We start from the raw sequence: 70782 nt of genomic DNA on the forward strand, positions 1-70782 counted from the left end.
CCTTGGGCTGGGATCCCTCCAACTCTAAGCTAAACAGGGTTGGACGTGTTCAGTACTTAAATAAGGGACCTCTAAGGAAGCACCATGCTTCAGGAACCACTGTTAGCATGTCAGTAAGAAGTGCTCTGAGACAGGGATGAGCAAGTGACCCAGCAGGCTAGAAAGGAACTCAGTGCTGGAATGTGGTGAGTGGTGCCCTGTGCTGACAGGTGCCATCTAGAGGATTTACAAAACTGAAGTTGTATCCATGGATGATAGCTAAAGATCCCACAGTACTTTTCATAGGCGTACAGGCATTATCCCTAGTGTCTCGGCCCAACTTGAGCTAAAATTTCCTCTGCACTTTCAGTGCAAAGTGAAGAATCACTTCTCATGGCTAAAATATGCAGATGGGAGTCACATAAATAGCTTAGATACACAATGAAATTTGGATCAGAATTCAGGTCCAACTCTGAACTTTCCCAAAGTCTGGAGTGGAGGTAATTGGACTTGGTGAAGTTTGGATTTGGATCCAGATCTCTAGCGCATTCTGACAGTCTTCTCCAAGTCTGCCTTCTACACGCTCAGCTCCTTGGAGAAGGGCTGTCTTTATTTCCATCTTGTCCCACCCCAAGCATGTTGTCAGCATTTCAGTAAGACACAGGAGAGTATTTATTTCTGAGAACGCAGAATGGACGGAAATGCTTCCTATTTTTCAATAGCACCATTTCTCTGCAACTCCACCACATGGGACTTCTCAAATAGGCGGAGCAAAGCACTGGAATATCTCCTGTAGGGGATGATCCTGCGGTTGCCCTGTGGCAAAATGGACAAGATGACCTAAGAGCTCTCACTTCTGTCGTTCTAGGACTTCTATGTACCCTGAATAGCTCCTTCCATTCGCTAATGTTAGACCTAAATCATTCGCGGTGAAGAAATGAACACCAAGAGGAAGTCTGAGGCTTTCAAAGGCCAATGGCAAATCCTTAACTGAGCAAATGTTAGCGGTCATCTGCTGGAACTATTCTGGGATTCCTGGGTAGACCTGCTGATGGCAACACTTTACAAATATTAGGAAAAAAGTCAATACCCTCATGATAAGGGTGTTGCAGGCAGATACAGTTTTGGCTGGACACTCATGGCATTGGTGGGTGTCTCAGGACTGGGAGTTTATCTCCATCAGTTACTAGGCCCCAATTGTCTCCCAGGAGTCCTGGGTCATTCACAGCGATGAAGGGTGGGGCTGTGCTGTCTATATACTCCCCTGACTTGCAGCTGTCACTCATCTATCTACCTTATAAAAGGTTCATAAACTGGATACTCAATTGCTGGTCCACACTTTGGTTCATTACAAAATCTATTCAAGAGACCAAATAACGAGTATTATCAGTCAGGTTTACTAAAATCATAGAAGATTAGGGTTGGAAGAGATCTCAGGAGGTCATCTAGTCCACCCCCTGCTCAAAGCAGGACCAAAACCAAATAAATCATCCCAGCCAGGGCTTTATCAAGCCGGGCCTTAAAAACCCCTAAGGAAGGAGATTCCACCACCTCTCTAGGTAACCCATTCCAGTGCTTCACCACCCTCCTAGTGAAATAGTGTTTCCTAATAGTCATCCTAAACCTCCCCCACTGCAACTTGAGACCATTGCTCCTTGTTCTGTCATCTTCCACCACTGAGAACAGCTGAACTCCACCCTCTTTGGAACACCCCCTTCCAGGTGAAGGCTGCTATCAAATCCCCCCTCACCTATCTATTCTGCAGACTAAATAAGCCCAGTTCCCTCAGCCTCTCCTCATAGGCGGCTGGGGCCCATGACTTAATCATTTTTTGTTGCCCTCCACTGGACTCTCTCCAATTTGTTCACATCCTTTCTGTAGTAGGGGCCCCAAAACTGGACACAATACTCCAGATGTGGCCTCACCAGTGCCAAACAGAGGGGAATAATCACTTCCCTCGATCTGCTGGCAATGCTCCTACAAATGCAGCCCAAAATGCCGTTAGCTTTCTTGGCGACACACTGTTGACTCATATCCAGCTTCTTGTCCACTGTAATCCCCAGGTCCTTTTCTGCAGAACTGCCGCTTAGCCAGTCATTCCTCAGCCTCTAGTAGTGCATGGGATTCCTCCATCCTAAGTGCAGGACTATACACTTGTCCTTGTTGAACCTCAGATTTCTTTTGGCTCAATCCTTCAATTTCTCTAGGTTGCTCTGGACCCTATCCCTATCCTCCAGTGTATCTACCTCTCCCCTGGCTTAGTGTCATCCGCGAACTTGCTGAGGGTGCAATCCATCCCATCATCCAGATCATTAATGAAGATGTTGAAGAAAACCAGTCCCAGGACCAACCCCTGGGGCACTCTGCTTGATACTGGCTGCCAGCTAGACATGGAGTCATTGATCACTACCTGTTAATCCCGACGATCTATCCATCTTATTGTCCATTCATCCAATCCATACTTCTTTAACTTGCTGGCAGAATACTGTGGAAGACTGTATTAAAAGCTTTGCTAAAGTCAAGATATATCATGTCAACTGGTTCTGTGGATATGGGGAAAGCAGTGATCTCATCCTAGATGGCAATCAGGTTGGTCAGGCATAATCTGCCCTTGTTGAATCCATGTTGACTGTTCCTGATCACTTTCCTTTCCTCCAAGTGCTTCAAAATGGATTCCTTGAGGACCTGCTCCAGGATTTTTCCAGCGACAGAGGTGAGGCTGACCAGTCTGTAGTTCCCCGGATTCTCCTTCTTCCCTTATTTAAAGATGGGCACTACCTTAGCCTTTTTCTAGTCATCCAGGACCTTCCCCAATCGCCACAAGTTTTCAGAGGTAACTGCCAATGACTCTGCAATTACATCAGCCAACTCTCTCAGCACCCTTGAATGCATTAGATCCAGGTTATTGCTATAACCCAGTAATAATATAGGAATCTAGGAAGCAGTCTTGTGTAGCATTGTTACATTCACCTTACGCAGAAGGTCCCCTCCCAAAATGACACCCCTAATGCCATCTTTTTATACCTTACCTGTTTACAAGTAAAAGGTCCTGTGTACATCAGTTCAAACTTGATTCAACCAATCAGTTTGCTACCTTGTTTTTCTGGTGCCATGGTGTATCCTTTTTTCCTTGTTCTGAACACCTGCATTCCAGGTAACAAAGGGCATGAAGGCACCTCCTAGGATTGTACTAGGGTAGAAAATACATAGCTCTTGGCCTTTTCCTTTGGGACATTCCACTGTTAGCTTGAGAGTGTAACTCCCTACTGGTTGCTATGGTAAAGCACTCAGATGTCCTGATCCCAGGAGTCTTCCTATCTACTGGAGCCAAAGCTTACTTCAGCTAGTGCAAGTTATGGGATACTTGACATGGGTGGATAGAATTGTGGGGCGAGTATAAGACATTTGGCTAACATAACTTCCCGACACTTGTATTAATACTATTCCTAACTTATCTGTATTGGCTAACAATAGGGACAGAGATTAAACAGAGGAGGGAAATGCAAGGAAGGAGTTTGGATAAAATCCATCCACAAAATAAACTCCACCTATGTGAGCCGCCAACATGAGATGCCAAATGGAATCGGGCAGCTCTCTGGGGCCCACGGGCAGCTCCTCAAGTGGGGTCTGACTATGCCCATGGGCTCTGCTGGGCTCCTTGGCCTTCAAGCCTTCTTGTGTGGGGCAGAAAAAAGAGGAACGTAAGACTGGAAGGGACCTCCTGGGTCAGTGAGTCCAGTCCCCTACTCTCCAGGCCACTCTGCCGATACAGCCCCTCATGAAGCTCCATCTTAAAGCCAGTTAGGTTGTTTGCCCCTGCTACCGCTATTGGGAGGCTTTTCCAGAAGCCTTTGTTCATAGCCAATTGATCCCCATTCGTTCCTGTGACAGCACTGTCCTTTCGCTTTACTTGCCATTCACCCTCCCTGGTATTTACCCCTCTAACATATTGGGAGAGGGGCATCAGATCCCTCCTCAGCCTTCACTTTTCTAGGCTAACCAAGCCAAGCTATTTGAGGGGATGTCTGCATTTGAGCTGGGAGGCATGAGTCTCAATGGGTGTAGATGCATTCATATTATCTCCACTCAGGCTTGAGCCTAAAAAATGAACATAATTGTCCATGGCAGCATGGGCTAGCCACCCCAGCCAGCCACCCCAAGTACAATCCCACCTGACCCTCTGGCTACGTACACCCCACCCCACTGTGAACATACTGCTATTTCTTAGGCAGGAGCTCAGGCAAAGCTAGCATGGGTATGTCTATACACAGAGACTCACACCTCCCATCTCAAATGTAGTCCTACCGTGTGCAAGATAGGTTCTCCAGTCCCCTGGTCATCCTAGCAGCCCTTCTCTGCACCTGTTCCAGCTGGATTCCAAGGAGAGACAGCTAAAATGGCACCAGAATGAGACTGGGGACCTGTGCTAACATCTCACTGAGAAGAAGGGGGCAGTTCACACCTGTCAGAGCTGCTGTTCCAGGCTCTCTGTGTAAGATAATGTCACGGCAAACCTGGTGGCTGAACTTTGTCCTCACCCATAACTATTTCACATTTGGGGACAATGTATACCTTCAAATCAGCGGCATTGCTATGGGTACCCGCATGGCCCCACAGTATGCCAACATTTTTATGGCTGACTTAGAACAACACTTCCTCAGCTCTCGTCCCCTAATGCCCCTACTCTACTTGTGCTACATTGATGACATCTTCATCATCATCTGGACCCATGGAAAAGCAGCCCTTGAGAAATTCCACCATGATTTCAACAATTTCCATCCCACCATCAACCTCAGCCTGGACCAGTCCACACAAGAGATCCACTTCCTGGACACTATGGTGCTAATAAACAATGGTCACATAACCACCACCCTATACCGGAAACCTACTGACTGCTATTCCTACCTACATGCCTCCAGCTTTCACCCAGACCACACCACACGATCCATTGTCTACAGCCAAGCTCTGCGATACAACCGCATTTGCTCCAACCCCTCAGACAGAGACAAACACCTACAATATCTCTATCAAGCGTTCTTACAACTACAATACCCACCTGCTGAAGTGAAGAAACAGACTGACAGAGCCAGAAGCGTACCCAGAAGTTACCTACTACAGGACAGGCCCAACAAAGGTAACAGAATGCCACTAGCCATCACCTTCAGCCCCCAACTAAAACCTTTCCAACGCATCAAGGATCTACAACCTATCCTGAAGGAGGACCCATCACTTTCACAAATCTTGGGATTTGTGGAGATAGGCCAGTCCTTGCCTACAGACAGCCCCCCAACCTGAAGCAAATACTCACCAGCAACCACACACCACACAACAGAACCACTGACCCAGGAACCTATCCTTGCAACAAAGCCCGTTGCCAACTGTGTCCACATATTTATTCAGGGGACATCATAGGGCCTCATCACATCAGCCACACTATCAGAGGCTCGTTCACCTGCACATCTACCATTCTGATATATGCCATCATGTGCCAGCAATGCCCCTCTGCCATGTACATTGGTCAAACTGGACAGTCTCTACGTAAAAGAATAAATGGACACAAATCAGATGTCAAGAATTAGAACATTCATAAACCAGTCGGAGAACACTTCGATCTCTCTGGTCACTCGATTTCAGACCTAAAGGTCACTATATTATAACAAAACAACTTCAAATCCAGACTCCAACGAGAGACTGCTGAATTGGAATTAATTTGCAAACTGGATACAATTAACTTAGGCTTGAATAGAGACTGGGAGTGGATGGGTCATTACACAGAGTAAAACTATTTCCCCATGTTTATTTCCCCCACCGCTCCTCGGACATTCCTGTTAACTGCTGGAAATGGCCCACCTTGATTATCACTACAAAAGGTTTTCTCCCCCCCACCCCCAGCTCTCCTGCTGGTAATAGTTCATCTTAAGTGTGTATTATAACACCCATTTTTTCCTGTTCTGTATGTATATAAATCTCTGCACTGTATTTTCCACTGAATGCATCCAATGAAGTGAGCTATAGCTCACGAAAGCTTATGCTCAAATAAATCTGTTAGTCTAAGGTGCCACAAGTCCTCCTTTTCTTTTTGCGAATACAGACTAACACGGCTGCTACTCTGAAACCTGTCCCAGTATTGGTTACACTCAGTTCACATCTTCAAGGTTTTATTCTCGATCACAACAGCTAAAGACTTATTTTAATGAGAGCTGCAATTCTGGAGAACAAGACAGTGGCTTCAGAGAGGAGCCCCACTGGCTGTTGCCGAGTCCTGATCTTATCTAGGTCATGGACTTTGATCGCTGTAGAAGGAGCGAATGTTGCAGGAACACGGAATCGGTCAAAGCTACCTCAGCTGATGTGGCAACTCATGGCGTCGGACCAGGGCCTGTGCAACCACTAGGCGAACTAGGCAGTCACCTAGGGCACCAAGTGGTTGGGGGCGGGGTGGAGCGGAGGTAAGCTGGGGCAGGGGGGCATGGGGAAGGCCACCTGCAGCAAGTAACGGGAGGGGGGGTGGGGGGGGCGCACAGGGGAACTGCTCCCCGCCCCAGCTCACCTCTGCTCTGCCTCCTCCCCTGAGCACCGCCCCGCTCTGCTTCTCTCCCTCCCAGGCTTGCGCGCCAAACAGCTGATTGGTGCCACAAGCCTGGGAGGCAGGAGAAGCGGCGGCGTGCTCGGGAAGGAGGCGGAGCAGAGGTGAGCTGGGGCGGGGAGCTGCCATGGGGGGGGCACTGAGCGGAGGGGAGGTGGCAGAAGGTGGAAGTTTGCCTAGGGCGTGAAACCTCCTTGCACCAGCCCTGCGTCGGACACCATCAGGTGGTCGAGGGACATCTATCTAGAACACAATCACTGGACATCGGCAATACCAGGAGAGATCAGCTGGAGTGCTGAGGAGAAGCAAAAAATCAGAAAGTAACTTAAATACTTCCCTGATGGATTGTACTTTCTAATGGGCAACCTGCCCTAAACTCTCAACTACCAAGGGACAATCTTCACTCAGCGATATATTTTGCTTTCAACAACCAACTCCGTACCACTTTTCATTAGTTATTAGCATCCAAGTATTCACGTACATAACTCAACTGTATTGTTAAATTTATTCACCTACATTTGGGTTATTGCTGATTATGCACTATATGGATCTTATGACTTAAAACAAACTTTGTATTTGTGTATAATCTAAGCACTTCACCCAGATGTAGAGACTTTTCTTAACCTGTGTACTATACAATTTTTTTACATTAGCTTTAACAACATTTTTAAATCTAAGGGCTGGTCTACATTATAAGAGTTTAATGGGTGTAAGTATGGCCTTGTCTACATGAGAAAGCTTTACCAGCTACACCACTTTAGATACACAGGTATAACAACTAAGTGGACACTCAAGAGTAGCTTTTTTCAGTTTCGCTTAAATCTCTTCCCAGGCAACATAAGCTACACTGAAAAGAGCCACTTTTCTACTGGAAGAAGAGTGCCCACATGGTGGTGGTGGGGGGGGGTTTATACTGGTATAATTCACACCATAGGTCTGGTCTACACTATCAGAGGCTGGTTCACCTGCACATCTATCCATGTGATATATGCCATCACATGCCAGCAATGCCCCTCTGCCATGTACATTGTCCAGTTTGGCCAGTCTCTATGCAAAAGAATAAATGGACACAAATCAGATGTCAAGAATTATAACGTTCAAAAACCAGTTGGAGAACACTTTAATCTCTCTGGTCACTCGATTAGAGACCTAAAAGTTGCAATATTTCAACAAAAATACTTCAAAAACAGACTCCAACAAGAGACTGCTGAATTGGAATTAATTTGCAAACTGGATACAATTAACTTAGGCTTGAATAGAGACTGGGAGTGGATGGGTCATTACACAAAGTAAAACTATTTCCCCATGTTTATTCCCCCCCAGTGTTCCTCAGACATTCTTGTCAACTGCTGGAAATGGCCCACCTTGATTATCACTACAAAACGTCCTGTCCCCCCCAGCTCTCCTGCTGGTAATAGCTCACCTTACCTGATCACTCTCATTACAGTGTGTATGAGAACACCCATTGTTTCATGTTCTGTGTATATAAATCTCCCCACTGTATTTTCCACTGAATGCATCCGATGACATGAGCTGTAGCTCACGAAAGCTCATGCTCAAATAAATGTGTTAGTCTCTAAGGTGCCACAAGTCCTCCTTTTCTTTACATTTAGATTGACATAGCTACATTGCTCAGGAGAATGAAAATTTCACACCGCTGAGTGCCATAACTATGCCGGCCTAACCCCAGGTATAGATGCAGGTGGGTCACCTGAAGATGGTTTCCATCCGACCGAGCAGCTACCTAGCGGCTCAGGGAGGTGGATTACCCATAGCAACGGAAAAACCATTGGAATGGAAAAACGATCGCTGTGCCACTATAATGCAGCCAACCCGACACCTTATACCAGCACAAATTTCCCCATCAATTTACAATAGGTCTAGTTAATCGGGTGCTAACCCTAGTGTAGATGCACTTAAACCGCTCTAAAGCTCGGGTGGATCATAGATTCCAAGGCCAGAAGGGACCATTGTGATCATCTAGTCCCACTCCCTGTATAACACAGGCCAGAGAATCGCCACAAAATCATTCCGAGAACAGATATTTTCGGAAACCATCCAGTCTTGATTTAAAAAAAAAAACAAAAAAAAAAACACACGCCAGCGATGGAGAACCCAAGGCCCTTCGTAAATTGTTCCACTGGTGAATGACTCTCACTGTTAAAATGTTGTGCCTTATTTCTAGTCTGAATGTTCTAGTTTTAACTTCCACCCATTGGACCCTGTTAGATCTTCCTCTGCTAGACTCAAGAGCCTGTTATTAGAGATTTGTTCCCAAGGTAGATACTTATAGACCAGTTGCTCTCAACCTTTCCAGACTTCTGTACCCCCTTTCAAGGGTCTGATTGGTCTTGCGTACCCTGAGTTTCACCTCACTTAAAAATGACTTGCTTACAAAATCAGACAAACACAGAAGTGTCACAGCACACTATGACGGCAAAATTGCTGGCTTTCTAATTTTTACCATATAATTATAAAATAAATCAACTGGAATATAAATATTGTACTTACATGCAGAGTATGGCATATAGAGCAGTATAAACAAGTCATTGTCTGTATGGAATTTTAGTTTGTACAGTCTTCGCTAGTGCTTTTTGTGTAGCCTGTTGTAACACTAGGCAAATATCTAGATGAGTTGATATACCCCCTGGAAGACCTCTATGTACCCCTAGAGGTACACGTACCCCTGGTTGAGAACCACTGCTATATACTATAATCAAGTCTCCCTTTAACCTTCTCTTTGTTAAACTAACAAGATTGAGCTCCCTGCTTCTCTCAAAAGAAAGCATATTTTCTAACCCTTTAATCATTCGCATGGCTCTTCTCTGATCCCTCTCCAATTTATCAGCATCCTTCTTGAATGGTGGGCACCAGAACTGGACACAGGATTTCAGCAGTGGTCACACCAGTGTCAAATACAGAGGTAAAATAACCTCTCTACACCCATGCAGGAGTCCCCTGTTTATGCACCCGAGGACCGCATTAGCTCTTTTGGCCACAGCATCTCACTGGGAGCTCATGTTCAGCTGTTCGGGCAGGGAACTGTGCAGCCAGTCAGGAGGGAGTGAGACGCGTGTCTCCGCCCAAGAGAAGCGACAGCTTGGAGGCCAGAAGCTTGAGAGTGGGTGCCCTCGCTGGACCACAGAGGAGGAATCCAGGTGCAATTGCCCTGCCCTGTGATACACCCGACCTCTACAAACTAACGTAACGAAGCTGCCTTTGGTGGGACACTGGTGAGAGTATCAATTCAGGACAAATTGCTCAGAGCAGGGCAGTTATAGCCCAAAGCTGGAGTTCATTTACTATTAAGGCAACCCAAACCAGGCAGAGAGGACTTCGCTTTTGCCCACCGATCTGTTTTGCTTGTATGACTTCTGGGTAGCCAGTGGGGTGCTGGGGTTGCCTCTTTTCTTCATTTCACATGTGTTCTCTCAACTTAAAACTAAAACTAATTCCCGCTGGCAGCAAAGCAATGCTTGCTAGGCTCCTGATCTCCACATGGCTTCCTCCCCATCTAAGCCACACTAAGCCCTCTTAGGGGCATGTGCTACAGGCAGGAAGATAATGACGGCACAGTAATCGGGGATTTGGTGCAGCGTGTGTGCTTGGGAGAGCAAGAGCAACAAGCAGACACGTACACAGCTTGGCTACGCTTGAAACGTTACAGGGCGGCAGCCGGGATGCCGCAGCGCTTCAGTGTAGACCCTCCTTACACTGACGGAAGGGGTTCTCCCACCGGGGTGGGTCAGCCACCTCCGAGAGGGGGCAGCCAGCTGGACCAAAGAGTTCTTCACTCTAGCTAGTGCTGTCTACCCCGGGGGCTAGGTCACCTGAACTACATCGCTCGGGGGTGGGGATTTTTCACACCCCAGCGTGACAGAGGTGGGTCAACCAAGCTGTTTACTGCAGACAAGGCCTCAGAAAAAGTGACTGTAAAAAATAGAACCAGGCAGCTTCCCATTTAGATGCTCTCAGGGCTCCTCGATCAAATGGGGTCAGTCTGCAAAGCAAGGCCCCAGTGCTGCAAATGGGAATGCTATCTCCACCTCCTGTGGCAATGCGGCTCCAGCTGTGGGACCAGGGGTGCCGGAACGGGGGGCAGGGGGCCATGGCACCCCTACACTTTGTATGGGCCCTAAGGACGACTGACAGGGAGGGGGGAGAGGGGAAGAGGCTGAGGGGGAACGGGGTCTCCTGGGGAAGGGGTGGCACGAGGGCAGGGGCTTGGGGAGAAGGAGAGGTGAGGAGGCAGGGCCTTGGGGGGAAAAAGTGGGGTGGGCCCCCAGGGGGACAGGTCAGCAGAAGGGTAGGCGTTCGGAGGGAAAAAGGCGGCGTGAGGGCTGGGGCTTGGCGGGGGCAATGCAGGGGTTGGGGCCACAGTTCGGGCGCCAGTGGCCCCCCACCGTTAGGAAGCTTCCGCGGCCGCTGTGTAGGACCAGGGCCCAAAAGAAGATTTCTCTAACTACTACTGCTGCGAACATGCCCTGTGATCCGATCAAATGTAACCGACGTGCACATCCCGGGACAAAGGATGGAGGGCGGGCTTACAGGGTGGGGGGCTATCTCCTGCGAAGCACTGACTCTGGAAAAAGCTGGGGGTGGGGGGGCGTGGTGGCTAATCAGCTGAACAGGAGCCCCCAGTGCCATGCTGTGGCCAAAAGGGCTCATGCGATCCTGGGATGTATAAACAGGGCAATCTCACGGAGGAGCGGAGAGAGGTTATTTGACCTCTGTATTTGGCACTGATGCAGCCGCTGCTGGAATCCTGTGTCCAGCTCTGGGGTCCACAGTTCAAAAAGGATATTGAACCATTGGAGAGGGGTCAGAGAAGAGTCACAACCACGATTAAAGGATTAGAAATGATTAGATTGGGTGCATCTGCACTGGTGCAGGAGGCAGAACGTCCAGCTCGGGGAGACATACTCGACCAACGCGAGTGAGGGTCAGTGCACTAAAAGGAGACAGGTAGCTCAGCTGCGGAGGTGGAATGGGGGCGCTACCTGGAATACATGGCTAGGTTTCAGGTGGATCGTGTGTGGACTGTTAGCGTCTCCTGCTAGTCACACGGCCATGGCTTACACATCCAGCTTTAGCACACTCGCTCCATTGGAGCTAGCCAGTCGTGGTGCAGACATACCCACGGTGAAGGTTTCAAAGAGCTCTATCTATTGAGCTTATCAAAGAGAAGGTTACGGGGTGTGTGGCGGGGCTAGAACCTTGACGGCCCCGTAAGTCAAGGGGACGGGAGGTAACCCAGCCTCTCTACATCCAAGTTTGTGATCTAAACCCCTCTGTAGTTAGAGTGTGGCCCAAGGATCAGAGTCCATCTAATTCCTCTCCTCTGGTGGGGCAATGCAGTCTAGTGGCTAGAGTCCATACAATGCACCCCTAGGGCAGCACAGCCCAATGGCCAGAGTCCATCCAATTCCCCTCCTCTGGTGGGGCAATGTGGCCTAGCAGCCAGAGTCAATACAATTGCCCTAGGGGTCAGGGCAATGTGGCCTAAGTCAAAGAAGTAGGCCACCACCTAGGGGTAGGTGGCCGGAGAGGTGGTAGGGGGACCCAGCCCCTCCCTCTCCACCAGGTCCTGGCCCAGGGCTCTGTCATCAGTGAGCTTGGTCATCACCCAGTCAGCAGGGACCCTTCTGCAACACGCTGACCTTCTTCAGGTGCAAGGTACCACTCACTCCACCCCCCCGGCCACTTCCTACCATGGGTCCCGAAGCCAGAGTCTGTTTGCCGTCAGGGTCTCCAAGCTCCTTGGCGCAGGTAACTTGCTAGGACTCCGACTCCTGTAGACTCACTGTGGTCTCTGGTCTGGGCCTCAGACGCTCTGGTTTCTGCAGTCAGGGGCTGGCGCCTCTGCCAAGCATCCTTCTTCCCCAGCAGTCAGCCCTGACTGAGCAGCTCTGCAGGCTTTTATACCCGACTTCCAGGTGGAGCATGCCCAGCAGACCTCAGGGGTGGGACTTCTTCTGCTAGGAGGGAAGGTTTAACCCCCGCCATACCAATGCGGGGCCGATCCGCCCCGTCACAGGGTGACTAGATCCCAGTCTATAAATACCAACATGAAGAAAAGAAATTGAACAACAGAGGGTGCTTCACTCTAGCAGAGACAGGTATAATAAGATACAAAGGCTGCACGCTGAAACTAGAGACGTTCACATGAGAAATAAGGTCCAAATTGTAACTAGTGAGGGTAATTAACCCTTGCAGCAGTTTACCAAGGATTCGCCATCACAGGAAAACTTTCTCTAAAAGATCTTCTCTAATTCAAACAGGAATTCATTCAGGGAAGGCCAGTGGCCCATGTTATGCAGGAGATCAGGCTAGAGGTTCAGAGTCCTAGCTGGACTTAGAAGCTATAAGATATTTCCTTGTTACATTCTGCTTCGGGAGTTATTGACCCTTGCATTCCCATTTAGAGAGGCTACTCTTCTCTTCCTGTCCTAACCAGCTGCCTAGAAACAGCTGCCATGTTCCACCTCAGGGTGGCTGCAGTTTAGTGGTGAGAAGTGATTTATTCTTCTGTGTAGTAAGGTAGCACCCAAAACCACCTGCCAGGCTCTGTGCCAGGGTGGTTTGGTTGGCCAGCAGGCCTAGCAGTCTGGCCCTCCCACCTCAGTGTGGCTTTCAGTTCAATATGTCCCAGGCTCTCTGGATGAGATCCCTGCTGGACCGGAGTCTTTGCCAGTAACCCCTCACCCTGCCCTTCTTGAGGCCCAAAGCTGGGGCTCTAGGGTGGCGTAGGGGTGCCTACAACCTTCTGGTGGCTTTGCCCCTGGTTCTACCTCCCTCTTGGGTAGAGACAAGAGTGTGGGGGGTGAGAATCCCCAGACCCCCCTGGTAGCAGTTGCTTCTTCCGCTACTCCTCCAGGAAACAGCTTCTCTCTCCCCCCACCCCCACCCTGGGGCTGCTGGAGCTTCCTTTATATTGGCCTTTCCCCCCGCATCCCTTTCCCCCGCATCAAGAGCATTGCTCTGCTGAGAGTGGGGCCCTCCAGGCCCAGTGCTGCTCCAGCCCTTCCTTCTCTCAGCCTTAGCAGGGGGTCTGAAAACCCCATCACGGGCTCTTTTTTCTGTAATGTGCCATTCAAACAGATCAGAGGATCTAGTCGCCGCTGTGATCCTGGCACCAGGTGCCAGCTCATGCCAAGGTCTCCCTCTCTCAGTGGCAATCGCTGGAATCCGTCGGGCTCACCTATGTGCTAGGATTGTTACAATAGGTATGAGGATTGTAGGAATGTGCTTAGACTTTATTGAATGCATGTCAGTGGCTGCCAGCTTTAATCTCACTTACAGCATCTCTACCCAATATTGTCAGGTAATATTTGAGCGGTTGTATTGTGAGCCTCTGTGACTGGAAATCGCCAGACAGGAGAGAGACGCTAACTAGTGTGAAGTGCCGTCCTGCCCCAAAGGAAAGGGCCATTGACACCACACCGACTATTATGGGCCACTACAGGGGACAAAAAACTTTGCTCTGCTCTTCCCCGTCCTCTCCCCCTGCCCCGCATAGGAATATAAGTCATGCAAGTGGATTCCTCCCATCAGCTGAGTTTTGCAGCTCAGAGCACATGGCAAGAGGGGGGGGGTGGTCAAAACCCCAGCCAGAAGGAACTGGGAACTGAACATCTCTGAGCTGCTTGGACTCCGGGAGGCCAGGTTCAGTAGGCAAAAGCAAGAGATCCCCAGTGCTTACCCCATATAGAGCTTGCTTATTTTGAAACTTAAGATTGTAACTCATTTATGTATATATGTTACCTGCTTTAAACTGCTGTAAACAACTCTCATGTCCTTTTCTGATCGTATGTGTCTTTATATAGTTTTTTGTAGGATCGGCTACAAGCGTTGTCTTTGGCGTGAGATCTAAGGCGCAATTGACCTGCGGTGAGTGACTGATCCTTTGGGACTGGGAGTAACCTATTTCTGTGACCCGTCTACCGCCCAGATACACTCACCGGGGCAGTGAGATAGATCAAAGTGCCCGAAGAGACTCTCTGTGACTCCGTGTCAAAGCTGTTACAGTGCCAGAGGCATGTACGCTGGATACTTGGTTGGTGAAATCTAAACCTAGAACTCACAGCCAATTTGGGGTTTGTGTCCTGCTTCCTAATCGTCTGCCCTGCGGCTGGCACTCATGCTCTCGAGCCACTGCAGGCAGCTTTCCACCTGCCGGAGGGAGCTGCCAGTCTGCGGCTATGTCTACACCACAGTCACTGCGCTGCGGCTGAGCCTCTTCCCACAGCGATGGAAGGAGGTTCCCCATCAGCCTAACCACGTCTACCCTGGGGATTAGGTTGGCTGAACTATGACAGTAAGGGCAACATTGCTACAATAATCTAATTTTTAAGTGTGGACCAGGCCTCAGACTCATATCTGCGTACAGTCTAAACAGCACTTTGGGCTCTTTTGAGAAGAAAGGAATTAGATTACGCACATGTGAATTTTACATGGACAGAAATAATAAAGCACTTGGATAATATATGTGCTAAGTGCTGTTACAGACATTAATTAAGCCTCGCTGGGTAAATATTATATGCTATTATTAGAGATGGGCAGGGAGAGGGGAAAGTGACTCACCCAAGGCCACACAGCTATACTGATCATGCTCTTAACCCTCTGCTCTTAAGTTTGCATTATATTTCCCCCTTGATTGGGTACAATTATCACCTCTTTCAGAAGAGAAACCAGCACTATATTTCCAGGATAAGTCCATGTCTGCACATACCGTGCTGCAGCTGGACCAATACAGCTGCACCACTGCAGGGCGTCTGGTAAAGATGCTCTATGCCGACAGGCGAGAGCGCTCCCATCCGCGTTAAAAACCCACCCCCGTGTTAAGGAAAAGTTAGCACATGTGACTCCATTTTGGTTTGGGGCCCATCATTGTTTAAATGCCAGCACATCATACACCAGGAGGAGTAATCCTTAGATACTGAATCCCTGTGAAAATCCTCCTCCTTGTCTCCCCCCTGCCTTGACTCCTAGTATCTGGTTTTTGTCAGTCTCTAACTCCCTGTCTCTTGGCCTTGATGTGAGGCCTCCCATCCTGATAATAAAAGTTACTGATGCATGGCTTTAGGACCATGCTGTGTAATTAACATACTGGTATAGCACGAGGAATGCACCAAGCAGGGATAGGTGGTAGATAAGACAAGGGTTTGTTTATTGGCTAAGGTTTCCGATGCACGAGGGCAACATGCTTTGCTAAAAGGTATATAACCTTTGTATAATCTGCATTCAGGGTCCCCTCCTGGCTAGCAGGGGGGCACCACGCTCGAGCGTAATAAACTTAGTGTCTTTTGGGAACTCTGCAGTTGTGGACTTTATTTCTGCGCCTCAGCCTAGATTCGAACTGTGCGTGACCTATCAGATGTAATTCGCAGCACTTGTGTGCGTGTCCTACCAGGTGTAATTCGCAGCAGTTGTGTGCGTGTCCTACCAGGTGTAATTCGTGGCACTTGTGTGCGTGTCCTACCAGGTGTAATTCGTAACACCCGCGAACGGCATAAGTTGTGTTGGTGGGAGAAGCTCTAGGCAGTAGGGTAGCCAGAGCCTTCGTCTCACAAGCAAGTGTCCACACAATGACAATTTGTGAACGAGAGGATGCATGCGAAGAAGCATCCGCTAGGGGCATCAATAATAAAGGGTCAAAAGAGCCGTTATTCCTAGTTTTGGGCAACGGTTTTCACACAACTTTTTTTGGCCAAAAACCACCATTTCATGACACTAAAGCATTTCTCTAATTCACGGTGCTTTCGCTGGCTCACTCGGCGCACAGGAAAAAAATCCATTCCTTGCCCAGCTCCAATTAGTCCTCCACTCAGCGCCGTGGCCTACCTTCGCGGTCAGATACATTGACCCAGGCTACAAATGGCTGCTACCAGTGATAGCGACGAGCTTGGATTTTAGCTTCCTGGAAGAGAGAGCTGAAACTCTGAGAAACCCTGGTGCAATTAAGAAAGGTCACAGCAGTAATTGGTTTCAGAGTAGCAGCCGTGTTAGTCTGTATCAGTAAAAAGAAAAGGAGTCCTTGTGACACCTTAGAGACTAACCAATTTATTTGAGCATGAGCTTTCGTGAGCTACAGCTCACTTCATCGGATGCATGCAGTGGAAAATACAGTGGGGAGATTTTATATACACAGAGAACATGAAAAACTGGGTGTTACCATACACTACAAAAGGGTTTTTTCCCCCCTACCAGCAGGAGGTGCCACAAGTCCTCCTTTTCTTTTTGCGAACACAGACTAACACGGCTGCTACTCTGAAACCAGCTATTACCAGCAGGAGACCAGAGGCGGGGGGGGGGGGGAGGGGGAGGGGGACTTTTGTAGTGATAATCAAGGTGGGCCATTTCCAGCACTTTACAAGAACAGTAGGAGGGGAAATAAACATGGGGAAATAGTTTTACTTTGTGTAATGACACATCCACTCCCAGTCTTTATGTAAGCGGGGGAACAGTCCCGCTCTTGTGGGGAACTTTCCTTGCTTCTGCACTACCCCGGTGAAGTGGGCCAGCAAAAGGATCTGAGTCCTCACTCCCACTTCCTTTACCCAGTGGCCTCCCTGCTCTTGAGGAGTCCCCTTCCACTCTTCTGTCTGGCAGAGTCCTCGTAACCCCAACAAGGCTGGGCCCAGGATTCCTGGGGGGCTCGACCCCCAACCCTGCTGTGGTCACCTAGGACAGGGGCTAGGGTGTCCCCACTCCGAGGTACTCTCTCTGCACTGGGCACTTCTCTGACCCACTGACCATTACATACAACTTAAAGCAAATGCAAGTTATTTAATCAACAATTAATTTTAAAAAGAATAAGGAATAATGGGAAAGGTTAAAGGAAACACATCACCCCACTCTGCAGCAGGGAATATCACAAACAGTGTCTCTGGAACGTCAGGGCCGTTCACAGTCTGCTCCTTGTAAGTCCCAGGCCTCCTTCTCAGGCCCTGGCTGTGCTGCAGGGATGCTGTGGGTGGTGGCCACACGCCCGCAGGCTCTAAGTGGCAGGACCCTTCTTCCCAGTGTCACCCCAGCCCTGTCGGGGTTACGATCCAAGCCTGGCCTGCAGAGCCCCTTGACTGAGGCGTCTCCCTGTGCTGGGCCCGCTGCCCAGGGTCCCCCTCGCTCTCCCCAGCTGCTCACCGCACCCAGCTCCGGACTGCTCCAGCCGCAGCTCCACCACTCGGTCTCTGCTGCTCTGCCTCCCGCTCCCTGGGCTGCTTCTTTGGCCCCTCTGGCTCTGGTTGCTGCAGCTCTGCTCCCAGGACAGGTCTGCTCTCTCGGGGCTGCTTTTCTGGTCCCTCTGGATCTGGCCCAGCTCAGCTCCCCAGCTCAGCTTGGGGCCCTGCTTTCTCCTTAGTTCGGCCCCACTCTGTCTGACCCAGGCAAGTCCCGCTCACCCGGAGGACGGGACCTCCCTGGCCTCCTGACTCCCTGATTAGCCCGCCCGCCCTGTCATTCAGGCTGACCTGGAGCATTGGCCTCTCCCCACTGTTCCTGGGGGCTGTCAGTCTCACGGTCCTGAGTCCCCATTGACCCTTCCCCTTTTAGTACTGGGAGCTAGTAACTAGAACACCCCCGCTGAAGGTTAGTAAAGGGACAATAGTCCCCTTACATTTATTCAAGCCTAAGTTAATTGTATCCAGTTTGCAAATTAATTCCAATTCAGCAGAAGTTGCTTGCCTCTGGAGTCCAAACAAACTGGCTTTGCAGGCAACCAGCACAATCAGGCGCAAAGCGCAAACAAACAACCATGGCGGGTATCATCAGCAATTATTTCTGAGGCTAAGAGCTCAGGGCCTAACCTAAACCGATTTGACTAGCACCTGGAGGAAGCCTGCTGCCTATTTCCTTGGGATGGATCATGGGGGAAAGACTAACGCACATAATAAAAGAGTAAAGCCTCAGCCGCTGGAATTGGCTGCACTATGATTGATGGGTAAGGGCATCGGAATGAAGCGAGCCCTGGCCCCATTGTAAAAGAGGCGAGAAATCAAGGCTTTTCGCAAGCCCTTTCGATTCTTTAGTCATAAACCGTAACCTTAAAAGAGACCCAGGGCGTAATATACACCAGTGGGGGAGGATTTCATTCCCTTACTTGGGAGAAGTAATGTGCTGAGTGGATTTAGTGCTTGAGAAAGTGAGTGACTATGGTCGTGGCTGGAATGAGGTGTAGCGAGGGCGTGGCTGCACGGGTGTGTTTCACTCTTGATCTGCAGCACACCCTGCTACTCGGGTGCTATTCCCACACAGCGCTGCCCCGCCATCCCGATCGGCAGCCCTCTCTGCTATTTCAGCCCTGAGCTCGCCAACGCACCACAGTTCTCATCTGCCACACAGCTCAGTCCTGGGCAACGCATTGCCCACCCTGATCTACAGTACGCACGGCTGGGCCACTCCTGGTTCCCCCACAGTTCTGCAAAAGCCTCTGGGGTCTGATTTTCAGCCCTCCCTGCGACTCCGATCCCAGGCTCTCACATAGCTCTGATCGTGGTCCTAAATCCTGACCTGCAGCCTCTGATCGCCAGGCTGACGTGGAGAGTGAAGCGAAGCCACCCAGGACCATCCTCATCCTCTCCACGCTGCACCACGTCCCTCCATCCCAGCTGCTGAATCACACTGCCCCAAGACACTCAGCCTCCACACCACACCCCCATGGGGAAGAGACTCTGCATTATATCAAGAGAAGCAGCCACTGTACGTCTTGAGCCTTCTCCCTTCACTGCCCATCTCCCTGCCCTGACATGGGATAGCAGAGCACGAGCTGGGTTGTAGTTACGGTGGACACCAGCTTTCTATTTAAATCTATACAAGCCGAATGCTCCCCCTGCATCCAGGGTGCTGCGTTTGTCAAGGGAGACCTCAGGAATGAGAAAAGGGAGAGGCTGTGCAAAAGGCAGCGGAAACAAGGGTCAAAGTGGAGGAGTGGGGCCACAGTGCTTATCCCTAGCTTGATAATGTGGTCTAGTAGCCAGGGCTCCAGGCTAATCCCAGCTCTGCCACTGACTTCTTGTATGAACTTGGGCAAGTCCCTTAACTATCACTGGATGCTGTAAAGCTTAATGCATTCATGATTTTCAATTGCAAAGAATTATTTATACTAAACGTATTTTATTTTCTAGTGTGGCTTTTTCTTTTTTTTAAGTCCTCTCGACAAGAAACTAATGTGCAAACGATTCTGGCAAAGAAGTAAAGCAGCAGAAAATATTACCATGGCAGCCAAACCAAACAAAAGGAAATTGAACTACTGGAAATTACATTCAGACCTGCAGGAACAAGGCTGCTCGCCTTGTGCCGCTCGTGGATCTCGGACTAGTGTGTGAGCTCAGAGTCTGCCCAGCTGGGTATTTAAGCCCACAAAGACACAAACCTCTGCTAATTGAGAGTGTGTGTTGATCAAGCTCCTGTCAATGCAGTCAAAGAAATCACCAGCTACACAAAGTTCCGCACTACCACCAGATGATACAATACACAAAGAAATCACAGACTCTTCATTTCCATAGCAACCTTCCTTTCACTCCCTCGCAATACACCCCTCAAATCCCTCTCTTGTGCACAGACATAAGGTGGGCACGACTGGGTTTACTTACGTAGCAGTGAAGAAAAGTTCCCTCCATTGCAGGCAATTTATTGGGTGAAACTCTAAGGCCTGTGGTATGTAGTAAATCAGATTAAATGTGAAATCTGTGAACTATGACCCCCATCAAGGTTCAATTACTTGTTCCCCACCAGACACACTTTCCCTTTATTTCTCTTTGTGAAAGGCATATACATTCTTTGTGAATTCCCAGCTCCCTGAGAGATCCCTTCATGCATAATTATTACCTAACATACAAATATCATAGGTTGCAATGAGATTTCTGGTATTCAGGATCTTGTATCCTGGGAGATTTCCAGAGACCCAAGAAGAACTACGAGGATGAGACAGGTTAGGGGAAGAGGAGACGGGGTCGGTGGTGTTTGGCCAGTGGACAGAGGTGCAAAACGTCATGCTCCCATCTGTAACTAGATCAGTTGGTAAATAAAGATGAAAGGAAAATGAAATGAGAACAGAAATAGGGATTTTATTCTCATGATTTTCAGTGCAGTACTGTAACCCATTTTACGACATTTTCAGCCTTTTATTTGTAACAGGACTTGGACTCATTCTGCGATCGTGGGCTTCCTGAAGCAGGGACTGTCCTTCTTGGAAGGGCTTGGAAAGGGGGTGATACCACAAATAAAAAAAATACACTATTCATCTGAGGGCTCAATGCTGCCCCCCCATTCATCCATTCCCATGGCCCCCATTGCTATGGAATGTGAGCATCTCACAAACACAAATTAATTTACATGCCCCAGCCACCAGGGAGGTAGGTCAATGTAATTATCCCCATTTTACAGAGGGGGAAACTGAGGCACAGTGACCTTGGGCAAAGTGACATGGGAAGTCTGTGACAGAACCAGGAATCGAACCCAGGTCTCCCGGCTCCCACGCCTGAACATTTGTAGGTGCAGAGAGCTCTCTTGTCACTGGTGTGGCTCCACTGAAGAGAGAGTGTGAGTGTGAGTGTGTGTGAGTGTGAAAGAGAGAGAGAGCCAGGCTGAGGGTGAGGGTGGGAGCAAGGCCAGGAGAGCTACGGAGACTTTTTTTCCCAGCCTGAAATCACAGCCACGACGCCGTTTCAATATTGTTCGTACCCCGGTAGCGATACCCCATGGAGGTGCTTGGCTGGGACGCCGAGGAGAGGACTTGCCTCTTCGGGCTTGTCTACCCTTGAAGTGCTCCAGGACAGCTGCAGCTGGACTGCTGCAGTGCTTCAGCGTAGACACGACCTATGTCCACAGGAGGGGTTCTCCCATCGGTGTGGGTACGACCCCTCCCTGAGAAGTGAGAGCTAGGTCCGTGGGAGAATTTTTCCATTGAACTAACCCGCCTTAAGTATGTCGCTCAGGGGGGTGGATTTTTCACACCCCTGAGCAACGTAAAAGCTGGGTTGACCTCACTTTTTAGAGTAGGCCTGGGCTTAGTCAAGCATGGAGCTGGTCAGGAATTTACCCAGCTGCCATATAATTCCAGGGAGCTGCATTCCCTTTTTCAGAAAACGTTGTTCTCCAAATCCAGGCCCATCCCAGCAGTAGCCCTATGTTCGTTAATCGCCTGCTAAGAACTTCTCAACCAGCCTCTTAACACCTGCTACTGCTAATCAACAGCATTTCCGAGCTGCAGTTATGGAGACCTACACAAACAGCCTGGGATGAGTCAGGTTTTTAGAAAAAGATAAATAATTCAGAATTCAATTATGCCCACAATAGTACTAATACAGTTTGGGTGTTTCGATCAAACTGTTTTACTCTTTATTAAAGCACGAATGTTAAGCTAACATCAGCATTCAGAGTCAAAGCCGTGTTAGCCTGTATTCGCAAAAAGAAAAGGAGGATTTGTGGCACCTTAGAGACTAACCAATTTATTTGAGCATCAGCTTTCGTGAGCTACAGCTCACTTCATTGGATGCACACGAAAGCTGATGCACAAATAAACTGGTTAGTCTCTAAGGTGCCACAAGTCCTCCTTTTCTTTTTGCTAACATCAGCATGTCTCCCGCCATTCCCCCTATTCCTACACCAGTGAAACTGCTCTCCAAAAAGAGCACTCCCATTTCTCCAACTGTCTGGTTTCCAAAAGATGTTGCTGTTCCCCAAAACAAGTGTACCAAAAACGCTCGTTCTCAGCAATGCTCACTTGTTGACATCACAAATGTCCACAGGAAAGGGTCAGTTTTGACAACTCTCTCCATTTTAAACATTTGGGCGTGGGAGGGGAGAGTTTCAAAATTGTTGAAAGGTCCCATTTTGATATTTTTTAATAAAAAGGTTTCATTTTCCAGTTCACAACAACAACTTTTGTGTTTTGAAATTTTAACTAATTTGTACTAAAAAGAAAAAAGAGGGCTACAAAAATTAAGAGGTCAAAATCAAAAGAAAACATTTTGAAAGTATCAAAAAGAAATATTTCAGTTGATTACATTGATTAAAAACTGACTCACCGATAAGTCTTAAAATAGAACTGTGAACAGGGAACTGTCGTCAAGTGGGTCTGTTTCCGATGGGGTCCCACAGGGAGCAGCCCTTGGCCCTATGCTTTTTAACATCTTTATCGATGACCTGGAGGAAAACCAAAAATCACCACAGATGAAGTTTGTAGATGACACAAAAACTGGGGGAGTGGTAAACAAAGAGGATAGGCCACTAATTCAGAATGATTTCGATCACTTGATAAACTTGGTGCAAGCAAACAATATGCCTTTTAATGGGGCTAAATGTAAATGTGTCCCTCTAGGAACAAAGACTGCAGGCCATACTTACAGGCTGGGGGACTCTATCCTGGGAAGCAGGGACTCTGACAAAGCATGGGGGGTCATGGGGGATAATATGCGGAACATAAACTCCCAGTGTGATGATGTGGCCAAAAAAGCTAATGCGATCCTGGGCTGCATAAACAAGGCAATCTCTAGCAGGAGTAGAGAGGTAATTTTACCTCTTTATTTGGCACTGGTGTGACCGCTGCTGGAATTCTGTGTCCAGTTCTGGTGCCCACCATTCAAGACGGACGTTGATAAATTAGAGAGGGTTCAGAGAAGAGCCATAAGAATGAAACATTAGGAAATATGCTGTCTTATGAGCAATTCGAGGAGCTCAATCTATTTAGCTTAAAGAGAAGGTTAAGGGGTGACTTGATTATAGCCTATAAGTAGCTACACAGGGAACAAATATTTAATAATGGGCTCGTCAATCTAGCAGAGTAAGGTCTAACACAATCCAATGGCCGGAAGTTGAAACTAGACAAATTCAGACTGGAAATAAGGTGTAATTTTTTTTTTAAACAGTATGGGTAATTAACTAATGGAACAATTTTCCAAGGGTTGTGATGGATTCTCCACTAGGTCACACTGTCCTGTACCTTAGGGCTGCTATATGGACTCTGGCCACTAGGCCACGCTGCCCTGCGCTCAAGGGTCACTGTATTGACTCCAACCCTTGTATCTCATCGTGTTGAGGCCCAAGACAGTGTGATAGACTGTAACCGTGGTGTCAGCACATCCATCCACTATCCACCCTGAGAGGAGACGGAGTGTGCATACCCCACGACACCTCAGAATCAGTGAATTTATCCAATCTGGATTTTTTTTTTCCTTTTCAGATTATAGTCTCATGAAAAATTTTGAGATTTCAACTTTTTGTCCTGATTCAGGATGGGAAAAATGTTAAAATCTCAAAAATTCACAGGACAGGAAAAGCGTTTCCCACCCACTTCTAGGCATGCACTGCAGTGTCCAGTGAAGGGGATTTCATTGAATTATTGAAAAGACAATCGCTGTTCCACTTAAATATAAAGTTGTTCTTCCAGTGTTCCTTCAGCATGGAGGCCTCTTGTTAAGAGGACTGAGACAAGAGGAGAAAGATAGTCTTTGTGGTTAAGGCACTGGCGTGGGACTCCGGAGACCTGGCCTTCTATTCCTGGTTCCGGCGCAGACTTCCCATGTGACCTTGGGCGAGTCACTTAGACCTCACTTTTGAGAAGTGGGCACTGATTTCGGGTACCTCCAGCTTCCTGGCACCCACGTTAAAACAGCTAGGGCTGAGTTGCTAAGATCCAGCATTGATGGGATGGAAAATCAGGCCCACAGCTCGTGGGTATTTTTCAAGAATGTGGAACTTCCATCAAATGTTTCACAATTCTCCACATTTTCTGACCTGCTCAAAGGGTCTCAAGCCAAGTGCCCCACAACCAAGGTGTCCAGAAGTCATTCGCTGCTTCTGCAAATTTGGCCTGGGAGCTTGATTTTCATGGGCCCTGAGTAGGGCTCCATGTCTGTCACAGAGGCCGTGGAAGTCATGGATTCCGTGACTTCCTGCGACCTCCGTGATTTCTGCAGCAGCCAGTGCGGCTGACCCCAGGGCCATAGCTTCGCGTCCAGGTGTGGGCGTGCAGCACTTCTGAAAATCAGTCCCTTAATCCTTCTCTGCCTGAGCTCCTCCCCTGTAAATGGGCATAATAAACTTTCCTTGAGTCATTGTGTTGGGATTCCCTCCAAGACCTTTTCCATTCAGCTTATCCAGAACAGCCTGGCCAGTTCTGGGAACACTTCATCCAGTTCTCTGGGATCCAAAACACTCAGTTCGACTCTGGATTTTACCACTCAGGTTCCTTTATTTGGCATGCAGCAAAGCGAGGCTGAGTTGACCAGACTCAAGTGTAGGGGATGGGTATTCAGCGACCACACATCCAAAGTCACATAGGCAGCCTCTTCCTTTACATACATTTACACATTACACTGCATTTGCTATCCATTACACCACACATTTTTGGATTGGACTTTACAGGAACCAATCCCTGCTCTGTTCACCTGGAACCTGGTCTTTACATTCCAGGTTTATCTTGTCCACAGTCCTTAGCATCCAGGTGTTGCTGCTTATCTTAGCTAGCCCAGACCTCCTGACTCCAGCATAGTGTTTGTCAAGCCTCTCTTTACCACTTAACCTTCCATTCAGCTTCCCAATTATGCCCACTAAGAAATGAGGCAAGTTACTTACATCCAGCCAGGCCTAAATAAATCGTCAGGATAAATAGTTGGGAAGCTCTCGGATCCGACATGACTGAAGCAGTACATAGTAAGACAGTAGTTGCCTTCAGGTGATGACAAGCAATGGGACACATTATAAAAAAGAGAAGCTTTGTGAACCTTACCGAGCACTGGTGTCTTCCTGTGTTCTTACCAAGGAGAGCCAGTCTGTGAGTGAACTCAGACCTGACCCCGAGGATGGAAACACGCTTTGCTTGCCTACGCGGTAAGGCAGATAGCTCTACACAGCCTTGGAGATTAATTTCTTTATAGTTGATGAAAACTGGGTGCCGCTGAAGAGGTTATAAAGGCATCTCTTATCCTGCCTCAGGGAGTTCTGGAACGGCCTTCGATAGATGCAATGGTACTGCGGCATTACAGCCAATTGCGGGTCCTTCGGCTGCACCCACAGAACTCCAGCAAAAGTAGCGAAGATGGGTTTCTGTTGTTAAGTTCAGCGGATCTATCTGAGCAGCCGGGGGGCAGAGCAGTTAAAAAAAGAGGCTCCCATTTTTACAATCATTTGTTGGACCATAACTGCACATGAAAACGAGGTTGTAAAAAGAAAGACTGTAAACATTTTAACACACACGCAATGATAAACATTCAGAACTTTAACAGTTATCATGTCAATTCTCTTCAACCTAGGAATAATTTTTAACTTCACAATAAATAAGAAGCCAAGGCTGAAATATCCAACCTCAGACATTTTTTGGTTTTCCAAGAGCAAATTATCTGATTAGATCAGGTGGGAAAAGAAGATATCTTTACGTATTCAAATGACTCAGTGTTCTTGATAGGTGTGAGCAGCTGAATGAAGGTGGAGGCTCGAGCAGAAATTACAGTCCAAACTGACCTTTATAACAGAATCACTTACTACCCTGGGGTAATCCAATCTATTTTGCCACCCAGGTGAGCCTGACTTTGTGATAAATGGCAAGAATCACAGCTACATTCAGGTTACTCCCAGTCCCAAAGGACCAGTCACTTATCCCAGGTCAGTTGCACCCTAGATCGCACAACAAAGATAAGGCTTGTAGCCAATCCTATAATAAATTATCTAAAGATTTATTAAACAGGAAAAGGAAACAAAGCTGTTATTTACAAGGTTAAAGCAGGTGAACGGATACACAAATGAGTTACAACCTTAAGTTTAAAAGGTAATAGAAACTTTATAATAAGCAAGCTCTATATGGCCTTCAGGGCTAACCCAGGGTAAGCAGCTGGGGATCCCTTGTTTATGCTTAGAGAACCTTGCCCCCCAGAGTCCAAGTAGCATAGAGATCCAGTTCCTTCTTGTTAGGGGTTTTTATTCCCTCCTCCCCCCACCCCCTCCATGTGTTCCTGGTTGCGAACTCAGCTGAGGAATTCATATGCATGACTCGTCATCTTGAGGGTAGGGGGCATGCACGGAAGTGCAGAACAGCAAAGTCTTTTGTCCTCTTTAATGTTCCACAATAGTCCACCTGGTGTCAATGGGCCGCCCTTCCTGGGCGGGACATCACACCTCCTGTTGGGTACCAGCCCTTTACACTATTTTGTGTCCCTCTCCTGTCTGGTGATTTACAGTGTCCCGGAAGCTTACCATACAAACGCTTAGAATCATAGAATATCAGGGTTGGAAGGGACCCCAGAAGGTCATCTAGTCCAACCCCCTGCTCAAAGCAGGACCAATTCCCAGTTAAATCATCCCAGCCAGGGCTTTGTCAAGCCTGACCTTAAAAACCTCTAAGGAAGGAGATTCTACCACCTCCCTAGGTAACTCATTCCAGTGTTTCACCACCCTCTTAGTGAAAAAGTTTTTCCTAATATCCAATCTAAACCTCCCCCACTGCAACTTGAGACCATTACTCCTCGTTCTGTCATCTGCTACCATTGAGAACAGTCTAGAGCCATCCTCTTTGGAACCCCCTTTCAGGTAGTTGAAAGCAGCTATCAAATCCCCCCTCATTCTTCTCTTCTGCAGGCTAAACAATCCCAGCTCCCTCAGCCTCTCCTCATAACTCATGTGTTCCAGTCCCCTAATCATTTTTGTTGCCCTTCGCTGGACTCTCTCCAATTTATCCACATCCTTCTTGAAGTGTGGGGCCCAAAACTGGACACAGTACTCCAGATGAGGCCTCACCAATGTCGAATAGAGGGGAACGATCACGTCCCTCGATCTGCTCGCTAGGCCCCTACTTATACATCCCAAAATGCCATTGGCCTTCTTGGCAACAAGGGCACACTGCTGACTCATATCCAGCTTCTCGTCCACTGTCACCCCTAGGTCCTTTTCCGCAGAACTGCTGCCTAGCCATTCGGTCCCTAGTCTGTAGCTGTGCATTGGGTTCTTCCGTCCTAAGTGCAGGACCCTGCACTTATCCTTATTGAACCTCATCAGATTCCTTTTGGCCCAATCTTCCAATTGGTCTAGGTCCTTCTGTATCCTATCCCTCCCCTCCAGCGTATCTACCACTCCTCCCAGTTTAGTATCATCCGCAAATTTGCTGAGAGTGCAATCCACACCATCCTCCAGATCATTTATGAAGATATTGAATAAAACCGGCCCCAGGACCGACCCTTGGGGCACTCCACTTGATACCGGCTGCCAACTAGACATGGAGCCATTGATCACTACCCGTTGAGCCCGACAATCTAGCCAGCTTTCTACCCACCTTGTAGTGCATTCATCCAGCCCATACTTCCTTGACTTGGTGACAAGAATACTATGGGAGACCGTGTCAAAAGCTTTGCTAAAGTCAAGAAACAATACATCCACTGCTTTCCCTTCATCCACAGAACCCTATGGGCTACAGACATTATAAGCGAAATTAATGCAAGCAGCAACTTTACAAGCATTTCTTAAACTCTAAACACGAAACACAGTCTTATCATTCTAAGACCTATTTTAACAATGCTAACGCACAGGGGAGCCAGACTGATTTCAGCAACGAATTCATTAGTGGTCAGTGAAGATATGGAGACCGTGACAGGAGGACAACAGGAAAGGCTGCTAGCGATCCAGCTGAGGTGGATCATATAAAGACATGCCATATAAATGACATGCCAAAAAAGACATGCCATAGACATGCCACCTCCTGAGAGAAGGGGAAATGTTGTTTCTTTTCCTCTTTACACCACACAGATAGGAAGAAAGCCCACAGGCATAGCTGGGTCCCAGATAACCATGTGTGCTAAATATACAATACAGTGAGCACCACTAAAAGGCTCACAGACTATTTAAATGGACACCACCCAATTCCTAAACACAAAAGGAAACATAAGTTAACGCCACTGACTGGAAGGAAGGGAGGGAGGTACAGCCAGCAGCATTCAGATGAAAAATGGCCCCCTTATCCTTCCCAGATGTAAAGGGCCAGCTACCAGAAGAGCACGATGGGAAAGTCTCCTGTCTACAAGGAGCACTCAGATACTATGGGGATGAGGGGCATACAAGTATCTGGATGGTAGACAGATAAATTGAGTACCCCACATGGAAGAGTCCAGGGGGTCCTGGGTGCCAGGGCCAAGGCATGGGTGGTGGGTATCATATGCAGGGGAAAGCTGTGCCTCCCCAAACAACCTGGCATAGCCCTGCCCACACTCCACCTCCACCTCCAGGCCCCCTTCTGCCTGCTGTTCCCATCTGCGGCTGAGAGGCTGGGGCAGGCAGGCTGTGGGCCGCAATGTGCACAAGACCCTTGAGCTGGGGCCATGCTATGCCACTCAGCTCATTCTCCCGGCACTGGGACCACACTGCCAGGCCCACCCAACTCTCCAGCCGCGCCCCCCCCCCAGCACTGAGGCTGGGGGCACTCCAGCTGCGCCACTTGCCCGCCTGCCCAACGCTGGGGCTGGGGGCTCTGCGGCCATGCTGCCTGCCAGGACACGTTCACCCACCATCCATGATGGGCAGCCTGGTCTAGGACTGAGCATCAGGCATGGGCCCAGGATCCAAGTAACAGGAACCAGGCCAGGTTGGAATGCCAGGAGATCAGAGTCAAGCAACAAGGCAGATGCCAGTATCAAGAGACGGCTACCAGGAGGCTGGGACCAGATGACAGTAGCGGAGGGCAGGAACCAGGAGTCAGGCCAAGTCAGGATACCACTGGGGCAGTCTCAAACAGCAGAAAGACACCAGATCAGCAGTCCATGGCTGGGTAGAACACAGCTAGTCAGACAACTGCCTCTTCTGGCTTAAATAGGGGCTTCAGCCCAATCAGGAGCCTTGGAGCTCTCCCAGACAGTATGTCTGGGTAGGGCTTGTGCCCCACTTGGCCCCCCATAGGGTCCTGGTCCCAGCAGCTGTGTGTGAGCTGCCAGGTCGAGGATTAGAGCATGGTGACTCCCAGGACTCCTATGGACCCTGGTTTAAGTCCTGCAGGCCCTGGCTCTGGGTGGTCACCAGCTGCTCTGGTTCACATGTAGGAGCAGGGGAGAGCTGGTAGAAGCCATGTGATTCTCAGGGTTGCTACCTTCCCCCAGAATTCGGGAGGTATTGGCTGAATTTGTGGGGGTTGTTTGACAGCAGAACTCAATGGGGGCAAAACTACTGCAAAGAGAAATCACAGGGGCATCGTACAGCTCTACCTAGGAGTAGATGGCAACCTTGGGAGTCAATGGAAATAATCCAGGTGTGTTTGGCTGACATCTGGGAACTAGAGAGGATAGTAATATTAATTGTTTCTAATTCATAGATTGCAAGCCTAGAGGGACCATTGTGATCATCTCATCTGACTGCCCGGATAACACAGACCAGAGAACTGCCCCACAATAATATCTAGAGCTGATCTTTTAGACAGACATCTAATCGGGATTTGAAAATGGTCAGTGATGGAAAATCCACCAATGATTAATTACTTTCACTGTTAAAAATGTATGCCTTATTTCCAGTCTGAATGTGTCGTGCTTCAACCTCCAGCCATTGGATCTTGTTAGACCTTTCTCTGCTAAATTGAAGAGCCCATTATTAAATATTTGTTCCCCATGTAGGTATTTACAGACTGGGATCCAGTCACACCGTAACCTTCTCTCTGTTAAACTAAACTGATTGAGCTCTTTGAGTCTGTCACTCTGAGACATGTTTTCTAACCCTTTAATCAGTCTTGTGGCTCTTCGCTGAACCCTCTGCAATTTGTCAACATCCCTCTTGAATTGTGGGTACCAGAACTGAACTCTGTTCCAGCAGCGGTCGCACCAGTGCCAAACATAGGTGCAAAATTACCTCTGTACTATTCAAGATTCCCCAGTTTATGCATCCCACATTAGCTCTTTTGGATACAGATCATGCTGGGGGAACATGTTCTGCCAATTAGCCATTATGCCCCCTAAATCTTTTTCAGAGTTCCTGTTTCCCCAGGATAGAGGCCCCCCCATCTGTAAGTATGGCCTGGATCCTTTGTTCCCAGAAGTACACACTTAAATTTAGCTATTTAAAAACACATATTGGTTGCTTGAGCCCAGTTTGTCAAGCGATCCAGGTCGCTCTGAATCAGTGACCTGTCCTCTTCATTATTTTTTCTCATGGGTCACCACCTCCTGTACTGGGAATCTTCGCCATGTGCTCCTTACCCACCCCCTGAGCTGAGGGTGATGGCTGATGGAAGGGAATCCTGAGGAATCCCTCAATGTTGCTCCGGTCTCCAATGCCAGTTGAGAAAGTGCCACCAGACCTGTGAGCACAGGGAGCCCGAGTCAGGGTGTCGCACTGCAGAAGGGCAGTGTGGTGTTTGCTGCTCATGCACCAACCTGGCATGAGATGGGGCTACATGCTGACAGAGCCCCAGGTCAAGAACTTCATCTCTGCTTGTTCTGCGCCTCCCCTGGCTGGAGCACATCATGAGGGCTTCCACCCACCCAACCACTCTTTAAAACAGGAAACCACTATCCATCCATCCATACGCACCTGTCCCACCTTCGTTGTGCCTCCAGGGAGAACGCTAACGAAGCTGCAGAGGACTTTACACGCTGACTGATGGCCCCAATCAAAGACCTCCACAATCAGCCCCAGATCTGCGTGTGCCAGCCTGCCCTGCCTTTGCCAAAGGGCCCATAAGTTGCTACACCCGTGTTGCGTTGGTGCCCCTGCCCACAGGAAGTGTGTGCTGCGAATGGCCGGCGTGCAATGCTATGCCTGGATTAGCACTGCGGGGGGCCCTGCTTGGCTCCCCCCTGCCCCATGAGAACGCTGAGCTGCCAGGATGGTGTGATTCCTATTAGAAACCAAAGAGCCTTTGGAGCGAGTTGCTGGCACAGCTGCCTCTGTTGTTTACGACTCCACCACAGGCTTGATTTGTTCCCCTGAGTAGCAGATCATCCCATCTCCTGCTTCTACGCAGGCCAGCTGGATTTGAACAAAGCTGTCAGAACCGCCGTCTGGCATGGGGCTCATTCACACCAAGATGCGAGTTGTTATCCAAATTAAAATGCCCTTCACTGAAAGGCCAGAAATTACATGGCTGATTAGCCCACGGGTCCATGCAGACACCACCACCCACTAACACATCCGCCCTGCCAGACAAGGGCTGCTTTAGCCCTGGCAACACCAAGGTGCTGCAGACAACTCCTCTCTCTCCCCCTCCAGGGTCTTATCCCTCTGCCACCACTCGAGGCCTCCCTGTTTGGTGCCACAACATGGCAGCCAAGGTCAGTGAACTAAGTGCCACTCGCTGCCTCCTAGCACAGAGATGCTCTGGGACCTCAGCTGCTTCCGTCCCAGCCAGAGGTACCCAGCGGCAAGGGCACGGAGACCAGGCAGAGGGAAGAGACGTTCCGTTGAGTGGGGAGGGGGCCAGACTGGGACTCGCTCTGCTCTCCAGTCCCCTCCTAGATGCCTGTCTGGTTATCTTGGTTTTTACACCGCTCTCACGCGCCTAGGAACTAGTTGATTTCCAAATGGGTAATCACTCAAACGCACCATTGCTTTCAAAGAAAATCTTCTGAAATAAAAATAAATCCGGAGTTTCTGGATATGAAAAAAATACACTTTAAATTCAGAGGAGGAAAAGGAAAGCAGGATGAGTTAGGGCCCTTCAGGCAGTGGCATGCCATGTACGTATGCAACACAGTCATTGCATGCCCCATGACAGGCTATGCCCATGGGACAATTCTGTCCAGCCACAAACGGCGTTCTCTGCATAGCGTGACCTTGCATGTACTCCCAAGTGTAGAGTTGCATGCCTGGCTAAAAGCGTCACGGCATGCCATTGCATTTAGAAACATGGAATGGGAAACCAGGAAATAACTAACATATTAAACCCCTGGTGCTGAGTATTCCCGACATCCCAAGTCAATCGCAGCTCTGCGTGCTCAGCACCTCTGATACTCGGATCACCCAAAACAATGCATGTAATGAGTACAGACGCATGAGACTGGTGGATCAGCAGGCTGGAAATGGAGTGAAAGGACCTGTTACCTCTAGATTATAGGTCTAAATTCAGCCCATGTTGGTAGGGACCAAAAATCACCACCTGATGGCTCTTTGGTAGAGCTGGGTGAATATCTGATTTTTTCATTCGCTGGCAGTTCTAAAAAGATTTCATTTCAGGTGAAACCAAATCCAAAAAGCACGAAACATTTCAAGGAAACAAAAAAATCGGCTTGGGGTTGAACAAAATTTTTTCCATTCAACCCCAAATGGATTGGGGGGGAGGGGCAGTTGCAAAAGGCCTGGTGGCAGAGGACTTAGCAGGTTTCGTTTAGTTCCTCCTTCTGCCTGAGGTGGAGAAGGGATTTGAATTCAGGTCACCCACATTGTAGGCACATCCCCCAGCCACTGGGCTACGGGTAAGGCTAAGATTTTTGTCACGGACATTTTTAGTAAAAGTCACGGACAGGTCACGGGCAAAAAAGAAAAATTCACGGAAGACATGACCTATCCCTGACTTTTACTAAAAATATCCGGGACAAAATGGGGATCTGCAGATCCCCACACCCAGGGCCAGATTAACTCTCCTGTGGGCCCTGGGCTATTAGATTTTTTGGGGCCCCTGTATACAAGTCTTTTTCCTAATTTAAAACAATTATGGCACCGAGGCTATTAACGCGATACTAAACTTGCCTTTTAATTAACATAGAGCTGTTCTGTGGTTACATTTCAGTCTCAAACCATGGAGAATATAGTTAATTTAATTCAAAATAGCCTACTTCTTACCTTTTAGAACAGCCAGTGTGTTAGTTTCTTTCTGGGAGGGAGTTTGGGTGCAGGAGGGGATTCTGACCTGGGGCAGGGGGGTTGGGGTGCAGGAGAGGGTGCAAGGTTCAGGCTCCGCCCAGAAGGCGCTTACCACAGGTGGCTCCTGGCTGGCGGCGCAGTAGGGCTCAGGCAGGCTGCCTGCCTGCATGCCGTGGCCCCGTGCCAGTCCTGGAAGCGGCCGGCTGCTGGCATGACTCTACAGCCCCTGGCGGGATGCGGGGGCAGGAGGTGGCTCTGCATGCTGCCCACACCCACAAGCGCCACCCCCACAGCTCCCATTGGCCAGTTTCTGTGAATCTCTGCTCACATTTCTCAATACATTAATTTCATCCATGTCCACTGCCCCTTTGGGTCCATGTCCCCCAGCTATTTGTGCAGCCAGGTCTCACTGACAGAAATGCTTAACGGAAGAGGCTCTCCAGTGACTGTGCTCAAAGTCTTCTGGAAGGACAGTTTTACATTCACTTTCTGTGACAATTCACACTAGAAACTGGATTATAAGGCATTCAGCGACCAGAAACAACCCCAGGTGACTTTTCTGTTCCTATTCGCAGCACAGCTTAAATTCCAGATTTGGGGTAAACAAAAGACCGGCAAAAAATGTTCTCAAATAACATCAAGTTTAGGAAAATTCACAGTGAATTATTTACAAAACTCTTGCCATGTCACTTTGACATCTGTGACGCAATGCCACTTCACACACGCTGAGGATCGGATGCATTTCTTTTTTGTAACAGGTCTGCAGCTGAACGCCTTTGAACGATGGGAATTTGGATCTAAAGTCCAAACTTCACGCCGGAACCCATCTCCATTCTAAAGCGAAAGGGGATGAAATTGTAATACCAGATGCTCAACTCTGGGGTGGGTGCTGGCCAGCCAGGGTGAGCTCTGAAGTGAAAATCTCATCCCATGTGAGTACCCTCCTTGGACTGCGTGCATTGGAGGTGTTCAGCACAGACTGGAAAAGTTATTCCAATGTGGTACTTTACCTTCGCATTTCCCCTGTAAATGTCTCAATCCCTGTAAAAATAAAAAGATCAGAGCAGCTTGATGATGATGATGGAGGATCCTTTAAAGTGAAAATCATGGACACCTTTTAGCCATTGGTCGGGCTCATAAAATGTCTCAGAATTGCTCTGCTGTCAAGGAAAAGAATTTCACAGCAAGGGCCACGGAGAGTGGAGGCAAGGGCACGGAGAGTGGAGGCAGCTCAGGTCGTTATGTGCATTGACAAGGAGATGAATTGCCTGTGGGATGTCTCCGAGCAGGCCTTCTCGATTTTAAAAGGAGAGGGTCAGCTGATGGAATGCACTGAGCTAAAATTAAAGCAGATAAAACTGGAGCAGGAGACAATCGTGAGAACAACTGATGTTTTGGACAGTGGTTTTCACCCAGAGGGCCTTACACGGTTATTGCTGGGCGATCAGCGATGGCTTTGCCATGAGCCCCAGTACAGAGCAGAGCACCAAGAAGCCGCCTCAGGAGCAATCCGAGAAGCACACTCAGAGAAAACCAAGGCAGCAATGCAGGTAGCCAGCAGAGAGAGTAAAGGGGTGCAGGACACGTAAGAGTCTGTCCCTAAGGCAAATTTCCAGCACAGTCAATGAAGTAAGAAGAAAGAATAAAGAGCTCAGGATGGTATATTAGAGCAATGCAAATAATGCACTAGGCAGAATTTAATCATCAAATTTTGCCTTGTTTTCTGTTTGTTGAATGTCCCTGGAGCAATCAGAGTGTCCCTCAATTTATTAAATATTCAGATTTATGTGATGATTTTTTTTCTTCAAATTTCTTTCCCTCTGTGGATCAGTCGCAGATGCACTGCTACAGACTAGGGACCGAATGGCTCAGCAGCAGTTCTGCAGAAAAGGACCTAGGGGTTACAGTGGACAAGAAGCTGGATATGAGTCAGCAGTGTGCCCTTGTTGCCAAGAAGGCCAATGGCATTTTGGGATGTATAAATAGGGGCATTGCCAGCAGATCGAGGGACGTGATCGTTCCCCTCTATTCGACATTGGTGAGGCCTCATCTGGAGTACTGTGTCCAGTTTTGGGCCCCACACTACAAGAAGGATGTGCAAAAATTGGAAAGAGTCCAGCGGAGGGCAACAACAAGGATTAGGGGACTGGAACACATGACTTATGAGGAGAGGCTGAGGGAACTGGGGATGTTTAGTCTATGGAAGAGAAGAATGAGGGGGGATTTGATAGCTGCTTTCAACTACCTGAAAGGGGGTTCCAAAGAGGATGGATCTAGACTGTTCTCAGCTGTAGCAGATGACAGAACAAGGAGTAATGGTCTCAAGTTGCAGTGGGGGAGATTTAAAGGTGAAAGGTCACCTCAGAATCACACTACCTCACAAGGCATTGGGCATAAAGGAAGTTGATGCAAGCTGAGATTTCTCGATTGAGTTCCAATAGATCCCACCTCCTTTGTCTGGTTTGCCCACCTCTTGAGCCCTGACATGACTGTAAGCACCGTGGGGGAAGGACTGTCTTCTTTGCTTGGCCATAACAGAACAAGAAGCAATGGTCTCAAGTTGCCATGGGAGAGGTCTAGCTTGGATATTAGGAAAAATTATTTCACTAGGAGGGTAGTGAAGCACTGGAATGGGTTACCTAGGAAGGTGCTGGAATCTCCATCCTAAGAAGTTTTTAAGGCCCAGCTTGACAAAGCCCTGGCTGCGATGATTTAGTTGGGGTTGGTCCTGCTTTGAGCAGGGGGTTTAACTAGATGACCTCCTGAGGTCTCTTCCAACCCTAATATTCTATGATTCTATGATAACAGGCCTTGCTCCTTGATGAAGATTCCTAGATGCTACCACAATACCAACAGGAACGTATTTTAAATATCCAGTATCCAAGGCCAACCCTATTAGAGTATCTTGAGTCTGGTGAGTCCCAGTCCACCTCCCAGGGTCCACACCTCAAACCTACAGTTTGTCAGCCAGGAGACCAGCTGCAGCCATCTCAGCAGAGGGGCCAAGGATTGACTGGGCCATGGAGATGGATTTTCTCCTCTGGCCTCCAGATAGGGTTGATGCACCTTAGCAAGATAACATGGGGGAGCTTGCATTGCCACTGTCCATGCTGGACCTGTTCCATGCGGCCCAGAGCTGTCGACCTGCCACCTTTCACCAGCACAATATTCACTTTTTAAAATGCAGGAGAACAATATTTTTTTCTGCTCAAGACAAACAAGAATCTGCAAAGACCCATGGCGTCCAGCATCTGAGACTGAACAGTGACTAACGACCCCGCCAACGTGCATGTGATAAACAGCACCAGGATCCAGAAGTGATACCTTTATTGCTCACTAATACCTGCTCTAAAGGGGTGTTTGATTTTTAATTAAAGCCTGCTATCTCCGCTCTGGAAATGCAATTAGCAAGCATGACTGGAAAACTTTACCATGCTCCACCCGGAGTTCCGGCTCACAGGGAGATGCTAATCTCTCCCCATTTACCATGGGGCTAGATCCAGCAAACGTTCGTCTTCCAGACACTGTTTGCTAATCTTTTGTTCTGTTCCACACCTGGAACATTCCCTCGTCACTGGCTTCTTTGCCCATATCCCCACCCCACACGCCCCCTTCTCCCCAGCCCTTTTCCTGTTGCTTCAAAAGGTCTGTCCGGAAGGTTGTCTTGGATGAAACGCCCTGCACAAAGCCCAGCCTGTGGTATAAAAAGAGCCAGGACTGGAGCTGGGAGCTACAGTCACTCAGAGACCGAGAGCGAGGCATCAGACTGAGAAGCCAAGATCACACTCCACAGCAACAGGTAAGTCGGAACGACTCCGGCTCTTCCTCTTTATTCCTTCTGCTCTGATCTTTTCTCCACTCCCGTTAAGACAGGAACACAGAGGCAGTGTCTTATGCCTTTGTTCCTCGCATAGATAAAGAACAAGCTGTTGTCCTTTAGCTGTAACCCAGCAGAAATATTTCAGATCAGGTGTGATTTAAAGGAATTAGCCATTCCAGGGAGCTATAAAGCTATCAGAGGACAAACCCCAGTATTCCCACTAGCCTTGGTCTTTCGATGGCATATTTCAGAATGGGATCAACTCAAGATTGATTGTCCCAATTGTTATGTGAGTCTTGAAGGAATGACACTTGACTGCTAAGCCCACTTTGCTCTAAGGGGAAATAGTTAATATTAGAGCTATGTTACAATTCATTTGCATGCTAAGATAAATTATTCATGGTCAGTGATTTAACTGCAAGGGGAAGCCAGTAGACACAACACTCCCCTTCCCCCCCAAAAAACCCCCCTACCAACTAAGCCCCTCTCCCCATTCTTCCTTGGACCTAAATATTTAATAAATTCTTACCTAGAGCCTTTATTTTTCTGTTGTTCCTCTATTTTGCTGTGGATTGTTCTGTTTTCCAAATATATTACAAAACCCCTCTCTGTCTCTGTCCACAGCTCCAAGCCCTTTTGTACTTTCTCACCCTCCTTAATAATGTCAAAAGTTACTGGTGGTTGCACGCTGACAAAAGATCAGGAGAGGACATTTTTTATTTTGGGTTTGATCTGTTCTCTTTTATAACCTGTGTTATTAAAAGCTTCCCTGTGTCCTAGCTGCAAATCTGCTCCCCAGCAAACTACTGTCTTGTGGTGTATTAACCAAGAGGAATCTGTTAACAGTGTTGATGATAACAGCAGTGATGTTTGTTCAGTCAAGTTAAGGAAACAATCATACCAAATCCCTGCCTTCAGGGAAAACCACCAGGGCCAGAGCGAGAGAACTTTAGACCAGGTCGACACTACAGACTTCTGGCAGCACAACTATGGCCTTGTCTACACTACACAATTTTGTCGACAGAAGTCAGCTTTTGTCCACAAAACTGGAGGTGTGCACACTGAAATGCTCCTCCTGCTGATGACAGGTTTCAGAGTAGCAGCCGTGTTAGTCTGTATTCGCAAAAAGAAAAGGAGGACTTGTGGCACCTTAAAGACTAACAAATTTATTTGAGCATAAGCTTTCGTGAGCTGTAGCTCACTTCATCAGATGCAACAAGTGAGCTGTAGCTCACGAAAGCTTATGCTCTAATAAATTTGTTAGTCTCTAAGGTGCCACAAGTACTCCTTTCCTCCTGCTGATGTAACTCCCCGGCTATATTGACATCATAAAACCACCTCAACGAGAGATGTAGGGCTTATGTTGGTGTAGTTAGGGTGACGCAGTGTCTGTGTAGACACTGGGTTCCTTATATCAGCTGTTGGTTGTCATTCTCATCAGTTTCACAGCTCAGCTCCCCAGCTAGGCTGCTGCTGGGTCTCCACTCCAATCCAGGCTGCCACCCAGGCTCCTGGCTTGAGCTGCTGCTGAGGCTCCCCACTCCCTGCTAGAAGCCCTGCTGCCTCTGGGGTCCCAATTCCCTGTTCCCCACTGGGAGCACAGCAGCCAACCAGACTCCGGGTGTGGATCTCCCCACCAGAGGTGAGAAGCTGCAGGCAGCTTTCCCCCACTCTTGGTGGGGAGGTGAGAAGTTCCAGGGGGCAGCTGGACTCCCGGTGGGGAGCTGCGTGGGGCTGAGAGCCCTGGCCTCTTCAGTCAGTAGAAGCACTCCTGGTGAGGACGTGTACCACCGAAAGAAGGAGGGTAGTGTGGACATCGGCCACCGCAGTAATTAATGTGGTGGCTGTAAGCCAACCTAACACAGGCCAACTTAAGATTGTAGGGTAGACATAGCCTATGTCGGACAGGGGCATGAAGAGGTATGACCCCGATAGAGTTTTGCTGGCAAAACTGGCAGTGTCGACATAGCAGTACCAGCAAAAAAGCTCTTTTGCTCACCCGGGGTGGTGTCAGGGCAAGTTTCTATCACAGAGGTGGTTTTACTCTACCAGCACGAAGCACAGCTTGCTGGTATAGCTGCATCCATTCTAGGAGGGCTTTGCTGGGATACCGTATTGGTAAAAGGTCCTTGTGTAGACCTGGCCTCACTCACATGAAATAGAACTTTTGTCCATTGACTTCAATGAGACCAGTCATGGTGTAAGGGAAAGTCAATGGGCCCAATCCCATACAGTGGTAAGAAGAGCAGGTGGAAAAGAGTATCTTATTTTCCATGAAAATAGTTAGAAAAACAACCCAAACCTTTTTCATTTTTACCACAGATTTTTGCGGCATTTTTCAGGGTTTAACAAAAAAAAAAAAAAAAAAAACCCAACCCCGCCCCAAATATTTCTGAACTTTCAACTGAAAACCAACAAACTTCAGGCTGCGGTTGTAGAACAAAGAAACGTGTGCGTGCCTGGTTCGGTTTGCGGCCATTTTTTATTTTGTTTTTAACACCACCTGAGAAACCTCAACACACACAAAGGTTTTCTCACAAAAATGTCCATTTAGTCAAAGGCCCCCCCCCTTTTTTTTTGTCAAAAAGCACGTTTCTAAGAAAAGACTGGCTCTAATGCACTCCTCCTTCAAATCCCATTGACCTCAGCTGAAGTTCTCCCTGGGTGAGGAATGCTAATTACAGTTCTTTTCCTCAGCCTTTTATAGCACTAAGAGCTAGCCCAGGTCCTGAAATCTACCTTCTCCACCAGTGGGGCACAAGCTGGGGGCGCACACCCCCGGGGGTGGGGGCAAGAGGTTCTTGGGGAGAGGGGCGGGGGGTGAAGACACTGGGATCCCACAGGACCCGCTGCCATAATAGCGGGAGCGGTCTCAAAATTGAGTGGGTGTTGCAGGGCAGGAGGGGCGTGGGGTTAAAAAAATAGCCCTTTTGTGCCACAAAGAATATGAACGGCCCAGCCAGCAGGCACCGCTCTCTCTGCCAGCAGCAGCGCAGAAGTCAGGGTGGCAGGGCCCTGGCCAGCAGATGCCGCTCTCTGGCTGCCCAGCTCTGAAGGCAGCCCCATGGCCAGCAGTAGCACAGAAGTAGGGGATTACCTCAGACTACAAGTAATGGAGTGGGGTGGGATAACAAATTCCGGGAATGGAAAGGGGGGCACAACTGGAAAGTTTGCACACCGTTGGTCTACACCCCCAAGAGGTGTTCCAGCTGTGTTCTTCACCAAGATTTAGAGTGGCATTTTCAAAGCACATCAGCTTCTGACCCCCCACTGCAACTTCCAAGTGCTGTCTACAAGCATCTGATGACTAAATCTTCATCTATTATTTACAGAAGCAACCACTCTGTCATATGCGCTGCAAGGACAGTCCCTGTTCAAGAGCCTTGCCATCTAAGTCTAGGCAGAGAGAGGTTAGGAGAATGGGAACAACAATAAGAAATTTCTATACAAGGCAGCTCGGTTCACTGTAAGCTGTAGCAGTGAGTCAATCAGAGGGGCTTGCGTTCTGAAGAATGCATTGCTAATATTTTTCAATTAGCAACCCTACTTGCATTTATCTATCCTTAGATGGACCTTTAGGTAGCAAACGCCATCCAAGAAAGTCTCGCTTTTTCCCTCCACATAGAATCAAATTCAAGGAGCTGGGTTCCTTCCCGAAAGAGAAGCTTTTTAATTAGGAATGAAAGAGATAACATTGGGTAATCATATTGTCTTGTATTCAACAGAACAAAAGCCAAGCTGCATTTTGACTGGGGATAGTGTGATCTGTATGCGGCTGTGGATATAATTGCAGATTCTGAATCTCTAATCTGTTAATAAAGAGAGTTACCTAGTGGTTAGTGCAAGGGACTGGGAGTCCAGCCTCCTCCGTTCTATTTCTGAGTCTCCGGAACACTCCCTGAGTGACTTTGGACACATTCCTTCTGTACACGTTCCCCTTTCTGCAGAACTGTGAGGGGGATATTTGCATAACTCAGAGGCATATGTGAGGCTGAATGCATCAGTAGCTGCAACAGGCTTTTAGTCCCTCCAATGAAAGTATGAGAGACAGGCCCAGCGAGCATTGCTAATGCCGTCAGCAATAATGTTCAAGTAACGGCTATAACTTGGTGTTATACAACGAAGCGAGAACTCCAGGCACAGAGAATGAGGGTGATTTCCTATGCACTGCACGTGCTTCTTAGGGCAAGAAACCGGAGTCTAGCTCCAAATTTACCCTCTAACTTTCACATCCCAAGATTTTCCGACTGGCTGGCACTTCCAGTGCACCCGAAACCCAAGTTGTGTTCTCTCTGCTTCCGACACCATTGCCATTGGTAAAGATACTGGAATCAGAATGGATGGCGCTAACCTTCTAATATGCTGCCTGCCCTGCAGGGTGAGATAACTGTTGTCCTTTAAGAATACACATTGCTTTTGTGCAGGACTTTTACAAGGCCAGGGCTGCAGTTAGCAATTATGCTGATTAGATTAGAATGGAGCCTGCTTCTCAGTTAGCTACAATGGTTCTGCAGAAATGACAGGAGGGGAACTGCATCTGTCACCGAACTAAGGCAGTCTGACCCAGAGCACAGAGAATGAGCTAAACTCATTTCACCTACCTATAAAAGCTGCTCTCTGCAGAAGAGAAGTTTCTCCAGACCCGGTGTCTGTGATTAACCTCCCTTACGACGGATACTACCTAAAAATACAGGGCCAGATCTTCAGCAGGTGTCAACCGGCATCTCTCTATCGAAGTCCCCACCGGGGTATTTGTACAACGCAACATGGCTTCAGTGGGGCAACGGTAATTTACCCCAGCTGAGGACTCAGCCTGCTTTGTAACTGATCCAAGCCCCAGAGGCAGTGAAACCAGTAAACCCCAAAGGAATACCTTATTTCACCCCAATTATTTTTACATGATTTTTAAGAGATAAAGGGAATGGGGTGGGGGAAATGTATCAAAAGGAGCATTTAAAAATTCCATGGCTGGAACCAGGGCTTTTTACATTATCTACATACCCGCCCAATCAAAACTTTCTATTACAAACAGACGTTGCCTGTAGTGAGTCTGAGCAACGACTCGTGACCTCGTAAACCTTCAAAGTTTCAGGGTACTATTCAGAATAGCATCCCTCACAGCAGTGCACTGGGATGGGATCCCTGCCTGCTGAGCTGGAACTCAGCTACTGTAAGCCCCTGCCCTACCTGAGAGTTGTGCTGGGGCTCACTGCCCATCCATCCCGGTGTTTATGCCATGCCTGTCATTGTGGCATCTGGGCACATCCCATGGCTGTGCAGGGCTAGGACTCAGCTCCAGCATCCTTCTGCGGCCCTAAGCTCTATAGCAGGGCTGGAAACCCAACTCCCATCCTTCCAAAGTCGGCCAATAGTCAGATCGGCAATTGGACTGATTAGCGCAGAGGTCTCCAAACTGTGGGGCTCACGCCCCCCCCTTGGGGGGCCTGGAAGACCGTTTGGGGGGGGATGGTGCGGCTGGGGCCTGGGCCAGCCCCCACAGGAGGCAGGGAAGAAGCACCACCCAGCCCCACCCTCAGCTGCAGCCCCACTCCCGGCTCCAGGAAGGGGGCGTGAGGTAAAAAGTTCGGGGACCACTGCATTAGAGAGAAATTATGTGGAATTTAACTCCAGCTCTGGGTTTGAATGCCAGCCCCTCCCCTGGACGTCGAGGGTCATGTCTGTGATTCTGGCTAGGCCGAACAGAGAGAGACAGGAGCGAAACTTGGAAATTCAAACCCAGGCCTAGGTCCAAATTCTGAAAGCCTCCATCCCCACACCATCGGGCGGCTTTCATCTGGGAGTTGGGTCCAGGTCTAACAGATACAAATGTCTTCTCAGGAGAGGCCCCCGCTCCCAGTGCAGGAGCTACATTTGACTGGACCTGTTTGGCAAGCTCATTGTGCATAACCCTCTCTTTCTGGCCGTCTTGTGCAACCGCGCTGGACTCACCTGGCTGCCGAGGTGCCGGCTAACAGCTGCCGGCGCGGCTGACAAACATCGCGGCGATTACACTTGGCATCACCCCCACCCCTTCTGTTTCCTCAGGAGTCCGAGCTCCATCCCGAAGATGCTGAAACCCGTAAGGAGCGGCCTGCTGGCGATTCTGGGCGTGCTGCTCTTTCACGCGGCCGGCGGCGTGAACAGCCAGTGCTCGCAGAGCAGCAGATGCAGGGACCTCAGCACGGAAGTCGGTCTCTTGGTGAGTGGCTCCGGCCCTGGGCGCTCAGGGGGAACGTCGGGGCTCTAAAATGGGACTCGGGCTCTGTCCTGCACTAAACTGGGTGGATGGAGGCACAATACACATTTCCCATTCCTAACATCTGGGCCACGCTCAGAATTAAATACATTAAAAAAACCCAAACAACTCCTTGACATCTCTTTCTGGAAGCAAATCGGAAATCAGCTCTGGGAAAGCCCCGGTAAGACAGCTCCCCCACTCCCAAGCACTGTTCCCAACAGTGCAGGAAGGAGCATCTTCAGCGAAGGTGCAGGACTGGGAGTTGGGAGATTCCCAGATCAGTCACAGACCTTGGGCAGTTCACTTCAATAGCCAGGGGTTTCAGTTGCCCAGTGGTAAAATGCGGGTGATTCTGTTCCCTTACCCTGCAGAGGTGCAGTGGATGCAGAGTCATGGAAGCTTGTATAGTTCTTGGTGGATGCACCGATGCGGGCCGTGGGAGGACACGGGTCCAGTCTCAGTCCCTGGGGTCGCTCAGAGGCAGCCATGGCCCTCGGTATGCCATAGAACTGCTGCATGGCTGCTCAGAGCAATATGTCCAGCTACCCTTTAAGCCAGGTCGCCAGCTGGTATAAGTGGGCATAGCTCCAGGGAAGGCAATCGAGCAATGCAGATTCCCAACAGCTGAGAGGAGCAGGCCCCGTCAGAGCAATCGCAATGACACGAGGTCTCCTGCTGCAGTTAGGGGGTTTGCAAAGATTGCAGGGGAGTTTTCCACCCCCTGCCTGCTCCCCTGCGCTCTGCATTGCGCATATAGGGCGACAAGTCAGCCTTCGCTGTCTGCCTACCACCAGGTTAGGCGCTCTCCCTCACTAGCCAGCTTTTAGGTTTTTAAGCTGCAGACGGCCCATTGGTAACGGAGTGCGCACATCGCAGCTAGAGATGGAAGAGACAGACTCCATCTGCCGGAAGGGCAGGATTTCATTTCTCCCCTCCCCCTCGACCCCCATGGAGGAAGGGTTAGTTACCTGGCACCGGACTTGCAAGGGGATGTCTACTGAGCAGGCAAAGGGGACACTTCTTCCGGTTCAGCCATTTGAAGGTTTGCCCCCTTTGCCAAAAGCTGGTAAGAAAGGAGCTGGACCCCCATCTAATGGCAGCGTGGGCGAGGAAGCCAGGAGGGGGTTTAACCCCAGCTCTGGTGCTGACCCCCTCTTTGGCCTTGGGCTAGTCATTTACACCAACACTGTCACACCAGGGTGCCAAAAGCTGGGGGCCTACGCCTGCTTTAGCTTGGCACCTGAGCACACACGGCCTGACGTACAGAGGTACTGAGCCGTCACAGCTCCCAGTGAACTCACTAGGTGCAGGACACGGCTGGCTGAAGTCAATGACCTGAGCGAGGTCATCGGGATTCGACCTCTCGGTAACCGATACCATTTTTGCAACAGTTGCTGGCTGTGGGGCTGTCCCCTGAGAGTCCTTTCAGGCCTTAATCACGGACCACAAGCACTCCAGGTCTCCTTCACCACCACCACGTTCGATTGTATTCTTCCAGCAGGCTGCAGCCTGTAGCCTTATTTACGTATATCTACAGTCCCCAGCCAGCTTCCCACGTGCTTCCAGTCCTAGCAGCCGTGCATCCTGCCTACCTCTGTCTTCCTTCAGGCGCCCACCTCTCCAGCACTTCCTACTTGTCCAGCTGCATAGTCCCATCTGCTGAGGCTGCTGCCCCTTCAATTAGCCCTTCAGCTGCAGCTCTGCTCAGTTAATGGACACCTTCTGCTAACGGCCTGCCTTCCAGTTAGGTCCAGTTAATACATTCTGGTGGGTATTAGAGCGACAGAGCCTGCAGTTAGCTACTGATTCAACACACCTCGCTCTCCTTTCCCCGATGCTCCATGGTCTCTTGGGCCGAGCTCTTTGCTTTCCACCCCCCGAAAGAACAATCTGTGGGCGGAGGCCGTCTCCGCCCCTCCATCCTCATACCAAGGGCGTTCGGCAGGACTGTCTCTTGGCTGACCTTCCTCTGTACTCCGTCGCAGCTCCACTGGTTCGGTGCTCCTTTCACCCGCCATGACATTTTGTTCGGGACCCCGTTTGGCTAAAGGCTCTTTCTCCTGCTGGTCTGCTCCTGGGGCTGCCTGGGGGACCCCTTCTTCAGCAGGTAAACCCACATAGGGCTCGGTCACCAGCCTCTGTTCACCTCCATTTCCTCTTCCTTCTCTACCAGCTCTCTCTCTGCTCCAGGCTCTTTTTCCTCTTCCCGGCTTGTGTCTTCCTAGCTAGGTTCTTCTCTTTCTTTTTGATCTCCCCCTTCTTCAGTCTTGTGTTTCACACCCCATAACCAACTCTGTGCTCTCCGGGAGTTTCCTCCTTCCATCAAGGCAAAGGGTTTCCAGTCCCAAAACGACTGGATGGGGCAAAGCCTTCACCATCCCCACCTGTTTCTATTTAAACCTTCCCTTGACCTCAAAGAGGATTTTCACTAAAGGGCACCATTTCCTTTCCCCACGTATGCATTCCAGTTTCAATCCCCTCCCAGGCAGCATCCAGTGGGGTTTCACCCGATCTACCCGAACAAGCAAACACTCTGGCTGCCGAGTCCATTAACCCCTTCACCCGCTTCCTGACGACTTTGACCCTATGGGTAGACACTCGTTTTCTCCTGGGCACCCCAGTCCACCCGCAGAATTCTGCCAACCCGCAGTCCATACGCTGACAGTCTCTTTATATGTCCTGAGTGCCTGCACCAGTAACAAACTGTCTCCCCCGCTAGCAGAGGAGGACCCCTTAGATTCTTCCTGCCTGGGCATTGACACTTTCCTTCCCCATCTCCTGTCCCCTCAGGGGACAGACTGTTCTCCTGGTAAGTCAGCCTCTAAGAACTCTTCGGCGAGCATCACAGCACTGTCCAAAGTCGAGGGTCAATGCCAGCACCCACAGACGCCTGCCACCTTGGAGAGACTGCGAACGCTGCTCTAAAACCACCGTATCCATCCTTTCCTCCAGCCCCTGGCTTTCCAGCCTCGGCCCAGTCAGCCAGTCTGCGTGTGGAAGCTCTGGGCCTTATTCCCTCTGTCCAATTCGCAGCCCTAAATCTCTGTCGGTATCCCTCCCACGACAGACCCAGCCGATCTGTGATGCTGCCTTGACTGTATCGTAGTCCCTGGCGTGTTCTTCGCCTCAGGGCTTGTGGGTTGCTTGCGCTTTGCCCACGATGCCTTATCCCAGCCACAACCTCCAGCTCCACAGTTCAGCGAGAGGCCCCTGGGCCCTCTGCCAGAGCCATGTTACACAGTCGGATTCCCTGGGCTCTGTTGCCGCCCTGGTCACAGGACTCACCAGGCTCTGCACCATCTGGTGCTGTGGTGCCGTCCGCGTCGTAAGCAATTCCTGGGTTATGAACTCCTGAAGACAACAGTTTATAGTTAAAATTTGCATCGATCTTTACATAACAGAACCACAGGGCCAACCCCAGCCCTCCCACATACGCCTGCCATCTCCTGCTGCCAGCAGCGGGAATTGTGCACGTGACTCCGGACAGACGCTGGGTCACGGCCGACTGGCGGCCCTAGAAGAACCTCCTGTTGCACGAAGCAGGGAGGATGCTGCAGCAGCCTATTTAAGACCACAGGTTCCTCAGCCCCAGCCCCTCCTAAGCTAACCCTTTGCAAGGGTTCCCCCGCAGGGCCAGCCCACAACATTTTGGCACCTGAGGCGGGGAGCTGAAATGACACCCCCTCACGCGGGCCAAAACTTTGAAACGCTGAGTCCTAGCGGCGCCCCCTACAGTCTAGCGCCGGAGGCGGCCGCCTGAGTTCGCCTCATGGTAAGGCCAGCCCTGTTCCCCTGCTACAGGAAGTGGTGCAATGGTTATAAGATGCTCTGGCCTCTGGGGAGGTCTTGGTTGCAAGTAACGGAGCAAACAAGCGGAGTCAGGGAAAAAGGAGCGGGCTTGGGAGTTTCTTTCCCTGGCCGAATGCGAGCAACCTGCCCAGCTTGCTCCCCTTCAGGGGTCTGCTTTATACCACTCAATACACGACCGGGCAGTTAACACTTCAGACTCGGAGTTAAGAGACATGGCTTCTATGCCCAGCTCTGCTAAGGACTCCCTGTGTGATCTTGGGCAAGTCACCGCCCCTCTCTGGGCCCCCGTTTCCCCTTCTGTAAAATGAAAATAATTGCACACACCTGCCTCACAAGGGGAGACTGAATGGCCAGATCCTCAGCTGGTGTAAATCAGCATAGTTCCATTGGCTTCAGCGGAGCAATAGCAATTCAGAGCAGCGGAGGACCCGGCTCACTGTTTGTAGAGTGCTTTAGACCCTGAGATGGGCTTGCAGAGTATTAGTGCTATTAATAAACAGCTGTGCTGCTGGAAGACTCTGAAGGCACTTCTAGGTACAGTTACTCACAGAGAGAAATAGAAAGGCCCATAGGTCAGCTCCATGCCTGGACATTACATGACATGAGCCCCACATAGCAAATGTGTGTCTAGTTGAAGCATTTCCTTTCTCCTCACCCAGGCGTGCATCAAAGCCTGCAAACTGGACCTGTCTGCTGAGTCACCTGTGTACCCAGGTAACGGCCACCTGCAGCCTCTGTCTGAGAACATCCGGAAGTATGTCATGAGCCACTTCCGCTGGAACAAGTTCGGCAGGAAGAACAGCAGCAGCGTCACTGGCCACAAGCGAGAAGAGATCCCCAGCAATATACTCTTTGGCTTCTTCCCTGATGCTTCCCCAGCTCAAAAAGAAGACAAAGAAGAAGAAAGAGCTGCCCTCGAAAGGCAAGACAGCAAACGATCCTACTCAATGGAGCATTTCCGATGGGGAAAGCCAGTAGGCAGGAAGAGGAGACCCATCAAGGTCTATCCCAATGGGGTGGAAGAGGAGTCCGCTGAGAGCTACCCACTGGAGTTCAGAAGAGACCTTTCTATGGAACTGGACTACCCCGAGTTTGAGTCCCTGGAAAGCCCAGCGAGTGAGGAAGAGATGGTCTCAGAGGAGGAAGAGAGGAAAGATGGAGAGTCCTACAAGATGCACCATTTCCGATGGAACACCCCGCCCAAAGACAAGCGATACGGGGGCTTCATGACATCGGAGAACAGCCAGACCCCTTTAATGACTCTTTTTAAGAATGCCATAATCAAAAATGCCTACAAGAAAGGCCAGTAAGGTGAGGGAGGGAGTGGAGGGTGGGGATGTAACTTGCAAATAGATCCCCAAGGAGACCCAAGTTAGCTTCAAGATCCCACTGGCATGTGTTTCACTTAGATACAGTTACGATGATCACTTATTATGTTGTTACTAATTATTATTATTATTAAGCAGTTTGCTATTAGGAAATGATTTCATGTTCTTATTCTGACTTTGAATGTGCACAGATTAAAAATCAATCCATTGAAATAAAAACATCCGTACTGTACATATGAGGAAAGAGATGCTTTGATGAGTGCATATCTAGTTTTGCCCTGCCAGATTATTTTCATATTTGAAACAAGCTGTACAATACTGTAAATGATGGATTCAAATAATAATACAGTTTTGCAAGCTAAGCAGGACTCTGCAGTGTCTCTGGCTCTGTCTGGCGTGAGCTGCTTTCTTTGGTAAAGGTTCTTGTGCGTTTCAAGCGGATGAGACAAGCTACAGCCTGAAAGTCAACACCTGGAAGCAGATAGACAGGACTGGTGAATGTATTAAATCCTTTGCAACATAAGAACAGTGAATAGGGACAGAGCGGGCAAGCACTGTGCTAATTTCCACCACATCTCACAAACATCAGTCCAGACTTGCAACAAATCCTTTGATGTTCTAGTCCTGGGTTTCCCATTCCCAGCTCTGCCAGTGCACCTCAATCATGATCTCCTGAGAATTCGTGGAGGGTGGGAGAGATCCCCGAAGACTGGAAAGGGGCAAATATAGTACCTATCTATAAAAGAGGAGAATAAGGACAACCCAGGGAATTACAGACTACCTAGCTTAACTTTGGTACCCAGAAAGATAATGGAGCAAATAATAAAACAAAAAATTGTAAACAACTAAAGATAATAAGGTGATACATCAACATGGATTTGTCAAGAACAAATCATGTCAAACCAATCTAGTATTCTTCTTTGACAGGGTAACAAGACTTGTGGGTAGGAGGAAAGTGGTAGATATATCTGGACTTTAGTAAGGCTGTTGATAATGTCTCACATGACCTTCTCATAAGCAAGCTAGGGAAATATAGCCTAGAGTCCTAGACAAACCTACTACAAGGTGGGTGCACACTTGCTTAGAAAATTGTACTCAGAAAGTAGTTATCAATGGATCACAGGTCAAGCTGGAAGGGTATATCAAGTGGGGTCCCACAGGGATCTGTCCTGGGTCAGGGTCTATACAAGCTTTATAAATGACTTGGATAATGGCATACAGTACACTCCTAAAGTTTGCCGATGATAAGCTGGGAGGGGTTGCAAGCACTGTGGAGGACAGGATAAGAATTCAAAATTATTTTGATAAACTGGAGAAACAGTCTGAATTAAATAGGGCGAAATTCAACAAAGACAAATGCAAAATACTATACTTAGGAAGGAACAATCAGTTTGCACACCTACAAAATGGGAAATGACTGCCTAGGAAGGAGTACTGCAGAAAAGGAGTTGGGGGCTATAGTTAATCACAAACTAAATATGGATCAACAAGGTAATACTATTCCAAAAACAGCTAACACCATTCTGGGATGTATTAGCAGGAGTGTTGTAATTAAGACAGAAGTAGTAATTCTTCTGCTCTACTCAGCATTGATAAGGCCTCAACTGGAGTAGTGTCCCCCATTCTGGACACCCCACTTCAGGAAAGATGTGGAGAAATTGGAGAAAATCCAGAGAAGAGCAACAAACATGATTAAAGGTCTAGAAAACATAAGGGAAAATTGAAAAAAATTGGGTTTGTTTATCTGGAGAAGACAAGACAGATTGGGAACATAACAGTCTTCAAGTACATAAGTTTGTTACAAAGAGGAGGATGAGCAATTGTTCTCCTTATTCAATGAGGACAGGATAGGAAGCAATGAGCTTAAATCGCAGCAAGGGAGATCTAGGTCGGACATTAGGGAAAACTTCCTATCTGTCAGGATCGTTAAGAACTGGAACAAATTGCCATGGGAGGTTGTGGAATCTCTGTCATTGGAGATTTTTAAGAGCAGGTCAGACAAACACCTGTCAGGGATGGTCTAGATCAGTGGTTCCCAAACTTGTTCCAGTACTTGTGTAGGGAAAGCCCCTGGCGGGCCGGGCCGGCTTGTTTACCTGCCGCGTCCACTTCCAGCGGCTCCCATTGGCCTGGAGCAGCGAACCCCGGCCACTGGGAGCCGCGATCGGCCGAACCTGTGGACGTGGCAGGTGAACAAGCCGGCCTGGCCCGCCAGGGGCTTTCCCTGCACAAGCGGCGGAACAAGTTTGGGAACCACTGCCCTAGATAATACTTAGTCCTGCCATGAGTGCAGGGGACTGGACTAGATGACCTCTCGAGGTCCCTTCCACTCCGACCATTCTATATTTGAGCTCCTCCCCTCTGCTCCCCAGCAGTTCTGCCAATACATCTCAGCCCTCAGGGCACCATCCTTCCACCAGCCACTGCCTCGAGCCCGAGCAGCTCAGCCCAGAACTTCTGAGTAGTAGTGCCAATCTTTAAAAAAGGGAAGGAGGAGGATCCAGGGAACTACAGGCCAGTCAGCCTCACCTCAGTCCCTGGAAAAATCATGGAGCAGGTCCTCAAAGAATCAATCCTGAAGCACTTGCATGAGAGGAAAGTGATCAGGAACAGCCAGCATGGATTCACCAAGGGAAGGTCATGCCTGACTAATCTAATTGCCTTTTATGATGAGATTACTGGTTCTGTGGATGAAGGGAAAGCAGTGGATGTATTGTTTCTTGACTTTAGCAAAGCTTTTGACACGGTCTCCCACAGTATTCTTGTCAGCAAGTTAAGGAAGTATGGGCTGGATGAATGCACTATAAGGTGGGTAGGAAGCTGGCTAGATTGTCGGGCTGAACGGGTAGTGATCAATGGCTCCATGTCTAGCTGGCAGCCGGTATCAAGTGGAGTGCCCCAAGGGTCGGTCCTGGGGCCGGTTTTGTTCAATATCTTCATAAATGATCTGGAGGATGGTGTGGATTGCACTCTCAGCAAATTTGCGGATGATACTAAACTGGGAGGAGTGGTAGATACGCTGGAGGGGAGGGATAGGATACAGAAGGACCTAGACAAATTGGAGGATTGGGCCAAAAGAAATCTGATGAGGTTCAATAAGGATAAGTGCAGGGTCCTGCACTTAGGATGGAAGAATCCAATGCACCGCTACAGACTAGGGACCGAATGGCTAGGCAGCAGTTCTGCGGAAAAGGACCTAGGGGTGACAGTGGACGAGAAGCTGGATAGGAGTCAGCAGTGTGCCCTTGTTGCCAAGAAGGCCAATGGCATTTTGGGATGTATACGTAGGGGCCTAGCGAGCAGATCGAGGGACGTGATCGTTCCCCTCTATTCGACATTGGTGAGGCCTCATCTGGAGTACTGTGTCCAGTTCTGGGCCCCACACTACAAGAAGGATGTGGATAAATTGGAGAGAGTCCAGCGAAGGGCAACAAAAATGATTAGGGGTCTAGAACACATGACTTATGAGGAGAGGCTGAGGGAACTGGGATCGTTTAGTCTGCAGAAGAGAAGAATGAGGGGGGATTTGATAGCTGCTTTTAACTTCCTGAAAGGGGGTTCCAAAGAGGATGGCTCTAGACTGTTCTCAATGGTAGCAGATGACAGAACGAGGAGTAATGGTCTCAAGTTGCAGTGGGGGAGGTTTAGATTGGATATTAGGAAAAACTTTTTCACTAAGAGGGTGGTGAAACACTGGAATGCGTTACCTAGGGAGGTGGTAGAATCTCCTTCCTTAGAGGTTTTTAAGGTCAGGCTTGACAAAGCCCTGGCTGGGATGATTTAACTGGGAATTGGTCCTGCTTCGAGCGGGGGGTTGGACTAGATGACCTTCTGGGGTCCCTTCCGACCCTGATATTCTATGATTCTTACTGGAGACAGCTGCTAGCGTTTAATCCTGTCGCCCTGGGTGACGATTCTCTGATGTGCGCGATAAAGGGGGGAGCCTCGAACTCAGTTTGGCAAAGCCCCTAACCCAGGTTCTGAAGCTGGCCTCAAGTGAAAGGCTTGTGTGTCAGCTCACTGCACCGCTCTAACCCTGCCGCCTTACTGTCCTTCCCCCCAGCTCTTAAATTAACCTGTTGTGCCTGCCCATGTTGAGCATGAACTCAGATTTATTCTCTGCGGACAGGACCTCTACCACCCCCCATCCAGGCTCAGCCTGCTCCCGTCTCGGTGGTGAATACAAATCTAACGATGCAGCAGGCTGAAGGAATGCAAGGCCTGACCCGGAGAGCGACAGGGAAATTGCCATACTAGCCCTTTGGCCAGAGCTCAGATGCTGTAATTCACCAGAGCTTCGCTGACCCCTAAAGACCTCCCACAATGTACATCAAGTGAGGATTTAGCCCTGTATCACAGGTCCAGTATCCTGCTTTCCGCCACACCAGCTCATGCACTGATCATTTAGTCCTGTATTCTCCCTCCAGAGCACACCTGTGGCCAATCTATCTTGGCTCTAGGAGTAACGAGCGGAAGGCAAAGACCCTCACAATGGCCAATCGCTCAAGGCTGCAAATCAGAGGGGAAATTATCTTCCTGAGCTGCATAGGCCAGCAGCTGATATCCTGAAGCCTGAGGATTGATTGTCTTCATTAGCTAGTTTGCTATAGCATGGGACCACTCTCTTTTCACTCCTCCGCTGTCTACGTTTTTAATCTTCCAGAGTCAAGCCCAGCATTGCTGCAGGAAGGGCAGCAGTTCCAAACGCCAAGGTGGAATAAACACAGACCTGCTGCACAAAAGAACTCCTGGGTGGACAGAACTATAAATCTAGCAAAGTTGGCGAAGTGCCACTCAAGCTAGGCAAATCGAACAGGCAGAAGCCTGTGATGCAGCATGGCCAGAGGGCAGCAGGAGAGGGTTCGAAGGGAGCCTTATTCCCTGTAGAGGGAAGAAAGTTTGCTATAAACTAATTAAAGCACCTGAAGCCAGTCACCTGATAAAAACCCCCTGCTTCAATCAGACAAGGGAAGGAGTTGAAGCAGAGTGGATTGGTGTTGGAGCAGAGAGCCGTTTGGAGGGAAGCAGAGGAGAGTTTGGAGAAGTGCTGTGGTGGGCTAAGAAGACCAAGACCCTATGTAAAGGGACACCTAGTTTGTGCAGAGGGAGGGCGGGAAGCCCCACAAGCTGAAGGGCCGGAGAGGGAAGTAGCCCAGGGGAAGGAACCGCTAGTTCAAGTGGTTTACCGCTATCCCTAGGGCCCCTGGGCTGGGACCCGGAGTAGAGGGCAGGCCCGGGTCCCTCCCTCTCCACTCCCCTCCTCTAGGGCACGAGTGGGGCAGTTAATACCCCAGTTCAGGGGTGAGAAACGGTGCGCTGACCCCCCCCCCCCCAAGAAGAGAGAGCACGAGACCCATCATAGTAATGCCGGCAATTTGCCACATGCCAAAAGCCAAAGAGCTGAATTTTTGTACTGCCATTACTCAGATAACCATTTAGCCCAGGGGTGGCCAACCTGAGCCTGAGAGAGAGCCAGAATTTACCAATGTACATTGCCAAAGAGCCACAGTAACATGTCAGCAGCCTCCCAGCACCTCCCACCCACCGGCAGCCCCACTGATCAGCGCCTCCCCCTCCCTCCCTGCACCTCCCAGTCAGCTGTTTTGTGGCGTGCAGGAGGCTCTGGGAGGGAGGGGAAAGGCGCGAGGGCACGGCAGACTCAGGGGAGGGGGCGGGAAGGGTGGAGCGGGGACAGGGCCTGTGGCAGAGCCAGGGGTTGAGCCGTGAGCACCCCCCGGCCCATTGGAAAGTTGGCACCTGTCGCTCCAGCCCCGGAGTCGGTGCCTGGACAAGGAGCCGCATGTTAACGTCTGAAGAGCCGCATGGGGCTCTGGGGCCACAGGTTGACCACCCCTGATTTATCCCATGGGAGTTTAATCACCAAGATTGTTACTCTTAATGCAGTAGCTCGTAAGGGCCCCACGGTGCCAGGCACCTAGCACATATATAATGGAAAGACAGTCACTGCTTCAAAGAACTTGCCACCTGAGTAAGTTCTAGACCCTCTGACTCCTCGTTCGAGCAGTACAGGGAGTGAAGGCACAAGGTCAAACCCTGAAGCCCCTGGCCAGCTTTCAGCCGCTCCTTACTCAGGTGAACATTTATTGACTTCCCAGAAGGAGCCACTGACGAAAGGTCTGCATACACTGCAGTCACGAAGTGTGACTGCCGCGTGTGTAGACATAGCCAAGCAGGCTTTGATCTAACTAGAATCAGAGCAAACCTAGCTCGAGTAACGAGATCAGTGAAGCCATGGCAGCATGGGCAGCTGCCGCTCAAGTACGTACCCTGGGCAGGCTGAGCTTCGCTGTTATTGTTACTTGAGCTAACTTTGATTTAGTTAGATCAAAGCTAGCAGGGGTACACCAAGGCATGCTGCTATCACCACTCCGGATTGCAATGTAGACATACCCAATGAGTCCAGAGTGACTGAAATGCAACCTGCCCACTAGAAACCTTTAAAACTTCACACACAGTCAGTCAGGAATGTGATTCTGGAAGACAGGCTGGAGATGTGGAGGGGAAGATGATGGTGGAAGGGGCTGGTGGGTGAGATGGACCCAGAACACTCGGTCAAATTGTCCTGCAGCAGCTCAAGAGCATGGTTACCAACCTCAGGACAGACTGTTAAGAACCAGGGCACAAATTCCGAATTGGCGGTGAGTTGTAGATTTAGATTTCACCAAGCAATTATCAAGTGTAAACTCCTCAGGCACTGTAACAACCAAACCATGGAGTCACCGACCGTGCCTGTGGGTACTCCCACCTGTCTCGCCACCCAGGTGAGCCTGCCTTTGTGACAGAGGATCCCTTATGCCAAGAATCACAGCTATATTCAGGCTACACCCAGTCCCCAAAAAAAACAGTCACTTTCCCAAGGTCAATTGCATTTTAGATCTCACACCAAAGACAACACTTGGAGCCAGTACTATAATAAACTATCTACATATTTATTATATAGGAAAAGGAAACAAGAGAGCTGTTTATGAGGTGAAAGCCAGTGAACATACGCACACAATGAGTTACAATCTTAAGTTTCAAAAGGTAACAGACACTTCTATGATAAGCAAGCTCTATATGTCCTTTAGGGCTAACCCAGGCTAAGCACTGGTGTTCTCTTGCTTATGCCTGGACAACCTTGTGCCACCGAGTCCAAGCAGCAAAGAGATCCAGTTCCTTCTTGTTAGGGGGGTTTTATTCCCCCCCCCCACGTCCTCCCCCAGCTTTCTGCTCTGAGCTGCCGGGAGGAATCCACTTGCGTGACTCTTTCGTGGGGGAGAAGACTAAACAAAGTCTTTTATCCTCTTTAATGTTCCACAATAGTCCATCTGGTGTCCATGGGCCATCCCTGTTGGGCAGGATGTAACACCTTCGGTTGGAGACCAGCATTTCACACTAGTTAATATCCATCTCCTGTTTGGTGATTTACACAGTTGCAGAGACTCACAATACAAATGCTTAAATATTGCAATACAATATGGGCTACAGACATTATAAGGGAGATTAATGCAGGCAGCAACTCTCAAGCATTCAGTAAAGTGTAAACACAGTCAGATAATCCTAATACTTATTTTAGCAATACTAACAGTGGGTGAGCAGGAATGATTCTAGCTAGGTGTTGGTCAGAGTTCAACTGAGGCCTGGGGACCTTGGCATGAGCTGACACCTGGTCGGCCAGCATGACACGTTCAGTCACCCCAGGTGTGCCAGGCCTACTTCAAAGGCCAGCCCTGTGATGTCATGAATGATGAACCAGTGGTGTATACAGTCTGATCCAAATCCCACTCAAGTCACTGGAAAGACTCCCCTGGACTTCAGTGGACAATGCCAGAGTGAATGGAAACTGGAGTTGTTACGGCCAATAGTTTATTTAAAAAGGACAGTGGCAGTCCTTGTTATGTGCAAGCAGATTGGAGAGGTAATTCACATCCACCTGCACCAAGCCGGACTATACCATCCCCCTACTCCTACCCCCCCACCGCATTGTGACAGTAAGTGAACGACCTACTGAGAAAAGCTAGAAGGTGGCTCTAGAGGTTTGAACTGAAGATGGCACTTGACAGCAGAGAGTAACAATAACGAGGCCGATTAGTGAGACCTTGGAAAAGTCACTTAGGCCAAAATTTTCTAATTCAGGGGCCTTAAGCTAGGGATGTAAATCCATCTTTAGGCGTCGATGTAATTGGTCTGATTTTCACCATCATCAAGACATAGCCTGCTTGCAGACCAAACACAACCCAGATCACTCTCTAGCTAGCTCCATTTTCAGGACTTCTATTTATTTAGGTGCTTAAATGTAAGTACCTACCTCTGAACGTTTTGGCCTTTGGGCCTTAAGGACTTGGCCTAGTGGATGTAGACAGGAAGCTTAATTCTTGCTGTGATAAATACTTGACTAACTGTGGCCTGGGATCTGCTTGTGCCTGGATTGCTTGAGGTGGACGTCACACAGAAAAGTGCACTGACGGTTAAACTGGACTCGGAGGACAACACACAGCGGGGATCTAATGAGTCTGCTTGTACTGTGAGATCTTGGTCAGGTCGCAGAGGTGTTTAAACCTCAGTTAATTTGTGTGCAAGGAGGCTGGTGGAAATATTCCAATTCCACACGAGGCTCCGGCCTACAAAGCTAAATAATTAGCATCTTTATTCCACAACCTGAATCATTCCAACTTGCTGTCTGGTGGGAGCAATTAGGATCTGAACAATGATCCAGGAGTAACTGGGTTGGACCAAAGGAGAGCAGGCAAGCTTCCGTGTCTGGGCAGTTTGATAGAGTTGGCCCCTAATGGGATGACAGGACAGCTAGGATCCAGAATGGAGACTTTGGAGGATAGAGACCTGGGTGGGATCCAACACAAGGTAAAAGCAGCAGACACCACCAACCGGAGGCAGCGAAGCATTTTGCAGCCACTCTAAATACTGCACAGACGTAGCATTTAGTACACTAGCAAGGCCTGATCCAAAACCTACTGCAGTCCGGGGCAGTCTGTCAGATGTCTTCAGTGGGCTTTGGTTCAGGCCCCGAACTACCATGTCAGTAAGGCACCATTCACACCGTCACACGCAACACTTTGCTTTTCACCGCCTCAGTGGAACGGACAGTCTTGTGGCTCATTTGCAAAACATTGGCAGTCAAGAATTCTGGCACATGTTCCAGCTCTGGCACAGACGTCTTCAGTGACCATATGCACGTTACTTAAGTCTTAAGACACAGCCATGTCTATCCATCCATAGAGCTAAAACTCTCACCCAGGTTCTCATCTTGCATCTTGAATACTGCATCATTCTTGTCTCCGACCTTGACAAATGCAATATTGCCCCACGGATATCCGTTCAGAATGCTGCTGCAAAGACCATTTTCATTTTGACCATGAATTCAAAGCATAAATAAATAAATCAGAATAATAAATAATTCCCAGGCCTGGTGCAAGGCTGAAGTTGTGAATGCCAGTTATAGGCTTTGAGATCCACAGACAGAAGCACTCTAGAAATGCAATGTGGGTTTCATAAATCAGTTTACAGCCAGTTTATATCAAATTAGCTTAATTCTCTGACCAAATTAACCTGATGTTGTGTGCAGTGTTGTTGTAATTGTGTCAGTCCCAGGAGATTAGATAGACAAGGTGGGTGAGGTCATCTCTTTTACTGGGCCAACTTCTGTTGGTGAGAGAGAGAAGCTTTTGAGCGTACACAGAGCTCTGGGTCCAATAAAAGATATCACCTCTCCTCTTGTCTCTCTAATTAACCTAAATCAATGTATATACACTGTTTTTAGGTGCATCTTTTGGGTGCAGACAAAGATTTTGTCAGGCTACGTGTGGCTGGCTAGACAGAGGACTCCAGTCTCCGAGGCTGTTAACTACAGCAGCTTCCATCAGCATAAAAATCACTGAGAACATTTAAAGGGAATGAAAATTACTACTAATAATAGAGATCGCTTGCAGAAGCCGAGTTGTGCATGGATGAAATTGACGTAATGAACTAACATTGAAGAAAAAAGAACTAAAAAAAAAAGTGATCAGTTGAATAATAATGGGAATATTACGCACCGTTCTGATGCATGAAATTTGTTGTATGTTCTCTCACCGACTCTTCAGTCTGAACTCCATAGCGCGTCCTTGGCAAGCAACTGTCTAGCTTATCAAAGGCTGATCCTCTCAGATTGAAAAAATGTGTATTTCAAACACACAATGTACAGCTCCATGGCACCCCAGCACCTGAAGGATCCAGCATGCTTAAGAGCTGACTTGATGACGGTTTATAAGTACCTACATGGGGAATAAATATTTGATGACGGGCTCTTTCAGTCTTTCAGATAACACAAGCCAATGGCTGGAAGTTGAGGCTAAATAAATTCAGATGGGAATTAAGGTGTACAATTTAACAGTGAGGGTAATTAACCATTGGAACTATTTACCAAGACTCAACTCCTGAAAAAACTGGCTCATTCACTGGATGGGTAAAAGAGAGGAGACCTGGGGTTTCTACAGCTGGGGGAGAAAGACATGAGCAGGGACCGGAACAAGTTGGGGATTGGTCCTGCTTTGAGCAGGGGGTTGGACTAGATGACCTCCTGAGGTCCCTTCCAACCCTGATATTCTATGAACAAGGTTCCTACTCAGGGGGCAGGGACTGGAATTTGCCCCTCCAAGAGATATCTGAATTTGCATCCCTGATATCTGGAGTGCTTGTGTGCTGTCAGGACTGGCTCAAGGCATCAGCAAAGCAAGCATGTGCTTGGGGTGGCACATTTCCAGGGGCGGCTTTCTGCCCACCCCCCCCCTTTTTTTTTTTTTGGAAAAATCCACCAATGTACTTAAAAAAACCCAATACATGAAGATCAAAAAAATCTCCAGTAGTGCGATAGGAGCGTGACGTGAAAAATAGTGTCACGTCGTGACACGGTCACTCATAATGTGAACGTGCATAAATGTGTAAACGTTAACGGTTATTGATTAAATCAAGAATCACGATTACTTGTGTGTACTGTGCCACCCTCTTGGCGCCATTCGCTCCAATTTTCATGTTGCGTTGGTGCCAGTGGTTATGGGGCTAAAATGCCGGGACAAAAACGAAAACGACTTTCCGGTGCTGCCTACTGGCAACAAAGAGAGAAACAGCAAACAATTAGAAAAACTCTTATTCCAAATAAGTATTTTAAAAAAGTCGACAATCAAGGAGAAAACTCTAAGCAATCCATTGAAAGTGATTATTCATTAACTGATGAAGACCAATCAAACCAAAGATTATCTTTATCAATTGATAAAGATGAACAACAATCCGACCAGAGATTATCTTCGCTAACTGATAAAGACGAATAATCACAATCCATCCAGAGGTTTACCTCTTAAACTGAAGAGTCCAGAAATGAAGAACTGTTATCCAAATCTAAAACTGAAGAACAATTATTGGAAGGTGGAGAGACCGACAAACGATCGGATCCAAGTACATGGCCGACAATAATTACTGATGTAATGCTAATGATTATTTTATGATAATTATATGATAATTGTGAAAAAAGGTCCTTCAAAACTAGATCCTACATTTGAATATCCATTTAATGAGTCAAATTGTCGATTTATGCCATCCAGTATGAAGAAAAAAATGAAAAATGCGGAACAAATTAATAGATCGTGTAGTGTATTCACAGACCAAAGATGTCGTTTTTTGGTTTTGGATGTAGCTATAACTTCCATTGAAGAAAGATTTTATCAGTTGCATTGTCATTGTGAAACTTTTGAATTTGCATAAGATATTGGAAATATTAAAAATCAGTTTTCCAAAGAAGACCTCAAGAAGCACTGCCAAGACCTACATTTAGCGCTCAGTACTGATAACGCTGCTGACACTGAAGGAGTAGAACTGTATGATGAATTAATAGCTTTATCTGAGCTAATAAGTCCTAAAACTTCTCCTCTAAAAATATTAGAATTTATAGCAAGAAATGATTTTTCATGCCAAACACTGCTATAGCATTACGCATTCTTTTAACATTACCAGTACCAGTGGCTTCTGGCGAGCGCATTGTCTCAAAACTGAAATTACTAAAAAATTATTTGAGGTCCACCATGTCTCAAAATCGTTTGTCAGGACTTGCATTAATTTCAGTTGAAAGTACCACTGCAAAAAAATTTAGATTTCACTGAATTAGTAAAAGACTACGCAAGTATAAAAACCAGAAACGTTCAGTTCATATAAATTCTTTTAATTTATGAGAAACTGGGCACACCGGAAGACATCAACATTTTTCATTACAGTGTATCGTTGAACTCAAATTGTTTGCAACTGTGATTTTGTTAAAATTAAATGAGTACACTCGTAGAAAACTGTTTTATTTCACTAACTACAAATTCTGTTTAAAATTTTTTAAAAAAAAGTGAAAACAGTCAAAAGAAAAAACAAGAAACATTGCAAAGTGCAAACGTGTAAATGCCAAAAGGGGGGGGGGCAGCCAAAATTTTTTTTTGCTTGGGGCAGCAAAAAAACCTTGAGCCGGCCCTGCATGCCATATGGGTACTATCCCTCTTTTGCCTTAGCTGCACCATGAGACTCACCAACAACAGCCTCATCACCATTCTCCTTGCTGCCCAGCACCGCCAGATGCTTTTGCGTTAATTAACTCAATGCTGGACACTCCAGTATGCTTTGGAGGCTTCCTAGCAAAATCACAGAATCATAGAATCATAGAATATCAGGGTTGGAAGGGACCCCAGAAGGTCATCTAGTCCAACCCCCTGCTCAAAGCAGGACCAATTCCCAGTTAAATCATCCCAGCCAGGGCTTTGTCAAGCCTGACCTTAAAAACCTCTAAGGAAGGAGATTCTACCACCTCCCTAGGTAACGCATTCCAGTGTTTCACCACCCTCTTAGTGAAAAAGTTTTTCCTAATATCCAATCTAAACCTCCCCCACTGCAACTTGAGACCATTACTCCTCGTTCTGTCATCTGCTACCATTGAGAACAGTCTAGAGCCATCCTCTTTGGAACCCCCTTTCAGGTAGTTGAAAGCAGCTATCAAATCCCCCCTCATTCTTCTCTTCTGCAGGCTAAACAATCCCAGCTCCCTCAGCCTCTCCTCATAACTCATGTGTTCCAGTCCCTTAATCATTTTTGTTGCCCTTCGCTGGACTCTCTCCAATTTATCCACATCCTTCTTGAAGTGTGGGGCCCAAAACTGGACACAGTACTCCAGATGAGGCCTCACCAATGTCGAATAGAGGGGAACGATCACGTCCCTCGATCTGCTCGCTAGGCCCCTACTTATACATCCCAAAATGCCATTGGCCTTCTTGGCAACAAGGGCACACTGCTGACTCATATCCAGCTTCTCGTCCACTGTCACCCCTAGGTCCTTTTCCGCAGAACTGCTGCCTAGCCATTCGGTCCCTAGTCTGTAGCTGTGCATTGGGTTCTTCCGTCCTAAGTGCAGGACCCTGCACTTATCCTTATTGAACCTCATCAGATTCCTTTTGGCCCAATCTTCCAATTGGTCTAGGTCCTTCTGTATCCTATCCCTCCCCTCCAGCGTATCTACCACTCCTCCCAGTTTAGTATCATCCGCAAATTTGCTGAGAGTGCAATCCACACCATCCTCCAGATCATTTATGAAGATATTGAATAAAACCGGCCCCAGGACCGACCCTTGGGGCACTTCACTTGATACCGGCTGCCAACTAGACATGGAGCCATTGATCACTACCCGTTGAGCCCGACAATCTAGCCAGCTTTCTACCCACCTTATAGTGCATTCATCCAGCCCATACTTCCTTAACTTGCTGACAAGAATACTATGGGAGACCGTGTCAAAAGCTTTGCTAAAGTCAAGAAACAATACATCCACTGCTTTCCCTTCATCCACAGAACCAGTAATCTCATCATAAAAGGCGATTAGATTAGTCAGGCATGACCTTCCCTTGGTGAATCCATGCTGGCTGTTCCTGATCACTTTCCTCTCATGCAAGTGCTTCAGGATTGATTCTTTGAGGACCTGCTCCATGATTTTTCCAGGGACTGAGGTGAGGCTGACTGGCCTGTAGTTCCCAGGATCTTCCTTCTTCCCTTTTTTAAAGATTGGCACTACATTAGCCTTTTTCCAGTCATCCGGGACTTCCCCGGTTCGCCACGAGTTTTCAAAGATAATGGCCAGTGGCTCTGCAATCACAGCCGCCAATTCCTTCAGCACTCTCGGATGCAACTCGTCCGGCCCCATGGACTTGTGCACGTCCAGCTTTTCTAAATAGTCCCTAACCGCCTCTATCTCCACAGAGGGCTGGCCATCTCTTCCGCATTTTGTGATGCCCAGCGCAGCAGTCTGGGAGCTGACCTTGTTAGTGAAGACAGAGGCAAAAAAAGCATTGAGTACATTAGCTTTTTCCACATCCTCTGTCACTAGGTTGCCTCCCTCATTCAGTAAGGGGCCCACACATTCCTTGGCTTTCTTCTTGTTGCCAACATACCTGAAGAAACCCTTCTTGTTACTCTTGACATCTCTGGCTAGCTGCAGCTCCAGGTGCGATTTGGCCCTCCTGATAACATTCCTACATGCCCGAGCAATATTTTTATACTCTTCCCTGGTCATATGTCCAACCTTCCACTTCTTGTAAGCTTCTTTTTTATGTTTAAGATCCGCTAGGATTTCACCATTAAGCCAAGCTGGTCGCCTGCCATATTTACTATTCTTTCGACTCATCGGGATGGTTTGTCCCTGTAACCTCAACAGGGATTCCTTGAAATACAGCCAGCTCTCCTGGACTCCTTTCCCCTTCAAGTTAGTCCCCCAGGGGATCCTGGCCATCCGTTCCCTGAGGGAGTCGAAGTCTGCTTTCCTGAAGTCCAGGGTCTGTATCCTGCTGCTTACCTTTCTTCCCTGCGTCAGGATCCTGAACTCAACCAACTCATGGTCACTGCCTCCCAGATTCCCATCCACTTTTGCTTCCCCCACTAATTCTACCCGGTTTGTGAGCAGCAGGTCAAGAAAAGCACCCCCCCCTAGTTGGCTCCTCTAGCACTTGCACCAGGAAATTGTCCCCTACGCTTTCCAAAAACTTCCTGGATTGTCTATGCACCGCTGTATTGCTCTCCCAGCAGATATCAGGAAAATTAAAGTCACCCATGAGAATCAGGGCATGCGATCTAGTAGCTTCCGTGAGCTGCCGGAAGAAAGCCTCATCCACCTCATCCCTCTGGTCCGGTGGTCTATAGCAGACTCCCACCACTACATCACTCTTGTTGCACACACTTCTAAACTTAATCCAGAGACACTCAGGTTTTTCTGCAGTTTCGTACCGGAGCTCTGAGCAGTCATACTGCTCCCTTACATACAGTGCTACTCCCCCACCTTTTCTGCCCTGCCTGTCCTTCCTGAACAGTTTATAACCATCCATGACAGTACTCCAGTCATGTGAGTTATCCCACCAAGTCTCTGTTATTCCGATCACGTCATAGTTCCTTGACATCACCAGGACCTCCAGTTCTCCCTGCTTGTTTCCAAGGCTTTGTGCATTTGTATATAAGCACTTGAGATAACCTGTTGATCGCCCCTCATTGCCAGTATCAATCCCCAGGTCTCCCTCAGCCAGGGAGTCTCCCCTCTCTTTTACCCACCCAGTGAATGAGCCAGTTTTTTCAGGAGTTGAGTCTGTGGCAGACTCCCCTGTGCTCTGCCATAGAGGAACAAACTCTGAGTAGCAGGCAGACCCTGCTTTGAAGAGCTAAATATTGGATCAGTTTCTGATGTAAGCAGGTGTCACCCCTGCTGAAGTCAATGGGGTGGACAAGGGAGCCAATAGAAGGGCCCTGTTGTCTTAGACATTCATGTTGTCATAACAGTGACTTGGCAACTGTATCCTCGGCTGGAGGAAGCAGGGGAAGAGGAGAATGAGGAAATCAGGAACCGAAGAACAAACCAGACACCCATATGGTCCAAGCTATTTCTGCAGTTCCTAACGGGTGCTGTTGATCTCTGAGTTTAATGAGCTCGGAATAGTTATAACTTCCGAAGCAGGAAATGCCCTTTAAGCCTATTAGGAATTCTGATGTTCTTTCTAACCATTCATGTTACTTCTACGGGGTACAGCAGAGGATAGCTTGAGTGGTGGTGAAATACCTGGGGGGCTAGCAGGCGTACCCCAACTACAAGCTCCTTTGCTAAAAAGTGGTCCAAGGTTCACAAAACATCACAGTCATCGTTAATAATAAACGGTGGTTGTTGGAACTAAGAAGGCTGACGTCTCTGTACTTGAAATCCCCAGCTACGTGTCACCATTTCGTGTGGTAATGTGACAGGGTCACATTAACCCCTTGGATTCTCAGGGCCGATTTTTTCCCTGCACAAGGGTGGTTAATTGCAACCCTGAAAATCTGAATGACAAGCAGTGCACTTAGCAGCGAAGGCTGCTTCGCTTACTGTTCTCTGGCTATATTATTTCTCAAGGACCGAAGATACGAGTTTACACATCTCGATGACCTGGGGTGAAGGATGAGAAGAGAGACGAACGTCTAGCTTTGACGTGCGTCTGCTGAAACATGCCCTTGTTCATTGGCTTCTCTCAAACCGCCTCCTGAGACCCATTTGAAGCACCAGTTGATTGTGGGTAGCTTCAGAAGGACAACGGGGGGTGGAGGGTTACGTAGAAAGGGTGGAACGAATGAGTACTGTATAAAGTGCAACAAAGGCACTTTGCGAAGGCCCAGACTATAACAGGGCTCAGAAAAGAACTAGGTAAATTCATGGAGGATAGATCCATCAATGGCTATTAGCCAGGATGGGCAGAAATGGTGTCCCTAGCCTCTGTTTGCCAGAAGCTGGGAATGGGCGACGGGATGGATCACTTGATGATGACCTGTTCTGTCCATTCCCTCTGGTGCACCTGGCATTGGCCACTGTCGGAAGACCAGAGACTGGGCTAGATGGATCTTTGGTCTGACCCCGTAAGGCCGCTCTTCTGTTCTTAAAAGAGAATTGCTGCTATGTGGATATCAAATAACTCCCAGACACCAGCTGGGAAGCACTGGTCTACGGTCAAGAGGTTCCACTTCTCAAGGCTGGTTTGTATTCCAGTGATGTATGCGGCACAATAAGAAAAAGGCCCGCTCTGCACGCTGACTAAACAGGAGCACATATTTCCAAAGCCATCAGTTCTAAGGGCCCCTTGCCCCTCCACACGGCGAAAGATGCCAGCAATGGATTGGCGAGAACTCTCAACATGTTCCTGCCAGATCATGTTTCAGACAGGGGATGTTCCCAAAACGAATCCCAACCTAAATGTTTACCTCTACCTCACTGACGCGGATGGTGGGCGAACAGATGTCAGACACATCAGCCAAAGTGCTGCCCGTCAGACAGCAGCACCAGGAGGACGGGAAATGACGTTGGAAGAAGAAGATGAGCTATACCAATGAAGTGGCTGGCATTTTAGCTGAGCTCTGGAACAGGCCTCCAAGGTAGGTCGCCGCATTCCCATCCTTGGATACTTTTAAAAACAAGTTGGACAAAACAGCTATCAGGGAGGGTCTAAGTTTACTTGGTCCTACTTCAGCACAGGGGGCTGGACTTGATGGCTTCTTGAGGTCCCTTCCAGCCCTATGTTTCTGTGAGTTGATGAGTGATTGCCTGCCATCCTTAGGGCAGTAGGTTCAGCTCTTCAGATGAGGGCCCTCACCAGAGCACAGAGAGGCCTTTGAAATCAATGGAAATCTGGACTTTGGATCGGGCCCTATAGGAATACCGTCGATAACTGACTCAGGATCTATCTAATCCAGAGATACTCAAGCTTCAATGCACTGAGACCCCCTTCTGACAACAAAAATTACTACACAACCCAGGAGAGGGGGACTGAAGCCTGAGCCTGCCCGAGCCCCGCTGCCCGGAGCGGGAGGGAAGAAGCCAAGGCCTGAGCTCCACGACCCTGCGCAAGGAGGCCAAAGCTGAAGCCCAAGGGATTCAGACCCAGGCAGGGGGCCCATAACCTGAGCCTCGCTGCCCAGGGCTGAAGCCCTCAGTCTTCGGCTTCAGCCCTGGCAGTGGGGCTCAGGCTTCGGCTCTGGCCCCAGGTCTCAGCAAGTCTAGGCCAGCCCTGGCGACCCCATTAAAATGGGGTCACGAGTCGCGACCCACTTTGGGGTCCCGACCTGCAGTTTGAGAACCGCTGATCTAAGGGAAGGAAAGGGGCCAGTTTGGTCACAATCCAGTGGGACGCTCACCCTCGTCAGGCCTAATGCTCCAGACTCCCTGAAATCAGGCTCAGTTCCTACTACTACAAGTTACCCATTTGCTTCTCTGTAAGGAGTCGATCACGGTGTGTGCGCACTTCACGACAAAGGTAGCTCAGCCGAGGGTCTTCACCCCGGCAGTCCGGGTTTCAGCTTGTGCGTCTGGGTGCCTTTTGACAAGCCCTGGGGTCCCGGGTTCCTTTGATCATGGGAGGGGGGGGGAAAGAGAGGTGGAGCAGGGGGTGGGGCCTCAAGGGAAGAGGCGGAGCAGGGGGTGGGGCCTCGAGGGAAGAGGCGGAGCAGGGGGTGGGGCCTTGAGGGTGCAGTTACCAGCCCTTAGAAAGATGGCAACCCCAGCTCCGCCTGCCAGAAGCGGGCAGGCTTCCAGCTCTAATAATCAGAGAGAAAGAGGACATAATGGGGAGGAGGAGATGGGGGGTGGGGGTTGCTGCCGCCTAGGGGAAGCTATATCCCATCTAGGCCTAAACAGAAGCCAAGTTGAAGACAGAGGGCCAAGGACTAAAGCCAGCTGGAGCAGGGCGGCAGGGCCTGCTTCTCTGGGACAAGGGAAGGTCAGCTAAGGCTGGCTCATTGCTTGGTGAGAGGGAGAGTTGGTCTCAGCTTCAGTGAGGCAAGGGAAAACCTGGCCCGAGGACCGTTCATCTTGGGATGTCTCCACCCCGGTGTGTGTCAGGACGCTGAGTGTTTGGGAATTAGGGAGTCCCACAGTTGTCCAGATTCCCCTGGAGAAAGGGGTCTATTTGTTATGCGCAAACAAACTGGCCGCCGTCATGCGCCCCCTTGTGAATGGGGTGCCTCCACAGTGCCTTGCTCTTTATCCCCCCTCTTCCAGGCCCCTGTTCCCAGCCTCCACGCGCTCGCTCACCCATTCACCCCCTTAACTAGGCTGAGTTCATTCAAACAAAAGGAACTCAGAGGCCAAACTCAGTGGCCCAGGGGCTGGCTCTTACCCCCGCGCTTGGGTGAGCAAAAGGGATCCTTCCTTTGGAGGTGTCCCATTCTGGGGTTTGCCTAGCAGCTGCCCTGCTCAGGGTAACAGCTTCCCTCAAGAACTGCTTCAGCAATCTTATAAGGAACCAGGCACTTGAGGGGCCCTCCCCAGAGCAGGTGTTTCTGGCCAGGTCCTTTAGCAAGCCTGCTTCAGGCTTCAAGCTGCCTGCAGGCAGCTCCCTCTGCTCTCTCACAGTAGGATTTCAAAAGAAATTGTTTGCCAGCGTTTGCTGGTTCGCAACCAAAGGCAGAGAAGAGGCTGGAGTTTAGGAGGGGGACTCCGGCAGCTCAAAGAAAAGTCCCAGCTGAGGCAGGTGCGGGGCAGAGATAGGACGTGGTCCGTGCTGAACGGTAATTCGGAGTGAATCTCCTTCCCCTGCTCTCACCCCGAAGCACTGGGAGAAGGGGTTGGCTCTTGCTGGGCCTAGTTGTTGCCCGGCTTTCCTGGTTCTCTCTTTTAGGTACCAAAGCGACAGGTGCTGTTGAAGTACCTGAGCTAGTGTCCTTCAGTCACTCCCGCAGCAGCGCATGCATTAGGTACGGCTCTTGGATGCATTCTAGCGGGGCTGTAAGAGGCCCTGGCCGTATTGTGGTCTCCTTCCCCAGCCACTCGTGAAGGTGGGAGCAGCCTCCAGAGGATGGATGTGCATGACTGTCAGGCCTGGTCGACACTGAAAAGCTACATTACGGTGCTCAGGGGTGTGAAAAATCCACATCCCTGAGAGACCTGGCTAAGCTGACCTAACCCCTGGCATAGACAGTGCTAGGAAAACGGAAGAAGCCTTCCATCAACCTAGCTATCGCCTCTGGGAGAGGGGGGTTTACATACAGCGATGGGAGAACCACTCCCAGTGCCATAAGGCGGCCATGGTTACACTACAAAATTAAGTCAACCTAGCATACAGCCGCCTCTGTAATTACGTCGCTTGTGTGTGTCTACACTTCACTCCTTGCGTCAGCGGAGCACGTGCTCACCAGGCGCGTGTGCCGATTGTACTGGCGGCGTGGGGCCTCATGGGAAAGCCAGTAACAGTCGACGAAAGCCCTGCAGCATCGACACGGACCCTGTGTTGACCTAACCACATCGCCCATGACTCTCCTGGGGGTGGAGTTACGAAGTCGGCATAGCGGGGCAGTGACGTTGGTGGGAGCGACATTTAAGTGTAGTCGCTTCCAGAGTTAGGTCGACGTAGGCTGCCCTGCATCGACCCGACTCCGTAGTGTAGACCAGAGCTCCGTGTCTACACTGAAGTGCTGCACCAGCACCATGGCAACGCTGCCAACGGGCTGGAGGAGCCTCAGGCTCTGCACTGTGGTTTCTAACAGCGCTTGTGTGGCTAAGTGGGGCTCCACCACCACCATTCTCCTGCTCAAATGCAGCTGAGCGGGCAGGGAAAGGATCTGGGGGCAGGATTTTTTTTTTTAGTGAGCAGAGCTACCAAACTCCCAATCTGCCGCAGTAGTTGAAGTCACCCAAGGTCCTAGATTTAATGGGAGGAGGCTGCCGGCAGAGCATTCTCAGTGTGTGAAGAGGGGAAACCTTGGAAGCGGCTGTGTGTGTCCATATTGGTTTGACAGCTCAAGCATGCTGATTGCCTGGGCTCAGTGCAAGACCCAATCTCTGTGCCTGAGAAGGGCCGGAGGGAGAGGGATGGTCTCTCTGTATTTCTGCCAACCTCTGGAAGAGCTGGAGCTGGGTGTATTTTCAGTGAGCTCTAAGGAAGAACATACACGTGCCCCAAGATCAACAGGAGGCCTTTTTATAAAGCTCAGAAATAAATAAATATCAGATCTGAAGTTTCTTCCTGTGCAGATGTGTCTGTGTGTGCTCCGTCTCCGTCTGCCCAATCCGCAGAGCATACCTGGCAGTTACAGAGCCTGGGTCCTGTGCTCGAGCTCTAGAGACTCATCCAGTTAGATCTGGAGGTCCCTGGGTAAAGCCCTGGACTTGGCCAAGACGACCGCTCTCACACCAGGAGATGGGCTTTCCAATTTCCTTCCATGAAGTGTTAGCAAGCTGTTCATTCCCATCTAGAGAGTTACTTGCCAGTTAAGAATCTACACAATTTAATAGAGATGATCATTTCTCTGTTTTCTGGCCCATCCTATAGAGTTTCATATCAGGGCTAGAATTCTCTTCCCTACTAGAAAAAAAGAACAGGAGTACTTGTGGTACCTTAGAGACTAACAAATTTATTTGAGCATGAGCTTTCGTGGGCTACAGCCCACGAAACTTTATGCTCAAATTTGTTACTCTCTAAGGTACCACAAGTACTCCTGTTCTTTTTGTGGATACAGACTAACACGGCAGCTACTCTGAAACCTTCCATACTACAGAAAGATTCTCTGTCTAAAAGGTGACATAGGACTTTTCCAGGCATCTCAGTTCAGCATATCTAAAAGGATGGTAAACCTAAGTGAGGCCATAGTTAGCCTAGATGGATCGTGGCACTCAAAACAGTTGTCTATCTTAAAGGTCTATAAAATCATGACTGGTGTGGAGAAAGCGGATAAGGAAGTGTTATGTACTCCTTCACATAACACAAGAGCCAGGGCTCACCTGATGAAATTAACAGGCAGCAGGTTTAACACAAACAAAAGGAAGCACTTCCTCACATAACGTACAGTCAACCTGTGGAACTCATTAACAGGGGATGTTGTGAAGGCCAGAAGTACAACAGGGTTCAAAAAAGAACTAGATAAGTTCATGGAGGATAGGTCCATCCATGGCTATTAGCTAAGATGGTCAGGGATGCAACCCCATGCCACTGATGTCTCTAAACCTCCAACTGCCAGAAGCTGGGACTGGATGACAGAATGGATCACTCAACGATTGCCCTGTTCTGTTCGTTCCTTCTGAAGCACCTGGCACTGGCCACTGTCGAAAGACAGGACACTGGGCTAGATGGGCCATTGGTCTGACCCAGTGTTGCCGTCCTTGTGCTCTTAAGGATATGAGAGAGGGATATAAAGGGACCTGTTTTTCCAATTCTTTGCTCTCCTAGACTAGAACTTCAACCCGGGTAAGGCAGCATAG

The 70782-nt window shown here is 48.9% G+C and overlaps 1 protein-coding gene across 1 annotated transcript; it reads left to right on the forward strand.

Annotated features, from left to right (window-relative positions):
- Nucleotides 1-37074: 37074 nt before the first annotated feature.
- POMC (proopiomelanocortin) lies at nt 37075-48528 on the forward strand. The gene is made up of 3 exons (XM_073335072.1): nt 37075-37124; nt 43191-43344; nt 47853-48528. Exons 2-3 carry the CDS (start codon nt 43213-43215, stop codon nt 48501-48503), a joined length of 783 nt encoding a protein of 260 aa, XP_073191173.1. The 5' UTR covers nt 37075-37124; nt 43191-43212; the 3' UTR covers nt 48504-48528.
- Nucleotides 48529-70782: the final 22254 nt, after the last annotated feature.

The sequence above is a fragment of the Lepidochelys kempii genome, chromosome 3 (genome assembly GCF_965140265.1).
Source record: "Lepidochelys kempii isolate rLepKem1 chromosome 3, rLepKem1.hap2, whole genome shotgun sequence".
Taxonomy (NCBI): Eukaryota; Metazoa; Chordata; order Testudines; family Cheloniidae; genus Lepidochelys; species Lepidochelys kempii.

Coding starts and splice junctions, on each gene's coding strand:
- POMC (XM_073335072.1), top strand. CDS start 43,213: ATGCTGAAACCCGTAAGGAGCGGCCTGCTGGCGATTCTGGGCGTGCTG. Junction 43,345..47,852: donor GCACGGAAGTCGGTCTCTTG/GTGAGTGGCTCC, acceptor CTCCTCACCCAG/GCGTGCATCAAAGCCTGCAA.